The sequence below is a fragment of the Staurois parvus genome, unplaced genomic scaffold (genome assembly GCF_062004578.1).
Source record: "Staurois parvus isolate SC_StPar_1 unplaced genomic scaffold, SC_StPar_1.0 ptg001037l, whole genome shotgun sequence".
In the NCBI taxonomy this organism is placed as follows: domain Eukaryota; kingdom Metazoa; phylum Chordata; class Amphibia; order Anura; family Ranidae; genus Staurois; species Staurois parvus.
Window position 1 is genome coordinate 20866 of NW_028318833.1, and position 72089 is coordinate 92954.

General features: G+C 45.7%; 1 protein-coding gene and 1 pseudogene across 1 annotated transcript; both read right to left on the reverse strand.

Moving 5' to 3' along the window:
* Positions 1 to 14510: 14510 nt before the first annotated feature.
* On the reverse strand, positions 14511 to 14626 carry LOC149440996 (U2 spliceosomal RNA; annotated as a pseudogene).
* Positions 14627 to 24520: 9894 nt separating this feature from the next.
* Positions 24521 to 55309, reverse strand: LOC149440997 (uncharacterized). The gene is made up of 5 exons (XM_089657893.1): positions 55132 to 55309; positions 51400 to 51444; positions 51296 to 51315; positions 31272 to 31554; positions 24521 to 25786 (listed from the first exon to the last, which is right to left on the reverse strand). Exons 1-5 carry the CDS (start codon positions 55280 to 55282, stop codon positions 25572 to 25574), a joined length of 714 nt encoding a protein of 237 aa, XP_089514019.1. The 5' UTR covers positions 55283 to 55309; the 3' UTR covers positions 24521 to 25571.
* Between the last annotated feature and the right edge of the window lie 16780 nt (positions 55310 to 72089).

Sequence of the window (72089 nt, forward strand, 5' to 3'; positions counted from 1 at the left end):
AGATTGCCCCAGAATCTCCACCCTCTGAGACAAGGCGGTCAAGCTTTCTCCGTAACGGCTGATAGGCAATGTATTTCTCAAGTTGTTTCCTCTTACCTAGGGCCTTGAAAAACCTGCCAATCCGCACTTTGGTAAGCTCCCAGCATTCCGACTTAGTGCCGCAGAAATCCAGGATGGTCTCCTGAGCCTGAAGAAACTCCTCAAAGGATCGTCTCACCTCTTCGTCCTCCAGCAGAGCCGAATTCATCCTCCAGACACCCCTTCCCTTCAGCCGTGTATCTGAGGCATTCAAAATCACAGTTAACAAAAGGTGGTCGGAAAACTCCACCTCAAACTCCTGACACTCAGGTGCCGAGAAAGCGGAGTCCCCCTTTAAAAAAAACCTATCTATTCTACTCTCACATCTACCTCTTCTAAAAGTGAACCCCGTGCTGTCCGGGCTGCACTTAATCAAGGCATCCACCAGACCAGCTTCCCGGACTATCGCAAATGAAAAAAACGCTGTCATATCCCAGCCTGTCAGTGGAGCCTTTCCTGTCTTTGAGCCTAGTGATGGTGTTAAAATCACCTCCAAAGACAACCTGCCGGGACGTAAAAAGGAAAGGCTTAATCTTTGTGAAAAGGCATTTCCTATCCCACGTAGACTGGGGACCATATATATTAATAAGACGTAATTCCTGCCCCTTCACAAGGACGTCTAGGACCATACACCTTCCAATCTCCACCTCAAGGACCCGCCGACACGTTACCATGCCGGAAAAAAGTACCGCAACTCCGCTGTAAGGCTCAGCCGCAAAAGACCAAAAAGAGGGGCCACATCTCCACTCTCTTTTTGCCAGATGTAAATCAGCCAGGCAATTAAGCCGGGTCTCTTGCAAAAACAAAACATCAGCTTCAATCTTACTGAGCAAAAATAAGGCTGTACTACGAGCACTTACAGATTTAATGCTGGCAACATTAATGGTTGCCACCTTTATCGGAGCGGGAACTGCCATTAGGATACTTGAGATGGCCGTTTCTTAAACGTATTTCTCCCAACCTTTGCAGGGGACCTCGTCCTCTTGAGGGAACCCCCTGCATCCTCATCTTCCATAGGGGACAAGGACTCGCCTCCATCCCCCTCTTCTCCAGAAAGCAGATCAAATTTGTTCTCCAGAGCTATGTCCTCTACCTCCAATGAGGAACAGGAGGAGGCAGAAGAGAGGGCCACCCTACTCTTGCGCACACCCCCTACAACTGTCCACCCTCCTTCCTTACCTTCCACCCCTGGCTCCTCAGTCCCAGAGGCCAGCTGACCTTCCCCCCCCTTACCCCCAGAAGCCCCTAAACCCTTTGTAAGGCTCTTCCGCCTCCGTGGCAACAACACCAGAGGGGGACCCATAAGGATTTTACTGACTCCAGCCCCTTTTGCAGCCTCACTGATTTTGGACTTAACTGTAGGGGAGGATACACGAGGGAGGGAAGATGACACTGAGGAAGACACAGTGACAGAGGAATGCTTTACAACAGAAGAAGGAACAGACACATCAGGCGACACACTAGAGGCCTTTGAGGCTGGGACATCCACCACATTCTGGTCCCCAGAGACCTGCACCTCACCCGCCTCCCCAGCTTCCATCCTGGCCAGCTCTTCCACAATATCTGGGATGTTGTACAATGCCTCTGGACAACGACTGTATGAATGCCCAAGTTTCAGACACAGGTTGTACCTTATCATGTTACAATCTCTTGCAACATGCCCCATTTCCTGACACAGGGAACACTTGAGCACACTGCAAGAGGACGCATAATGGCTTTTGCTGCCGCATCTATAACAGACTTTAGGCTGCCCAGCGTAAAAAATGATGAGTCTGTCCCTGCCTATATAGGCTGATGATGGTATATGCTTGACTTGGTTCTCCTCCACCGGTAATTTTATTACTGCCGCCCACCCTCCTGTCCAGATCCCCCTCTCATCAAATTGCTTTCTAAGGGGGCTCATTACCTCCCCAGCCACACCATGATGTCCGCCGCTGGGATGGACTCATTCCTCACCAGAATTGTTATATTTTTTAAGAGAGGTTGCCTGGAAATCACCTTTGGACGAGACCCTCCCACCTGGGGGTCCCCTTCCACTCCCGCTCATATCTCTGCCAAAATACATCCAAGCTTTCAGGCTTTACAAAAGACACATCAAATTCACCAGTCCCAACTGGTGCTATGAAGGCAAAGAGCTCTAAGGCACTGAACCTCTTTCCTGCTTGGGGGGGGACCCCCACCTTCCCACCTCAACTGAACGACATTTCGTCTCTTCACACCCTGAACTGACCCCCCCACCTGCACCTCAGGCTGTCTCACCACCCCCTGACCCCCCCTCAAGGCTGCCGAATAACTCAAAACCAGTCTGGTGACAGGAGCTTGCCCAGGAACAGAGAGACACAGGGACATGACAGGGGGGAGGGGCCGTGGCGGGAGTGGGAGCCCGAACGGGAGCAGACACGGAGGCTGTGTCCGGAGCAGGGACGGAGGATGGCTCTAAAGCCGGGGTGGAGATCACACCACAGACCGGGACAGGAGGCTTACCCATGGTCGGGTCAGGAGCCGGGATGGATGCAGAAGCTGGCACAGCTGCTTGGGTAGGAGCCGATACAGAAGCCGCGACGGGAGCCGCAACGGGAGCTGGACTGGAGGTCAGGGGAACAGCATCGGGGGAGGGCCCCCCTCAATACCAGCCCTGCCAGACACAACCTGGGGAGCCGGCCCAGCAACAGGCCCCAACACTACATCCCCAGGGACAACAGAGAATGGCACACTAGCAGGCATACTAGCAGACACAGACACAATACCGTCCACATGGTCCTTACTCACTGTCCCCACAGCTTGCGGCTTCAACACAGCACAGCTCCCCTCCCCCAGAGCAGCTGCTTTCTCCTGCTCACTGGTCAGTCTCTGCAACTTTACATACACCCCCCTTTCCTTCTTCTTGGGCTTTATGGGCTTTGGGCACTTGTCTGCCTCCGGATCCGTCTCATCTGATGAAAAGGCAAACTGTCTCCCTTCCAAGGGAGATTCCAACTCAGTAATAAACTCCATTACCCCAGCTGCTTCACTCTGCTCCACTTGGGACCCCCAGTCCAGCTTCTGCTGCTGCGGGGGGGGGGCTGATTTTGGTTCCTCAACCATGGGAGATGACACTGATTCTCCTGCATGCTTCCCTGGAGATGCAGAGATCCCTCCGGCGGGATCAGATGATTCCTCTGATGAAAGCACCCTTTCCGTGTTTTCTCACTGCTGCAAATGACTTCTCTCTTGCTTGCCTAAATCGCTCTTCATTGAGGTATTTCTCCCTCATTACTCCACTTGTGGCTTTAAGTGTTGCCACCAGGTCCTCTTGCTGCCGAACCGCTTTCTCCACAGCATCCAATTCAGGCTTCATGGCCTGCCTTTTGGAGCTCCAAACTCTGTCATAAGAGGCCTTCAGGCGTTTTAAATCCTTCTTCATCTGTGTCAGTTTCTCTTCCTCCTGAGCAATCCTTTTAATGTGCATAGCCACACGATTTTTGTACTCAGAATAAGGTTCCCCAGGCTTAGGGCCTTTTCCCAGGTCCTCAATAGTTGTTCCAGGACCAGTACTAGGGGTCCTTCCGCCACCTGGATCACGGCCAGGCTCAGCCATAGTTTGCTTGGGCTCTGGCCCAAAATTTAGGCCCAGGCCCCAATGAGGCCTCCAAGCCTCAGAGAGCTTCACACGCTCACCACTCTGTGTCAGCAGCACCACGCCCACTTCCTCCTAACGAGGACCAGCTGTAGGATAGCTGGAGGAAACCTAGAATGGTGTGTGATTGCTAGGCTGCTCCTCAACTCTTAGTGTGCACCAGATTGTATATAAGATTTGTGTCTGCCTGTGTGTGTGGTCAGCCAGCTGGATTGGAGTGGAGTCTCCCTCTAGTGGTGGACAGAGGTAGTGCGGGCTGTGAAAGTATATCAGTGCCGGTCTTATATACTTGTATATAATCAGATTAAGTCCCCCTTATTCCCTCTTACCCCAAGTCACGGCCGCACGTGCGCGCCTCGGTTAACTAGTCAATGTGGGTGTGTGCGTGTGGGTTGGATCTGTGACATTGGTACAGATGTGGATTTGACACTGGTACTCTGCAACAGATGTTATTCACTGGTACAGATGTGGATTTTACACTAGTACTGTGTGACAGATGTGGATTTGATACTGCTAGGCCGTGACAGATGTTGATCACTGGTACAGAAGATGATGACCACTGGTACTCCGTGACAGATGTGGATCACTGGTACAGATGTAGATTTTACGCTGGTATTCCGCAAAAGATGTGGATCACTGGCACATATGTGGATTTTACGCTGGTACGCTGTGACAGATGTGGATCACTGGTACAGATGTGGATTTTACACTGCTACACCGTGACAAATGTGGATAACCACTGGTATTGTGTGACAAATGTGGACAACCACTGGTACAGTGCTGCAGATGTGGACAACCACTGGTACAGTGCTGCAGATGTGGACAACCACTGGTACAGTGCTGCAGATGTGGACAACCACTGGTACAGTGCTGCAGATGTGGACAACCACTGGTACTGTGCTGCAGATGTGGACAACCACTGGTACTGTGCGGCAGATGTGGACAACCACTGGTACTGTGCTGCAGATGTGGACAACCACTGGTACTGTGCGGCAGATGTTGATCACTGGTGCACTGACAGCTGTGTGGAAATTACAGGATGGCTATGATTGGACACAGCCATCATGTGATCAGAAGGGCCAATCAGAGAGCTCTCCTGCCGAGCGGCATTGAGCTATGTCCAGGGAACACAGGCACACCGAGAGCACACAGCTGCACAGCCATGAGGCCACGTGCCAGGCCACGTTCTGAGGGAAGTTCAGGAACATCCAAGCAGAACGATGAAGATCGCACCTGACTGTTAATGTGTGGTTGCCAGGCGGGAAGCGGTTGAAAAAAACAAAAACTGCTTTGCGGATGTTTCATCATTCACACAAAAGTATAAAATAGTAAAAAAATGTAGCGAGCGCTATAAAGATATATGTACATAAGCAGCTGAAAACACTAAAGGTACACCATAAGACTTCAATAAAATCTCAGAATAAAAAGTGCAGCGCTAGAAAAAAAAAAAAACAGTATAAGCATTTAAATCAGGCAATAAAATGATATGTAATAAATGCGTATGGTCTTAAAATGCCAAAGAAACGCTTGGGAATATGATCCCTTACATAAAAACGCGCATGCACCTCTGATGTGTTTTGAAACATAAATTGTCATTAAAATCTCTGTAAAATCTTTGAAAAAATTGGCATACCCCTTTTGACAATGTACTTGTGGTACGAAGCGCGTCAAGGAGGTGCCCTTGCTAGCCGTGACATCAAGCCACCGGATCACGGAGGTCCGGCGGCCACTTCATTTAACCAGCTGGCCAGTGTTTTATACATGCAATTGTCATTTTGTTGCTTCAACTATTTTACCACATAGTGTACGTGTTTGGTTTACATTTTTTTACATTTAATACCATTAACCATTAGCCGCCCGGCCAATGGCCGTTTGGCGGCTTCAGATGTGCCTCTTCATTCCGGGTGCACGCCATTTGGCGTGCTCCCGCACATGCGCCGTTTGCGGTAATGCAGAGTGGCGCAGCAGCGGGATCTGTCACGGGCCGTGCACCTCGGACACGGCCGATGACAGATCCGAGTACCGGCTCCCGTTGCTGGTACCATGTGACCTGCTGTGACCAATCACAGCAGGTCACATGACAGTTGTATACAATGGATGGCTTCATTCATGATGCCATCCATTGTATACTAGTGCCTAGCTGGGAATGGTCACAGCTAATCACATGCACATGTCATGTGATTAGCTGTGACCAAATCACAGGTAAGCACAATAAAAAAAAAAAAAAAAAAAAGCTGAATGAATCGATTTCATTCAGGTAAATGCTTGCTTATAGCAAAGTAATTCTTTGCTATAAGCAAATTGTGTAAAAAAAAAAAAAAAAAATTACTGATCACTTCCCCAAATTAGTACAGTGTTACTATGGTAACATTGTACTACTTTGGTCATAGTAAAATATGAAAAAAAAATCTTAAAAAAAAAAAAAATGTAATAAAAAATTAAATATAATAAAAAAATAAAATAAAATTAAAAAAAAAAATATATATTTTTTTTTCATACTGTCACCAGTCAGTGTCCCTGTTAACCGCCATGCCAGTTATATGATGACGCTGTACTGCACTGGTGACAGTATGTAAAAAAAAAAAATAGTGAAAATAATTTTTTTAATTTTTTTATTTTCCGAAAAATTATTACATAAAAATACAACTTCAAAAAACTTGCCATGCCTCTTATGAAGTACGTCGGACTGTCTACTCTGCAAAAAGGGGTCATTTGTGGGATATCTGTACTATTCTGACATTCTTGGACCTCAAGAAATTAGATTGGCCGTCAGTACTTCAGGATTGATCAATATTCAGATCTATACCATAGTTCGTGAACTCTATAACTTTCCTACAAACTAAAAAATACATCCTAATTTGGGTTATTTTCACCAAAGACATGTAGTAGAATACATCTCGGCCTAAATTTATGAATAACAATTATTTATTTGTAAACGTTTATAACAGAAACAAAGAAAAACGTGGTTTTTTTTCCAAAATTTTTGGCCTTTTTTTGTTAATTTAGCAAAAAATAAAAACCCCAGCGGTGATTAAATACCACCTAAAGAAATCTCTAGTTGTGTGAAGAAAATGATAAAATTTTAGTTTGGGTACAGTGTTGTATGACCGCGCAATTGTCATTCAAAGTGTGAGAGCGCTGAAACCTGAAAAATGGCCTGGGCCATTGTAAAATTGCCCGGTATTGAAATGGTTAAATACTACACTATGGAAGTACCCCTTTTCTTTGCTCTGCACCGAGAGTTTTAACTTCCCAGCAATCCCCGGTGAGCATCCCAGAGCCTGGATGAGATTGATTCATTTACCCTGCTGTATCCTGTAACTCAAGGAAGGCCATCTACTCCCAGGTTGCATTCCGGACCACCCTAAGAAGGGATCCCTGACTGCTATTGACAGTATATGATACAACGCGCTATACCTAAGCGCTTCCGGTGAGTGCACATTTCTTACATTTATTAGCACACCCACCTGAGGATTCATTCACTGGGATTGTACTTCATCACCTGGAGATTATCCTGAATATTACTGGGAAGATTTTACAGAGATTTTTATGACAATTTATGTTTCAAAACACATCAGAGGGATCATATTCCCAAGTTTTTCTTAGGCATTTTAAGACAATACACATTTATTACTTATTTTATTGCCTGATTTGAATGCTTATACTAATTTTTTTTCCTAGCGCTGCACTTTTTATTCTGAGATTCACACAAAAAGTAACAAATAATACCCAGAATGTTTATACCCGCTTGAAGACCAAAAATTTTCTGGGACGTTTTGATTACAAGTCTAAATTGGCATTTTTTGCTAGAAAATTACTTATAATCCCCAAACATTATATATTTTTTAGCTAACACCCTAGAAAACAAAATGGTGATCATTGCAATTTTATGTCACATGGTATTTGCGCAGCTCTTTTTAAAATGCTATTTTGAATATACACCCCAATTTTTTTGTAAAATATAAAAGAGGATGTTACAATTGTGGAAAGGCGACAAACTACGAAACTTAAAATTGCTTTAATCATTTTTATAGGTAACCAGTTTAGAGTTACAGAGGAGGTCTAGTGCTGGATTTATTGCTCTCGCTCTAACGATCGCAGCGATACCTCACATGTGCGCTGCAAGCTCCATTTACATATGCGCACACAAATGACGTATGGGTTCACTTCTCCACGTGAGCACGGTGGGATGGGGGCATTTAGATTTTTTGGTTTTTTTACACTGTCCCTTTAATTTTTTTCATCACTTTTATTCCTATTACAAGAAAAGAAAACATCCCTTGTAATAGAAATATACATGACAGGTCCTCATGAAGACGAGATCTGAGGTCAAAAAGACACCAAAGCTCTAAAAGCAAGTTTAACCCCTTGCCTACGGGGCACTTTCACCCACTTCCTGCCCAGGGCCAATTTTCAGCTTTCAGTGCTGTTGCATTTTGAATGACAGTTGTGCGGTCATGCAACCCTGTACCCATATTAAATTATAATTTTTTTGAGACATATAGAGTTTTCTTTTGGTGGTATTTAATCACTACTGGGTTTTTTTATTGTTTGATAAACAAACCAAAAACTACTAAAAAAAAACACACTTAGTTTTTTTTATAACATTTTGTAAACGAGTAATTTTTCTCCTTCACTGATGTGCGCTAATGAGACTGCACTGATAGGCACTAATAGGTGGCACTGATGAGGCACTGGTAGGTGGCACTGATGGGCATTGACATACATCACTGGTGGGCATTCACAGACATCACTGATAGGCACTGAAAGTCAGTACTCATGTATGGCACTGCTAGGCAGCACTGATGGTCACTGATAGGCGGCACTGACTGGCACCACTCATAGGCGGCACTGAAAGGCAGCTCAGATGGGCATTGATATTTGGCATTGATGTGCACTGGTAGGCACTGATATGTGGCATTGATGGGCACTGACAGGTAGCATTGATGGGAAAAGACAGGTGGCATTGATGGACACCAACAGGTGGCACTGATGGGGCTACACTGATCAGCAGGGCACTGATCATCAGTGCCCTGATGATCAGTGTAGATGTCCCCTCTGAGGAATGCCGATTACTGGCTCTCCTTTCCTCAAAAGCTGTCAGCTTTCCTTTTCCTTTTTTAAATGTGATCAACTGTGATTGGACACAGCTGATCACATGACAGAGCCGAAGTCATTGGCTCTTTTCGCTGATCGGCGATCTGCTGTGTCCCACGGGCACAGCGCACCACCGATCGCCATGCTGCATGCTGCACACCCCGCGCAGTTAGAGTGGGAGGACGTCATATGACGTCCTCCCAGAACGAGAGAACCACATTGCGCCCGTCATTACCTTATATGGTGGGCGGGAGTCGGTTACATTTTTTTTTCTTTTAACTTTTGCTTTAGAAAAGAAAAAAATTGCATCACCGCCATCTTGAGGAGGCTGCACCATCAGATCATTTCTCAGGCCGACTAGCGTTAACAGTAAGCCTGAGATACACCGGCGAGCCATGGGGGGGGGGTCTTCCTTGGGGGAACGTCCCTTTCCACCACTATGGAAAGAGAGCCAGCAGCTCAAGAGCCACTAGGACCACTTTCATATGAAAACAGGCCGTAGAAAAAAAAAACGGTATCAGGGTTATGGCTCATTTCTTTGGTCATAACTCGGGTAAACCACTTGACAACAGCAATGTTTGTATACGTATACGCAGGGCCGGAGCTTCCACTAGGCAAACTAGGTGGCCCCTCCTAGGGGCGCCTCTCTGTGTGCGATGACACCACGTCATGAATGATCCTTCATCTGAGGGGAGGGGCATTAGAGGGGAGGAAGAAAGGACAGAGGAAAATGCAGAGTGTCTGGGGCCAGTGTAGCAGCTGAGCTGCCATTCCAGTGTTCCTCTCAGACTCAGTACCTTACTGCAAGTTGGCTGGTGGCTGCTGATCATTGTGGAGTTTAAGCCCTTCAGCTTCTCTGCTGGGCCTGCTGATCTATGTGTTGGTGGTGGTGTGTTGTGTTGTATCTGTCACTGCATGAGATCGCTCAGTTCAGGTGTTCTCTGTGTGTGTGGGGGCTGTGCTGCCTGCTGTTGCAACGTTTTACCTCCCCCATTGCCTGGGGAATTCCAGCCTGGGATCTGTCAGTGTGGATCCATCATCCTCCACTCACTGCAACTGTCACCCTGCCACTGCCAGCCACAGATACAGTCCATCCGTAACATTGATTTTGTCTTTAACCACTTGCCTACCGGGCACTTATACCCCCTTATTTACCAGGCCAATTTTCAGCTTTCAGCGCTGCCGCACTCTGACAATTGCGCGGTCATGCAACATTGTACCCATATGAAATTTTGATCATTTTTTTTCTCACAAATAGAGCTTTCTTTTGGTGGTATTTAATCGCCACTGGGCGCTTTACTTTTTGCGCTATAAACAAAAAAAGTGCAAAAATTTTGAAAAAAAAAAGTTTCTTTGTTCCTATTATAAAATTTTTCAAACAGGTAATTTTTCTCCTTCACTGATGTGCGTTGATGAGGCAGCACTGATGGGCACTGATAGGCGGCACTGATGGGCACTGATAGGCAGCACTAAATGGCATTGATAGGCAGTACTAATGAGGTGTCACGGATAGGCGGCACTGATATGCAGCACTGATAGGCGGCACTGACTGGCATCACTGCTGGGCACTGACTGGCGGCACTGACTGGCACAACCGCTGGGCACTGACTGGTGGCACTGACTGGCAGCACTACTGGGCTGCACTGGTGGGTGGGCACAGGTGGGTGGCACTGCTGGGCACAGGTAGGTGGCACTTCTGGGCACAGGTTTGTGACACTGCAGAGTGGCACAGGTGGGTGCACTGCTGGGCACAGGTGGGTGATCTGCTGGGCACAGGTGGGCGGAGCTAGTGGGCGCACTGCTGGGCACAGGTGGGCGGAACTTGTGGGTGGCACTGCTGGGCACCGATCATCAGGGCACTGATCATCAGTGCCCTGATGATCAGTGCCGATCCCTGCTCTGACAACTGCCAGTTCTCAGCAGTACTTTCCTCATGATCTGACAGCGTGAGGAAAGTGCAGCCGAGAACCGGCAATTGAATTTCCCGGTGATCAGCGTGTCATTGGACACGGCTGATCATGTGGTAAAAGGCCGCTGTGATTGGCCTTTTATCACATCACGTGATCAGCTGTGTCCGTAGGACACAGCGATCACGGAGATTGCCGGGTGCACGCCCCCTGGGGCGTGCAGGAGAGCGCGTTCTGGGAGGACGTCATATGACGTCCACCCAGAACTGGCCGGCCGCAGTGCAGCCGTCATTCGGCTATCTGCGGTCGGCAACTAGTTAATTTTGGTGCTGGTGGCATCTTATGGCACTTATTTTTGCAAATTAAAAGAAATTTATCAATTTTATGTTTTGTTGATTTAATATTTTCTACTTTTTAAAAATTTTTTTTTTTTTGGGGGGGGGCACAAGTAGCTGGTCTTGCCTAGGGCGCAAAATAGTCTAGCATCAGCCCTGTTTATACACAGTCTTCAAGTGGGTAATATGTGTACAATGTCAGTTTCCATTTGTTTCCCTACCTCAGGCAATTTCAACATTCAACCAATAGAGTAAATGGCCTAACACTGTAAGCTAAGAAGATTTTACCAAAAGGGTGAATAATATGAGGGAGAACTCAGCATTGTGTACACAATCTATGGAGATTCCATTGGGAACATCTGAATGGGTGTTCAGCTGAGAAAACCTCCTGTGTGAAGGGAAACATTTAGCAGCATTTTTACTACCCCTGATAAATGTGATAACTTTCTGCTCAGGGCTCCTGGTTGTTAGAGAGCTAGAACCCGCTAGCATCCTACCAACCAGTCACTCATCCCTGCCCAGTGTAATGCCCTCTTGGTTGCCTTGATAGGCTTAGCCTTGGAGTGAAGCAGTGACTTCACCTCAGTACAGGGTGGAATGTTCTACAGGTCAGGGCTTCTGGAGCCCTCTCAACCTTCCAGAAACTAGAGAACTTTCTGGAACAGAGGAGGAGGAGGAGAGAAGGCCCAGATCTGCAAGTTTGAAGGACCTTGGCCAATCCTCTGGCAGGAGGCTGGGCATGGTGACCAGGGCAACCCTCAAATATCACAGAACCTGGGGAGAAGTGTGCAGTGTCAGGTGGAAGATGGACTGACAGGAAGTCTGGAGTGAGGAGCCTGAGAGGGAGCCCCAGGGAGAGGAGCCTACCTACAGGCAGGGTGCTGGATGGGAAGATTTTTTTTTTTTTTTTTAAAGAAAATTTATTGGGTTTTTAGCAATCATACATGGTAATCGACCAAAGCAAGAGAGAAAATATAGTGGAAGCACATATCACAGTACATAACCATAAGATAAACCATACATTATGCCGATAGTATCTCAGAAAGATTCAATGTATGTCAAATTAGCTTCAGCCTTGCCAAGCGGGGGGGGGGGGGGGGGTTGACTCATCTCCAGATTCTGGGAAGTCTTGGATATTTGTAAGGAAGATGCGTAGGAGAGAGGGAGAGCTCTGTGATGCAGTGTACTCCCTTGGTTCTGGGCGTGAGTGGGGGTTTAATTGTGTTGGCTGAGGTCTAATGTCAGCATATGACTTCAGTGATAGAATAGAAAAGAAAAACTATGAAAAGGCTGTATACATGTGTGGTAGTTGTTGGAGGGGAGAAAGAGGATGAAGTGGGAAAAGGGATTAGAAAAGAAAGAGGAGGAAGAAGACAGAAGGGGGTAGCAACTGTGGTGCTGCTAATAGGTTAACTTGGCAAAAAGAGTGATGGGGAGGAAGGGAGAAGGAAGGGGGAGAGACCAGTAGAACCCTGGGTACTCTATGTGTGCAGGGAGATGCAATGAGAAAAGGATATGAGCATAGGTAGAGTGATTAGGTCCAGATCTACATTATAACTTAAGAAATGATGTTAGTGATTGGGTAGATTGAAGATGTAACATATGTCCACACTTTGTTCTAGGGAGACAAAGGTGAGAGAGAGACCTCTTTTTTTCCCCCATTTACCATGTGGGATATGAATGGAAATTTGGGCGTGTCTATGTTATGGATAGTAGCTGGGCGAGTCATTCGGTCTAGCTTTGTACTGTAGCTCAAATCACTGAGAAACCTAGGGGGCAAACATAGAAGCAGAAGGCAGATACCGCAAGTATACATGAGCAAGTCTTCATAACCAATGTCTTACATACAGATAGCATAGAGAGATTATGAGTAGTCAAAGTTACAAATCAAGGCACAGATAATCTGTCATCCTCAGCTCTTGTAAAGAGAGTGTAGCATTAACATAAGAACTCCATTTTCTGATATATACTGTAGATCTACACCGTGGTTGGGACGTGAGGAGATTAAATGGAGTTTGTCCAGATGTAGAAGAAAGTTGAGGTCTTGTTTTAGATCCGATAATGTTGGAGACCCATTTTTTCAGGATGGCCCTTCTTGCTGCCAAGAGACAGGTAGAAAACCATGGTTTGTATCTTCTCAGCATCTGGAGTTCAGAGGGCAGAGAACCTGTAGCTAGATTTTCCATATTGCCGAACAGAAGGATTAAAGGATCCCTTGTCAGTTGGATGGTGGTGACAAAAGACATAAAAGATTACTTGTGTCCAAAAGACAGATATGGAGGGACAGAGCCAGAAACTGTGGTGTAAGGAGGGTTTAGGACTGTTGCAGGGTGGGCATTTGGGCACTTCAGGGCTGTTTCTCAGGTAAAGCCATGGCTCGATGCATAATCTTGAACTGTTGTTCGTGCCAGAATTCATTGATATTGAAGGCACAAGTGGTGTTGAAGCCTGAGAGTATTTGATCTGCTGTAAATGCCTTGTCAAACTCTAGTCCAGGATTGGATTGAGTTTGAGGTTTCCAGTACAGACGATTTAGCGGTTTGTAGATGTTGGATATCTTGTAATTTCAGTGTTGTGCCAAAACCTCTAATATGGTAGCGGAGAATCTAGTGGACTTGACCAGTTTTTTTTTTGTTTTTGTTTTTTTAAGTCCGCAACCGTGCAACTATAACGAAAAAACCCGTAAGTGTTCACAAAAAATGTGCAAGTGCAAAACACGAAAAAGTGCACTTAGGGGTGTGCTGTGTCCTACCCCTAAAGGGGCTTGGACCGCTTACCCTGATCCTTCGGGGCACGAAGCTCCTGACGGGGGCAAGGTTCCCAATTGGTCCTCCTGGCCAAAAGGCCTGGTGGACCACCGTTCCTTGTGTCCAGCCGAAGCCAGACACCCAGTACTTGGTCAGGGGGCTCTCCCGAAGAAGGGCCCCCTAGGGATCAGGGGAGGAAGGAACCAAAAGGCCACACATCCTCCCCCTAGACTTCAGGGTAGGCCCGAGGACCCACACCCTCCATCCGTGAAAAACACACACATAAGTAAAGTAAAAAGTGACAAAACGTGGGAGTGATATAAATTAAATAAATAGAAAATAAAAAAGTGGTACCGTGCCAAATTGTGCACAGACCAGGCCCTGAGGCCCGTAGCAAAAATTGCCCTGGACTTAGCCAAAAGACCTGGTCCTTAGGGCGCTGTGCAAAAAGAGGTGAAAAACAGTGGCCATGTGTCATCTTCACACCGTGGGGTCCCACACCCAAGTGTTACTAGTGACACCCCTGAGGCGACTACTCAGGGGGCACTGAGTTTGCGGACTTTTTGCGTCCCCAGCCCCTGGCCAGACCAAGGTAGATCCGTCCAAATCAGGAGGTACTGGGTCTTTCCAGTCTTCTCGGAGGAATTACTCCCGAGGCCCCAGAACGAATCATGGCGCTCCCCGGTTTCTGTCCCTCCGGTACTAGCCTTCCGGACCCCCATCATACCAGTGAGGGTACTATACAACAGCCATCCCCGCAAAGCTAGAATGGCCGGGAGCAACCCCACTGGACACTGATAAGAACAGATACTACACTTGATCTTAGCCAAAAGGCCGAGAAGCGATTGACCAGAAGTGGACTTGACCAGTGCTATAGGAGTTCACATAGTTCCTTACTTGAAATACATAGAAAAAGTGGTAAGGGGGTAATTGGTGCGTTTGTTGTATGTGATGCAAAGGTTGCGGTGAGCCATTTGAAGTATCATACAATTGCTGTATCAAAGTAAGTTTATGAGCTACCCATGTGCATTAAGCTGCATATTGTTGGGAAAGGGGAAAAGAGGTGTTGTTATGAATTGGAAGAAAACATGAGATCCACGGAGATGCTCCCAATTTACGTCTAATTTCTTTCCATGTGATGAGAGTGTCACGAATAAGAGGGTTGTGCAAGAGGGCCGTGAGATTAAAAGGGTGAACCATATCGGATTCGAGTTGGAAATTGGAATATTTAGATGTTTGAGTAAGCCAGTCTAGACATACTCGTACTAGGCAAGATAGATTGTATATGCGTATATTGGGGAGTCCGGTCCCACCCTCACTCCTTGGAAGGTACAGTTTGTGTAATGCTATGCGAGGGCGTTTGCCTCTCCATAGAAATTTGGAAATTGCCTGATTTAGTTGCGTGCAATCTTTATGCCTGAGAAGGAGGGGAATAGTCTGCATAGGGTATAGAAGTTTTGGGAAGCTCACCATCTTAAAAAGATGCAACCTTCCCAAAAGGGACAGAGGTAACTCTCTCCACATCTCCAATTCCCCTAGAATTTTGTTGATCATTGGCGTAAGGTTAAGTGTGTATAGTGAGGAGGCTAGCTTTCCTATTTTTATGCCTAGATATGTAATGTATCTGTGGGCTAAAGTGAATTGAGAGTTCTGGGTCCACTGTGGGGGGGCGGGCATGGAACAGCGGCAGAACCTCGCTTTTAGAAAAATGTATACGCAATCCTGAATAATGCCGGAATTCAGTAAAGGTATCTCGGATATATGGCAAATCCGAAGGAGGATTTGAGGCGAAAATTAAAATGTCGTCTGCAGATAGTGAAAGTCTTAATTCTTGTTGGCCTATCGAGATTCCATGGAGATCCGAATGGAATAGTAAGTATCGGGCTAGGGGTTCCAGGGCGAGATTAAAAAGAAGTGTGGAAAGGGGGCATCCCTGTCGGGTTACCTTATGGAGTTTTATGGGATTAGAAATGTGACCTGACGCAAATATCTTGGTGCTGAATACATTGTTTGAATCACGTGGAAGAAAGGGCCTGCAAAGCCAAATCTCTGTAGGGTAAGAAACAACCAAGTAAAATTAACATTGTCAAAAGCCTTTTCGGCATCTAGAGATATGATCGCTATGTCCTGGAGGGGATTGTGTTTAGCATGTTTGAGGAGTGTTAAGACCTTGTGTATATTTGATACGGCTGAACGACCTTGGACGAACCCTGCTTGGGAGGGGTGGAATAGTGAAGGTAGGCTTAAAGCCAATCTGTTTGCAATAATTTTAGAGAGCAATTTGACATCTAGGTTCAAAAAAGAAATATTGGGCGGTAAGAACCTGGATTTGTAGGGTCTTTGTCTTTTTTAGCTATAAGCTTGATGTATGCCTGAAAGCCAGATGGCAGGTATTCGCCTCCTTCTTGGATCGTTTGGAACACGGACTGCAAGGTAGGTGTGAGAGTGTTAGTGATAAGTTTGTAGAACTCTACGGTGTAGCCATCAGGTCCAGGGGCTTTTCCATTTGCTAGAGACTGGATAGCACGACTGATATCCAATTGGGTTATCGGAGCATTCAGGGTATGAAGTGAGGTAGGGTCAATTTGTGGAAGATTGAGTTTCTCTAAAAAGGCAGTGGCCCGTTCAGTGTCGATGGGATCTGTATCGTAGAGATTTGCAAAAAAACTTCTCCAGTGTGGAAATTATTTCCTCTGAGGAAGTTTTTTGAGTGCCCTGAGAATCTTTTAACGCGGTAAAGTGGGTAGGCACAAAAGGTTTCCTACATAGACATGCTAGGAGTTTTGGCTGATTGGTTTCCGAATTTGTGGTATTGAAGATCTAGATAGGATTTGTATATCAACTCCTGGGCTGCTGCCCAGGTGTCAAATTAGTGTTTGGCGTCTGTCCACGCCTTTCTGTTTTGATGTGAGTTGAGATCTGCCAAATTCCTTTGAGCTTGTCTTAAATGTTGGCTGACTGTAGTCTATTTATGGAGGAGATTTTTCTTGTATGCTGAAGTGAATGCAATAATTCTGCCACGTAGCACTGCCTTGCCCGTATCCCAGAATAGGTTTGGGTTAGATATGTGGGCCGCATTTGTGTCACAGAACAAAATCGCCATGATCGGGCCTGAGAGCTAGGTGTTAGGTGTTGAATGGTTAAAGAGATGGGAACATGATCTGAGACAGCCATGTCATGAATAGTTGTGTCTGAAATATGTTGCAACAAGGTGTAATTAATAGAAAAAGTAATCAATCCTAGATAAAGATTTGTGGACTGGGGAAAAAAAAGGTGAAGTCTGTACCATCAGGATGCGTCAAGCACCAGACATCAATGAGTTGGAGTGCTTTTGCAAAGTTGTTGAGCACTGTGCGCGCTTGAGTGGGGGTGAAGGGGAGTTGTCTGGTATGGTCTGTCGGTCTTGATTTGTCTTCTTGCAAGTTCATGCAAGAGTTGAAATCGCCCCCTATTAAAAGTGGGAGATGCATATATTTTGATATTTTATGTGAAATATCCTGGAAGAATTGTTTGGGAGGAGAGTTTGGTGCATAAATATTTGTAAGAATCAAAGAGGAGGTACCTAACTTGAGATGAGCTGAGACAAAGCGTCCATCCTCATCTGTTTCCATGGAGAGGATGTCAGGGTGGAGTGAAGGGGAGCCCAGTACCCGGCCCACCCATAGCTTTTGCATACGTATAAAGTCGTTTTGGGACAGATGGGTTTCCTGGAGTAGTGCTACAATATATCTGTTTTTAGCCTCTGAAGATGGCGTAAAACCACCATGCATTTGTGGTGTGTTCTCAGGCCTTTAACGTTCCAGGAGATTATACATGTCATGGCGTTGGGAGTAATTGGGTGATGTGAGCGGGGGTTACATCAGGTGAGACTGTTGAGCGTCTAGTAAAGTCGGATCTCTCTTCCATAGTGGCCTGTGGGAGTGATTGGACCATGCGAGATAGGGGTTCTCCAAAAAGAAAGGAGGAAAGAAGGGAAGGAAGTGGGAAAAAGATAGACAGGAGAATAAACCAAGGCAAAGCCCAACATGAGCCGTTTGAACAAACATAAAATTCTGTAAACCAAAATAGCAATCTGAACTTCACTTTTTTCCGTATGTCGCCACTAACTTTGATCAGCGTAACTGGATCTGAGCTGAGGTGAACCTGCAGCAGGGGAGAAAGCATCTTAACGCATGTAATGGTCAAGAAAAGTCCCCTAATTGAGAGTTAACCTTTTGGCATGGGGGAGAAAATATATTGTTTCCCTGAGATCGGCAACGTTACGATGGTCAAAGCCTCCCTGAAGGGTAGCCATGACAGAGACGCCCCCTGGGCACATGTTTATCGGTCCCGGCGATCCCTCAGGTAACCAATATTAACTCAACTACAGGTGTAGATAATCAAATGGTATAGTATGAGATTTACAGATTGGAAGGCGCGCCCTAGAATTGATGCCCAGGCGGGCAACAGCGTAACCCTAGGGTAACAAAGAGTACTAACATTCCCATATGGGAGCAAGCCTTGTCATGGCGGTTTTGTTTTGGACAAGGAAGTATTGATTCGCTGCCGCTTTGGTGGATCTTTGCATGGGCTGCGTTGGTCTCTTGGGCCTGGGTCTCAGAGTGTAGAGTGTGGAGGTGAGGGGTCTCGGATATTCATCATGTGTGTCTGCATATATTGGAGGGCCTCTATATATTGGAGGGCCTCTTCCGGGTGAGCGAAGGATTTGGATTTTCCCGTGGGAGAATTGAAGTGTAAAATGGCTGGATATGCTAGGGTGAACTTAATCCCTTTTTGATATAGATTTTCGCAGATCTGCTGAAAGGACTTGCACTTTCGAGAAACTTCTTGTGAATAGACCGTAAATAAAAGTAATTTGTGGCCTTCTAGCTGGAGTGAGTGGGAATTGCGGAACGAGTTGAGAATAGCCACGCGGTCTGCATGATTGAGATATTTAACTATTATGGAACGTGGAGTGCTTCGGTCATTTGAGGGTGCCCCTAGGCGATGTGCCCTCAACTTGGCATTGCGTGGATATACCTAATGCAGCGGGAATACGCGTGGAACAGATGTCCACTAGGGTGCCTGAATTAAATGATTCAGGGAGGCCTACAATGCATAGATTATTCCTGCATGACCGATTTTCTAGGGCATCAATTTTTTCCAAGATGGATAGCTGCGTACGTTTCCCACCAATGACCTACAATGGCTTGAAGGTCATCCTCCAGATCTGATAGGCGCTGTTTCACCTGTTATGCGTTTAGCGTTTTCGCCCATGTCTTGTCTGATCTGTTCTATTCCCATTGGCACTGCTGTCCACTACCTGAGTAATAGTGGGTAACAGTAGTGAAGCAACCGCTTGTGCTATTTTATCATATTGGTCCCTGGGACTACAGGTGTCAGCTTGTCTTGTGTGTGTCTGCCACACCTTGTCCTGTGTCCATGCTGCTGCTGCTGCTGGTGTGCTCGGCGTCTATCTTGGCTGCAGAAAGGGGAGAGCTGCATCCCTCTGCCTTCATCGCCAATCCAGGGCCGCCTGGGACTGGGAGCAGGTAGCGATCCATGCCTGGTAAGTGTGGGGTGGGGATCGGGGGGCACTTTTTTGCCAGTTTAAATTGTCCCCTGCTGTGGTGAGCTGGCGTTCTATGCAGAGTGAGCCGGAGCCTCGGCTCCCGCCGTCCTCACATGCGGCGCCGGAACCGGGAGGATCTTTACTGCCTCAACGTCTCCCAGGGAGGACAACTTGTTAGCAAGGAAGAAGTCAGCCCAGAGTAAGGTCTGAAGGCAGTCACCAACCCACCACACTAGCAGGCGAGGACAGTGTGAGCACTCCTACACCCCCTGGGGATAAGGGGAGAGGGTGGCCAGGTGTAATACCCAATTAGTCTTCATCCGGGACTGCTTAACTGCAAGCTCTTGGGACCTCCTTCCTCAGGAATACCCTCACTACAGCTGGCTGGAGAGGAGGATTCATCTGGGGTCTGAGAGGGTACACCAAAAATGACTATAGCATTCCTTAAGAGATTGTTGCTATTTTTTTTTGCTAGTTTGATATGTTGTACATAGTTGCTAAGAAACTTGTCCTCAATTGTCGCAGTTCCTTGGCATCCCATATACCACTAGACCCCATCCAAGCTGTTAACCCCTTAATAAAAACTAAAAACCAGCTCATGGACTGTTTACTGACTCCTGCCAAATGACATCTCCTGGTCATTGCAATGTAAACAATGGTGCTAAGTAATTTGTATGGAATTTGTTGATAACAAGAAAAGCAGTAAAATAGATCCCCCATAGCCAGCAACAATAGACCCCTAGCAACAACCGCCCCCCAGCAACAATATATCTTCCAGCAGTAATAGACCCCCCCAGCAACAATAGGTTACCCACAGAAACAACACCCCCCCCCCACAACAAAATACCCCATAGTAACAATAGACCCCAAGCAGTAACAATGGATCTCCACTCAAGCAGCATCAATAGACCTTCCAGCAGTCATCAACAGTACACCCTTCTGTAACAGTAGATCCTTTCCATCAACAATAGACCCTCCAGCTACATAAAATCTCTAAATCTATCAGATCTTTGATCATCTCATATTAACTGCTAAATGTGTTCTGTTAACATTAATAAACATTATTGTAATGTCTTCCAGCTGATTTGAGTGGAGAATCTCCTATTACATATGGAGAAGGGTGGTATTTTATCACTTTATATTCAATTGTTCTATACATGGTTATTGTAAATATTCTTACCATATATATGTTGCGGGCACCTAAGTGAAGTAAAAGAATAAAGTCACAATAAGGTCCAAAAAAAAAAAATGTAAAGAGCCGATCACAACTGAAAACACAGACTACTTACTGAATATGATTTTTCTGATCTTGTCTATTTTTTCTTCAAAAGAATCTAAAACAAATGGAAATAGAACAAACAACGCCATTACTAAAGACAGAGTTTTGGGGGGTTTTTCATGAGGAACATCTTCTAGTTTGAGAATCTGTTTAGTATGAGTGTGATCAGAGGAACAATAACATGGCAATGGAGGGCAATAGGGATCAACTATCACATGGTCCAAATGTTTGTACAGTATACGGAAAGGGAGAAGAGATTAAATCTTTTACAATTGTTGAGTCTTCATAAATAATCCAGGATGATCAGATGTTTGAAGACCTATCAATGTGATCTCTATCCAATGCTATGAGTTTTTTCCTGCAATCAATTCATCAAGTTTGCCCATTCTGCTCCTGAAGTGACATGTGTAGTCTTCCAATGTCTGGGAATTATTTGTCTGGCAGTAAAGAGAATACATTGTAAGCCATACACATTTAGATTTCTGTCGTTCAATCCAGTGATAAGAGAAATTTCTCAGCATCTGAGGCTCTCAGAATACTCTAGCAGGGACTGGAGATGACTGAATGATACATCTCATTCTTCTACCGACCCTTTTGATTTTCAGATTAAAGGATGTGGGGAGGGAGAGTGCTAAAATGGCGACCCTTGACTCCATGTTGGCCAGTTTTGGATGAAATTCGCTAGATATATGGCCAGCTTTGGAATCAACATTTTACTGTAAAACAGATTGTGGGGTCAGGATAATTTTTACCTTTCTGTGTCCCCTATCCCCCTAAGCATTCCACTACTTACCCTCTCCAAGATCCAGCTCTGCTGTCTATGTCCCCATCCAATGCTCCTCTTTCAGATTGAATGACACCCAGCATTCCTGAGAACCCATCACCTGGGCTCTGGGCTCATAGTGGAACACTCCATAGAAGAGCATTCAGATGTCACAACATGAGCACCATTCTATCCAGCAGTGAGGATGACCTACCAATAATGCCAGTGAAAAAGAGAAAGGGACCCATTTGTGTGACTGTCAGAAGACAGCTGGAATTAAGGTGTGTATTTTTCAAGTCTGAAGGGAGGTGTTACGTGAGGATGTTACAGTTGGAGTTGAATTTTATTGGGATAATATTGTCTCTTTTGTATGGAACTGTTCTTACCATTTATAGGTATTCAGGATAAATACCCATAAAGGTGATCCAAAGTACTACTTAATAGTTTACACTCACCGGCCTCTTTATTAGGTCCACCGTGCTATTACCAAGGTGGCCCCTCCTTTGCCTTCATTCTTCATGGCATAGATTCAACAAGGTGTTGGAAACATTCCTCAGAGATTTTGGAGTTACTGTTGCCTTTCTATCATCTGGAATCAGTATGCCCATTCTCCTCTGACCTGTGACACCAAGAAGGCATTTTCCTCCACACGACTGCTGCTCACTGGATATTTTCTCTTTTTTGGACCATTCTCTGTAAACCCTAGACATGGCCTGAAAATCCCAGTAGATCTGCAGTTTTTGCTCAGACCAGCCTATCTGGCACCAACAACCATGCCACATTCAAAGTCACTTAAATCCCCTTTCTTCCCCATTCTGATGCTCAGTTTGAACTTCAGCAAGTCGTCTTCACCACGTCTAGATGCCTAAATGCATTGAATTGCTGCCATGTGATTGGCTGATTAGCAATTTGTATTACCAAGCAATTGAACAGGTGGACCTAATAAAGTGGCTGGTGAGTGTATTTCTATGTTGTATGGAGAAAACCTATGATCAAAGAGAAGGAGGGCTCCCTTTATTGGAAGGAATTTCGGTCACCTAACAAGGAAAAATGGGGACCTCACATAAAAGGTAGATGAGTATTATGGGCTATATACATTGTATGATTCCTACCCCATTTATATACACATATAACTTTCCTCAAGAACATTCCCAAGCAGTATCTTTAATAACATATCTTCCTTGCTATTTCTTGTGGGATCAAACTTTTGAAAACTTCATAAATAAAATAGAAAGCTAGCCGTACTATGGAAACGGACATGACAGGTGCTGCTTATTATATCTGCACAGAGCCAGGAACATCTAATAAAACAGGTACCCCATAATCGTACATTAATATTATACATAGATTATAGAACTTACAGTTTATAGCACCGACAGTTTGCTCAGCGCTTTGCAATATAAAGGGAGACAATGCAGCAATGATACAGTCCAATCTAATGGTATCTTTGTTGTATCTCTTAGCCTGACAAATGCATCATCATTATAATGAGGATATTCCCTTTGTGTAGAAGCAGTGGTCTTTCTGCAGATGTCCGACATATCCCCTGCTAAAGCTGGCCATAAATGGATTGAAATTTAGCCGTTTAGCTGGGACCGGAGGAATTTTGATGTGTAGCCATTCCCAGGGGTGTATTTATCACAAGGCAAACAAGGCATTTGCCTAGGGCAGCATTTTTTAGGGGGGCAGCACTGCTCCCTGGAAGAAGGGACATATGCGGCATGGGGACCATGTGGAATCCGAGAGAGGCTGTGGGCTGCTTGATGGTGTATGCAGAGACCGGTTGTTGTCCAGAGCTGTAAAGGTAAGTGTCTCTCTTTTGCCAGGGTGGGGTGTTAGTGGAGGGCTCTCTCCACGGGGAGGGGGGGGGGGGCTGGTGTTGGTCATTGTCAGGCTTTCTCTGCCACGGAGGGGCATCTGACTTTTATGTTGCCTAGGGCAGAACAAAACCTAAATACACCACTGGCTATTCCTGTTTGGCAGTGTATTCCGATCAGTCTCCTGAATGTAGATATGTAATGTATTAAAGTCCTGGTTATGCCTGATAACAGCCCATTTGATGACTTATGCCGGGTCCAGGGCCCTGCTACTAGTTAAGGGAATTTAGTTTTTAGACTGCTTGATATATAGATTGATAAAAACGATATGACTTTATTATGATTTATTGAGTCATATAGATGTTCAGGGTTGAAGAGTAATTTAAATGTTTTTCTCCGTTCTCATTATGGTCTTGAGGTTCAATCCTTGTCTGATATATGAATATAGTAATGCATTAGTCTTTGCATGTGAACACATTTGAGGGTGTTTGGATCTAAAAATTAGCATTTTCACATGTCAAGGGTTCTAATCCCTTTCTGCCCTATACAAAATAAAAACGTTTTACTTTTAGTTTAAATTGAGGAACATAAATGTGCAAATAAGTGTCATGGTGCTCCTGCAGTATGGGAGGACTCCATGTAATAAACCATCACAGAGCACCATGTTTGAGTCTCTTGTGTCCTTCCCCGGGTGTTGGCATTTGAAGGGCACACTAGGTCTGAGATGTCCTGCTCACCACTTGTTCCCTGACCAGCTCACAGAACATTTCATACATCCCATGGTTATTGTAAAGTAAAAGCTCAGGAACACAGAGGACTCCCTATAGCATGCCAGATCCACAACTGCCGCTATCACTTTCCATGCTGTAAGAGTGGCAGTTGTTGTCAACAGCACATGTCCACAGGTGAGGTGATCCATCCTACTCTGCCTGTATAGTCCCAGCAGGGATCCACGTCATCTATCCCTGGTACTGGAAGCAGTGGCTGAGAGAAAGTGGATGGGATGAAGGAAGAATGTAAGTTGTAGGTGCAAAAATGGCCAAGAATTTATAGAACTTTTATTATTAACCCCCTGCCCTCCTAAGGATTTCCCCCCCTTCCTGACCAGGCCATTTTTTGTGATACGTTGTTATGTTACTTTAACTGACAATTGCGCTGTCATGCAACACTGCACGTAAATTAAATTTATGTCCTTTTTTCCCCACAAATAGAGCTTTCTTTCGGTGGTATTTGATTGCCTCTGCGTTTTTATTTTTTGCGCTATAAACAAAAAAGACCGACAATTTTGAGAAAAAAAACAATATTTTTGATTGTTTGCTATTAACCACTTCCTTACTGGGCACTTTTACCCCCTTCCCAGGGCCCAGGCCAATTTTCAGGTTTCAGCTCTCTCACACTTTGAATTACAATTGCGCGGTCATGCAGCGCTGCACCCAAACTAAAATTTTATCATTTTGTTCACACAACTAGAGTTTTGTTTTGGTGGTATTTAATTGTGGGACTGCAGCGGGCATTCTGACACTGGGGGGGGAACTGACTTGGTGTCACTGACATCCCCAATGACACTAATACAGTGATCAGTGCTAATAAAAAGTACTGACAATGGACAGGAAGATGTTAACATCTGGGACGATCAAAGGGATAATTGTGTGCTGTGTGCGGTTTTAATAATGTGTATGTGTGTGCTGGAGCTGACAGGGGAGAGATCTGTATTGTTTACATACAGACCTCTCCCCATCAGTGATATTCGGCGATTGCCGGATGCCAGCGGGGAATCACCTGCCAGGACCCGGGGATCAACAGCTGAAGCAGCCAATGGAGGCACGGGTATGGTTCGTGGAAATGCAAAATCACAGATATATACGTGATTATATCATTTTCTGCACTCACAGTTTTGATAGTCAGCATGTAGGGCCCTTTCACACAGACAATCCAATCAAGTCTGCCTACCAGGTTTTCAGGCGGATCAGTTAGGAACCTCTATGGAGCAGTGGGTGTAAATGGACATGTGTCTGTTTACACCCAAAAACATCTAATCTGATCCTCCAAAGACAGATGGGGATCTGTTCCCTTTCCTTCCATTGGATTTGATGGTAGTCGGAAGGAAATGGCCAGGCGGTCCATTTCCATCCAACTGCCCATACATAGAGGACAGCGAGCTGTGTTTGTGTCCGCTCTGCAGCAGTAAAGTGGAGACGGACCTGTCTTCCGCTTCCTCAGTGGGAATCAGTGGAGAGATCCCTCGCTGAGCAAGCAGATCCGCTAACAGATCCGCCCGTGTGAAAGGGACCTAAAGGATACTGGAATTTTTACTTTTAATGAGAAACCAAATAAATATCAATCCAAAGAATGAAAAATAAGTAAAATCAGAATGTGTAAGTTTAAAATGCTGAAATGTTACCTTCTGCATCACCTTGTTGTAGATGTTTATTGATCTCCATTAGAGATAAGAACAATGTCTGTTTTACCTGAGGACTAAATAAAGAGAGATTTTGGTGCATTTCTCCTGTGTTACCAAGACATTCCAATATCCGGATCTTCTCCTGATCACTGCTGTCCTCCACATCATCCATTACTATGATCACATTATCCTTCCCTGTAGACACACAAAGTATTCATAATAAGAATTACACTCTTCCTCCTGTATGTACAGATCATCATCATCATCATTTATTAGTCACATTTTTCTTGAAGATACAATTGTCATTTGTTTCCTCCCATTTCTGGTGATGTTAATGGGGCATCTATGGTAGCAGAGCACTTTCCCCACAGGAGCCGCTTAGTAGATTGCATGGAGTTCTCTCCCCAGTAGTTGCCTCGCCGCCAGGCACACGGTCACAGTCACTCTTTGGGTCAATGAACAGTCCAGGGGTGTTCTTTTTGGTGTTTTTACTTTGGGGTAACTTGGATAGAGTTAGGGAATTGAGTGGGATACTCCAAAACTATGAGCCTGTAGCAACTTGGGGAGATTGATCTTCCTCCGGTGAACAGTCCAAGCAAAGTCCTTTCACTAGGAATCAAATAGACTGAGCTCTTCAGAACACTGGACACCATGTTCCCTTTACACACACAGCTGACTCTAACACACGAGGGATGGCAGCAGCCCACGGTCTCTAGGTTCTCTCTTTCCAGTTCTTGGAAAATGGATTGCCTTTTTCCAGGATCCTCCAGACACATCCACCCTGTGATACCAGACTAGATCCTCAGGCGATAGTCCCTCAGTCAGTTCTCTGCAGCTTCCAACAAAACAGGCCTCCAGTTAGCCCACCAAAGGCCTTAGCACCCTGCAGGCACATGGCAAGATGGCCTAAGGGTGCAAGAATCCCCCCTTAGGCTTGATTTCCTTGTAGGGAAAAAGACTTCACTGCTCTCTGTCTCAGAGTATTTATACAGACTCTCAGCTACCATCTTGGTGACCGTCCCCAGGGATTGGCCAGGGCTGTATCAATATTTAGCTGCTGATTAGACTCTTCCTGCCCACTAGTTTCCAGAGCTTTCTGGACTACTCAGGGGGAAGCAATCAATCCTGCAACTACTGGAACACAGAACAGACTAATCAACATAGTCACACTGGTTACAGTGAGCCAAATTAAATTTGTTTGACAACAAATCGCAGCTCCACTGGATACAGTGAGCCAGAACTAAATTTACCTAATCCTAACACCTACCTAGGAGGGTGCTACAGTAACATTCCAAGTGTCTGTAGTCACAATAAAGTCATTGGGAGGCACAATGAGGTAGTTTTAGAATTAATTTGCATATTGTACCTCTTTCCTAATTATCTAGTGATATGGATGTAGTATTTTCCAAATTATCTCTATTGTACTGTCATGTGATCTGTAGGGAGCAGTGGACTGCAGTCATCCTTTATATTTTTCCTTACAGTGAAGTTAATGCGTACTTGATCCCCTGCTGATTTTGAATATTTGCCCACAGACAGAGAAATGATCGGTCTAAAAATTGAATGGTAGGTGTATTGTAACACTGAGAGACAGAATAGGATGGCCTTCTATGGATAGGTGAGCAAATTTTTGTACCCAAAAAGATGCAGACCCTTGTCCTTGATATTGTCATGACCACCCTTTGGCGGGCCACTTTGGAGTCTCCAAGACGGCAGAATTAGCACAATGTAATGTACATTCTGATGGCCAGATATGGGAAAAGACTGTAAAGCTTATGTAAATGCATGCACCTTCTGTACCCGAAATAACAGTACCTGAAATAAAGCCTGAGGATTGCTCTGACCTCTGCCTGTACCCAACAGACCATGGAAGATGATCTGTATCGATTATGTAGTGGAGCTCCCACCTTCAGAAGGTTGCACCGCCATCTTTGTGGTAGTAGACTAATTATCAAAGATGGCCCATTTTCTGCCCCTGAGAAATAGACCCTCTGCTTTTGAAACTGCTCGGGTCTTTATTAAATAAATTGTCAGGCTTCATGAAATTCCCGCAAACATTGTTTCAGACCGAGGGGTGCAGTTTACGACAAGATTCTGGAGAGCACTATGTGAAACCGTGAAAATTGAAATCTTTTTCCTCGGCCTATCACTCACAAACCAAAGGACAGACAGAACAAACTAATCAGACCCTGGAGCAGTACATCGGGTGTTACACTTCATTTGTCCAAGATGATTGTGTATCGCTCCTGCCGCTGGCGGAGTTCGCATTCATTAACTCCAGTCATTCAGCCACCAAGCAGTCCCTGTTCTTTGCTAACTATGGGTTTCACCCTACCTTTCTGCCTTACCTTGTGACTGAAACTTCTGTTCCTGCTGCTCAAGACATCTTGAGTTTCTTCTATACTAACAATAAGTTGTTACAGGAGTCTGTCACAAAAGCCCAGGAGGATAACAAGAGGGTTTCTGATAAAATGAGAAGGGGAGAACTGATCCTGCAGCCAGGAGACCAGGTCTGGCTCCCCACAACTAACCTGAAGATGCCATGTCCTTCAAGGAAGCCAGCACCTAAGTTTGTGGGGCCATTTCCGGTAAGACGCAAAATTAATGATGGCTCATATGAATTAGCATTACCAGAATCTCTTTAAGGTCCACCCAGTGTTCCACATATCATTACTTAAATCTGCAGTGCCAGATCTCTTTTCTGATCAAAGGTCAAGGCCCCCTGAACCTATAATTGACGGAGAGGAGGAATTTGAGGTCGAGGCTGTCTTGGACTGTAGAAAAAGGGGGGGGGGGTGGCAGACACAATACCTGATTAAATGTAAAGGGTATGGGCCAGAGGAGAATTCCTGAGAACCTGCACATACCGTGCATACTACAGACTTAATTTGTGAATCTTACTCCCTGCCCCAACCCATCAGATTATCACCTACTCTCCTCTCCTTTAGGCGCACCCTGAAAACCCATCTCTTCAGGGAAGCCTACCCCACCCCCTGCTAACCTGCCAACCTCCTCCACTCCTCCTACCACTCCATCCCCCACAGCTATCTCCTCCTGTGCCACCATCCTCTCCCTCCTAGATTGTAAGCTCCAAAGAGCAGGGCCCTCGATCCCCTCATGTTTTGCATTGTATTGGTATTGTTCTGTCACATGTTCTGTCCCCCTTTGTAATGTACAGCGCTGAGCGAACTATTGGCGCTTTATAAATACTGTATTATAATGTATAATAATAATCACCCACAGAAAAGGAGCCAGTTGGGCATCCGGAGGCTGACCATAGGGAGGGGGCAATGTCAGGAAAGGCCTGCCCATAGTGCAGGCAAAGATCCGCAGTGCACAAATGTGCGCATGCACAGAGTTCTTATGAGCCGAGCAGATGTGTGGGTGCTTGGACATATGCAAGCACACGTACACATGCGCATTCATGCATTAATGCTGCCACCAAAGGGCTATTTAAACTGACTGCAGTAGATGTTCCATTGCCGTATGGTCTTATGTCTGCTTGTGTTCCGATTCCTGTGATTGTCCTCTGATACCGAACCAGCTTGTTCCTGACCTCCGCTTGACCGCTACCTGCTCTGACCTCTGGCTTGCCTTGGATTTACCCTTCTGTCTCCGCTCCTGTCTGATTGATCTTCGGCTGCTGACCCAGGAAGTAACCCGACTACGCTTCCTCCTGCCGCTTAAGCCTGATCTGCCTGAAAAATACAGAACCCGGCTCCTCTGACCCTGCATCCTCAGAACGCTGCTCTCGGTGATCCATCCATCCAGCACGGCTGAATTAGAATCCTGCTATCTGCCTCCGGCCTGCTCTGCAGCTCATCTACTTACCAGCTATTACTGGACAGATCACAGGCACTCATACCTCACCGTGCCCCTGCGGCCGCTGTCTCACGACCAGCGGTCCTTGAGCCGGGGTTGTGCGAGAGGCCTGCCTCTTCGTGCCAGGCTCACTATCCAGGGACATGACAGGTAGTAGTTGGGGTAGTATGAGATGTAGTAGGAATAGTAGTAGTTGGGGTAGTAGGAGGTGTAGTAAGAACAGTAGTAGGAGGGGTAGTAGGAATAGTAGTAGTTGGGGTAGTAGGAGGTGTAGTAGGAATAGTAGTAGTTGGGGTAGTAGGAGGTGTAGTAGGAGGTGAAGTAGTTGGGGTAGTAGGAGGTGTAGTAGGAATAGTAGTAGTTGCGGTAGTAGGAGGTGTAGTAGGAATAGTAGTAGTTGGGGTAGTAGGAGGTGTAGTAGGAGGTGTAGTAGTTGGGGTAGTAGGAGGTGTAGTAGTTGGGGTAGTAGGATGTTTGGGGTCCATTTTTTTTTTATGTGGAAGGTGTCAGATTTGGCTTGTTGTTTCTCCACTTTTTGGTGTCATACAATACAAACACAAGAAATGACACCAGATTGCCGGAACATTTGTCATTGCAGCAATTTTCTGGGTGAAGTGGGGCGTTATCTGACAAATGCCGGGGGGGGGCAAGATGTTTGGCCATGATTGTGTGTGGGGGATGGGCAGTGATGAACCCTACTACCCGAATCATACATGATGGAACATCAGCCCATGTAGCCGTCTGTGTTATGAATCAGCCACATTCCGTATTTTTCGCTCCATAAGATGCGCCTAGGTTTTAGAGGTGAAAAACAAGAAAAAAAAATATTCTGAACCAATGGACCGCAGACATAGCACAGGAAATGAGCAGAGACTGCGGACATAGTACAGGAGATGACCAGAGACTGCGGACATAGTACAGGAGATGACCAGAGACTGCAGACACAGTACAGGAGATGACCAGAGACTGCGGACACAGTACAGGGGATGACCAGAGACTGCGGACATAGTACAGGAGATGACCAGAGACTGCGGACATACTACAGGAGATGACCAGAGACTGCGGACATAGTACAGGAGATGATCAGAGACTGCGGACACAGTACAGGAGATGATCAGAGACTGCGGACATAGTACAGGAGATGACCAGAGACTGCAGACACAGTACAGGAGATGACTAGAGACTGCGGACACAGTACAGGAGATGACCAGAGACTGCGGACACAGTACAGGGGATGATCAGAGACTGTGGACATAGTACAGGAGATGATCAGAGACTGCGGACACAGTACAGGAGATGATCAGAGACTGTGGACATAGTACAGGAGATGATCAGAGACTGCGGACACAGTACAGGAGATCACCAGAGACTGCGGACATTTGGGGAGGGAGGGGGAGCGGGTACCTGAATTTGACAGGTACCCGCTCCCACTTTCGCGGAGTTGTCCTTCCCTCTTCTTCCCGGGGCGGCTTCTGTGACAGCCGGGTGCCCACTGCGCATGCGCAAGAAGCGTGGCGCTTTGTGAATGGCCCGGAGCCTTCTGGGACCTGTCATGTGTCACAGAAGACACCGGACCATTCACAAAGCGCAGTGCTTCTTGCACATGCGCAGTGGGCACCCGGCTGTCACAGAAGCCGCCCCGGGAAGACTGTACAGCGCTGGAGCGAGGAACAGGTAAGGCCCTGCAGGAGAGAACAGCTGAGCGGCCGGCCCAGTATTCTGACACGGTGGCGGCAGAAATACCAGACCGGCCGCTTTATATTCGCTTCATAAGACGCACTGACATTTTCCCCCCTTTTTTTGGGGGCAAAAAGTGCGTCTTATGGAGCGAAAAATACGGTATATGATGACCTCTTACCTAGGCGATCACACAGATATCTCAGCTCCTCATCATATAAAGAGTCGATGTCGTCCACAATGTTGTCTGGTTCTTTTTTCTTGGTGTGATACAAAATACCGAACGTGCACCGAGAGACGGCCTCCCTGAACTGCTGCCCGCCATTGTTGGAGATGTAGTGAGGAAGGACGGTGGAAACTGTGTTATGGAAGGACTCCGATTTTAGTCGCTTGATAAGCCATTCATAGTCACTCTCTGATGACCTTAAAAAGATCCCAACTGTGTGATATCCTGGAAGATATCTCTATATAATGAAAGATACAAAACAATAATCATTAGATAACAGCAACAAGAGAAATTCTAGTACAGTAGACAAAATCCATGACTACAAATATAACAATGCGGCGGGTTCCAGCAATCCTAGGATCACTATTAGGGATCGGTCTATATTACCCCCCTCAGTACCGGGTACTGTCACCCCCTTCCTGCCCAGACCAATTTTCAGCTTTCAGCGCTCTCACACTTTGAATGATAATTACTCAGTCATTAAACGCTGCACCCAAATTAAATTTTTGTTCCTTTTTTCACACAAATTTTGGTGGAGTTTAATTAGCACTGGGGTTTTTTTTTGTGCTACACATTAACAAAAACTAAAAATTTGAAAAAAATGAATTTTTGTTCATTTCTGTTATACAATTTTGTAAATAAGTAATTTTTCTTCATAAATTTGGGCCACAATGTATACAGCTACATTGCTTTGATAAAAATAATCCCAATCGGTGTGTATTATTTGGTCTGTGTGGAAGTTATAGAGTCTACAAGCTATGGAGCCAACAGGGGCATATTTGCCGCAAGGCAAACAAAGGCGTTTGCCTAGGGAGGCACTTTTCGGGGGGGGGGGGCCGCCACCCCCTTTCTTACAGAAGGGACACTTCCCTGGGAAAGGGACAGGGGCTTCTGTGTCTTACTTGTGTCCGCGGCTCTGTGTTCCACTTTGATCCGGTCCACGAGGCGCTGCTGGAGGAGGGGTGGAGAGGGTGTCTTGTCCAGTGTCTCCATCTCCCTGGATCTTGATTGGGATGTGGGCGGGATGACATGCCACCCCTCTCATCTGGCCACACCCCTGAGAGAACTGGGCAGCCTATGGCAGCCTGTCCCTTCCTCTGCAAGCTCAGCCTCCTCACCGGTGATTGGTCACCAGATCTATAGCTCAGGAAAGGTACAAAGGCGGCCAATCACCAGTGAGGAGGCGGAGCTTGGAGAGGAGGAGCCAAGCAGCAGCAGGACGATCATGTGAGGGGCCAGTCGGAGCCGGTGAAGAGCAGCCGGAGAAGGAAGACAGCTGATCAGTAAGGTAACTGTGTGTGGCCGGGATCTGGGCAAAGCAGATGGTGCTGCTGCATCCGGGTATGCTGGCTGTGGATGGGAGAGGGAGGAAGCCCGAGCTGGAGCAGGTGTCAGCACAGCAATTTAAGGATCACTGGTGTGAGTGGGAGGAATAGTGCCCCACCGTTGGTGTCGGTGGGAGGAATAGTGCCCCACCGTTGGTGTCAATGGGAGGAATAGTGCCCCATCATTGGTATCAGTGGGAGGAATAGTACTCCATCATTGGTGTCAGTGGGAGGAATAGTGCCCCATCATTGGTATCAGTGGGAGGAATAGTGCCCCATCATTGGTGTCAGTGGGAGGAATAGTGCCCCATCATTGGTGTCAGTGGGAGGAATAGTGTCCCCTCATTGGTGTCAGTGAGAGGAATAGTGCCCCATCATTGGTATCAGTGGGAGGATAAGTGCCCCATCATTGGTGTCAGTGGGAGGAATAGTGCCCCATCATTGGTGTCAGTGGGAGGAATAGTGCCCCATCATTGGTGTCAGTGGGAGGAATAGTGCCCCATCATTGGTGTCAGTGGGAGGAATAGTGCCCCATCATTGGTGTCAGTGGGAGGAATAGCGCCCCATCATTGGTGTCAGTGAGAGGAATAGCACCCCATCATTGGTGTCAGTGGGAGGAATAGCGCCCCATCATTGGTGTCAGTGGGAGGAATAGTGCCCCATCATTGGTATCAGTGGGAGCTATAGTGCCCCATCATTGGTATCAGTGGGAGGAATAGTGCACCATCATTGGTGTCAGTGGGAGGAATAGTGCCCCGTCATTGGTATCAGCGGGAGGAATAGTGCCCCATCATTGGTATCAGCGGGAGGAATAGTGCCCCATCATTGGTATCAGTGGGAGCTATAGTGCCCCATCATTGGTATCAGTGGGAGGAATAGTGTCCCATCATTGGTGTCAGTGGGGGGGATAGTGCCCCATCATTGGTGTCAGTGGGAGGAATAGTGCCCCGTCAATGGTGTCAGCGGGAGGAATAGTGCACAATCATTGGTGTCAGTGGGAGGAATAGTGCCCCATCATTGGTATCAGTGGGAGGAATAGTGCCCCATCATTGGTATCAGTGGGAGGAATAGTGCTCCATCATTGGTATCAGTGGGAGGAATAGTGTCCCATCATTGGTGTCAGTGGGGGGAATAGTGCCCCATCATTGGTGTCAGTGGGAGGAATAGTGCCCCATCATTGGTATCAGTGGGAGGAATAGTGTCCCATCATTGGTGTCAGTGGGGGGAATAGTGTCCCATCATTGGTGTCAGTGGGGGGAATAGTGCCCCATCATTGGTATCAGTGGGAGGAATAGTGTCCCATCGTTGGTATTAGTGGGAGGAATAGTATCCCCTCATATGTGACAGTGAGAGGAATAGTGCCCCATGGATGTTGGCAGTGGGTGGAGCTTTAATGGGAAGGAAGAGGTGGAGCCTAAAGAGGAAGGGATGGATCTTCAACAGGAAGGGGTGGGATGAATTGGTTTTTTTTTCACACAATTTTTACATTAACAGGTTATTTCTCTCACACAGCATATGCATACTTGCAGCTTCACCCTGAAACACATTCTGCTGCTCCTCCTGAGTATGGAGATACCACATGTGTAAGACTTTTCCACAGCCTGGTCACACCCAGAGGCCCATCCAACTACCAAGTGGGAGGCACAGTGGCTTAGTGGTTAGCATGTCTGCCTTGCAGCAAATGGGTCATGGGTTCGATTCCCGACCTTGGTGCCTTCTGCATGGAGTTTGCATGTTCTCCCTGTGTTTGAGTGGGTTTTCTCTGGGTATTCCGGTTTCCTCCCACACTCCAAAGACATGCTGGTAGGTTAATCGGCTCCTGTCTAAATTGTCCCTAGTATGTATATGAATGCGAGTTAGGGACCTTAGATTGTACACCCCTTGAGGGTTAGGGACTGATGTGAATGTACAATATATATACATGTAAAGTGCTGCGTAAATTGATGGCGCTATATAAGTACCTGAAATAAATAAATAAATAAGTAGCACCTACAGGCATTCAGGAGGCATAAATTACACATCTCATTTCCTGACTACCTATCATATTTTTGAAGGCCCTGGAGCACCAGGACAATGGAATTGCCTACAAAATGACCTCATTTGGAAGGCAGACACCCCGATGTATATTCTATGAGACATAATGAGTCTTTTGAACATGTCATTTTCTTCCACAAGTTTTCAGGAAATGTGGAAAGATAATGAAAGTGTATTTTATTTATACAAAGTTGTCCATATATAAGATAAAGAGGCCCAACATCCAAGTAGCACCTTCAAACGTCTAACTCATAGCATGTACATACCAAAAATTACTCCCCAAAAATACATTCTGCTGAGCAAAGGGTAAAAAAAAAAAAAAACGACCTGTGGCTTTAGTAGTGCAATTGTCCACAGAAGAGAGCATTCGTCCAGGCAGCAAGCAGGGATGTGGTCAGCGACATAGAAAGAAATTGCTCAGGCAGCAGGATGGAATACTGTCCATAGTCACTACAGGCAGCGATATTGCCAACACAGCCAAAGCATTGGTCCAGGAAGCAGGAAGACGTGGTCAGCAACAGCCAAATGCGTTGTCCAGGCAGAGACAACGTCAACACAGCCAAAATATCAGTCCTGGAAGTAGGTAGGAACACGGTCCATAGTACAGGTAGCAGGTAGAGGTGTGGTCCGTTCATGCGGTAGGCAGAGGCATGATGGCAGTAAGTTGGCAGAAGGCAGAATTATCAGGCTTTGGGTCTTGGTCAGGTAAGACCTGAGCACAGGGTTAGAGGCTTTGTCCCACCCAACCTCTTCGAAACCTCTTGACTAACAGACCTTTTTCGGGAATTACAAAACCCGGAGAAAAACAAAAACTTTGTTTTCTCCACTCGGAAAATCTATTCTGGAGCCCCTCACATACATGATACCCCTGTGTTGTCTCAAATCTAACTAATACAGTGGCAGGGCATAAGATCAGTTCAGGAGGCAGGCAAAAAGCACGGTCGATTAACAGGCCAAGGTCAATTCACAGGCAGAAATGTGGTTGATAGTTCAAGCGGCAGGCAGAGGCATCATCAATAAACAGTCCAAGATCAGTTCAGGTGGCAAGCAGAGGCATTGTTGATAAACAGTCCAGGTCATACAGGGAAATAGGTGATAGTGGACAATGGAAAATATCTTGACTAATAGTGTAGTGTTGTGTGATAGATGCAGAAGCTCTCTCCAATACAGAGTCCTGGCTGGGAAGGACATTGGGGACAGCAGTATCGGGTGTCATGGCGAATTGGGTAACTGGAACATACACAACATTTTTTGGGGGGTTTGCGGCCTGTTTGGGTAAGAGGGAGGATATCGGGGAAATGCCTCTCATGGAGTCTGGTCAATGAATCAAAGTGAATTTGTTCAGGGGTATGGCCAGGTGGATAGAGAAGATCTGTAACAATATCCTCTTGATATTTCAGGTAGGTTAGGGATCTTTGTGTGCACTTACAAAAGATGATATAAGAATTGTATGGGGCTAACTGAAACAAGTAGATGGCAACCTTTTTATACCAATAGATTGATCTCCTGGTGGCTAAGTACAGCTGTAACATCTTGTCATTCATATCCACCCCCTCACCCCATGAACTGGTTATAGTCATGTGTGCATCTTGGTTTCTGGATGGGACCTTGTCTTGTTTGAAGTTCAACCGAGGTGTCATCATGAATTGAGGAAAGGATATGGACATCTCTTTTATCTTTCTACTTTAGGGCTTTCTACTTTAGGGCTAGGATCACTTAATTCCGCAAACTGGCCATTTCCCCGATTTAATTTTGTAGTGACCAGTCGTTGTGGGAAGCCCTTGTGGTTGGCCCGTGCTGTCCCACAGGCCACAATTTTCTTCAGATATGGCGGAATAATGGGAGACTTATATAGAAATTATCTACATACAAATGGTAACCCTTCTCGAACAGCGGTTCTATAAGCTGCCAAACAATTTTGCCACTTGTCCCCATATAGGTAGGGCATCCAGGGGGTCTGGCTGGCTGTCCTTTCCCTCATAAATCTTGAAGTTGTAGGTATATTCCGTGGCCCTGTCACATGCCTTGTAGAATTTTACTCCATATTTGGCCCATTTACTGGAGATGTACTGTTTGGACTAGGGATTCATCCACACAAGTATTTTTGTTGGGGGTAAACATTTCCTTGAAGGTACAACAAATAAAGCTGATTAGTGGCTGAATTTTTAATAGCTTATCATAATCAGGATGATTTGGAGGAGGGCACTGGGTATTATTATTGAAAACCTGATTGTCATCTCATAGCGTATTCTGGACATACAAGATGAATAGACTGGAATATGATGTATAGGTTGGGTAGACCAGTAGGCATGGACTTCAATTTTTTGTCAGTCTCATGTTCAAAGTAAGCCCAAGAAAAATTTTTCATTTCTCCATGATGAGGGGTTTCCACACAAATGGGCATATGATGAATTGGGATTGCTGGCTATATATTGGCTGGCATACAGGTGACACTGATCCACAATGTAATTTAGCAAATCATTAGTACAAAATAAATGAAAAAAACAAATTGGGGTATCATTTTCTGCTTGTATCTGAGGGCCTGGCTGTGCTGCAAAAGGGGGAATTGCAGGTTCTGCCGAATTAGCAGGCAGCCACGTGGAATATAAAAGTACATCTAGGAGGCTAGTATGGGACGTACCTCTTTGTGAATGGGAAACCCTTCTACTAGTTCCTTGCCTATCATCGGGAATGTGGCCCTGCTTGTACTTGCCACGGCACCAGGATTTGTAGTGCTACTGGTGGATGCCTGCCTATCTTCTGGGAGTGCTGCACTGCTTGTACTCGCCACTGCGCCACTGATGGATGTCCGCTCCTCCTCATATCTCCGGAACCTCTTTGTGTGGACTCTTTCCTCCTCAGATCTCCGGAACCTCTTTGTTTGGATTCTCTCCACCTCAGATCTCCGGGACCTCTTTGTTTGGATTGTCTCCTCCTCAGATCTCCGGAACCTCTTTGTGTGGACTCTCTCCTCCTCAGATCTCCGGGACCTCTTTGTTTGGATTGTCTCCTCCTCAGATCTCCAGAACCTCTTTGTTGGGACTCTCTCCTCCTCAGAATCTGTTGCTGAACCACTGCTTTCAACTGGCTCATACTCAGAATCTGAGTCTGACAGAGAATTCCCCGCTACTCTTGTCCATCATACTCAGTATCTGGAAAGCCTCCTCCCTGGTGTATCATTTTATTTAGACATTTTGATGTTCACTGATACAGATGTGGAATTTTACACTGGTAGGTAGTGGGACATGTTGATCACAGGTACAGAAGTGGATGACCACTGGTATACTGTGACAGATGTGGATCACTGGTACTGTGTGACAGATGTTGATCACTGGTACTGTGTGACAGATGTTGATCACTGGTACTGTGTCACAAATGTGGATCACTCTTCACAGGACCTCCTTCTATCTTGCTCCCTGGTCTCCTCCTCCTACGCACGACTGCAAGACTTCTCCAGGTCCTCCCCCATCCTCTGGAACTCACTACCCCAATCCACCAGACTGTCACCTTCCCTCCTCACCTTCAGGCGCTCCCTGAAAACCCACCTCTTCAGGGAAGCCTACCCCACCCTCACCTAACAGCCGCTGCCCTTCCCTCCTCCTACCACTCCATCCCCCACAGCCATTTCCTCCTGTACCACTACCCCCTCCCTCCTAGATTGTAAGCTCGAAAGAGTAGGGCCCTCTTACCCCTCGTGTGCTGTTTGATGTTACTGTACTGTTTCATGTATTGTCCCCCCCTCTATTGTACAGCGCTGAGCAAACCCTTTGGCGCTATATAAACTAGATAAATAAATAAATAATAAATCACTGGTACTGTGTGACAGATGTGGATCACTGGCGCTGTGTGACAGGTGTGGATCACTGGCACTGTGTGACAGGTGTGGATCACTGGCACTGTGTGACAGGTGTGGATCACTGGCACTGTGTGACAGGTGTGGATCACTGGCACTGTGTGACAGGTGTGGATCACTGGCACTGTGTGACAGGTGTGGATCACTGGCACTGTGTGACAGGTGTGGATCACTGGCACTGTGTGACAGGTGTGGATCACTGGCACTGTGTGACAGGTGTGGATCACTGGCACTGTGTGACAGGTGTGGATCACTGGCACTGTGTGACAGGTGTGGATCACTGGCACTGTGTGACAGGTGTGGATCACTGGCACTGTGTGACAGATGCGGATCACTGGCACTGTGTGACAGATGCGGATCACTGGCACTGTGTGACAGATGCGGATCACTGGTACTGTGTGACAGATGCGGATCACTGGTACTGTGTGACAGATGCGGATCACTGGTACTGTGTGACAGATGCGGATCACTGGTACTGTGTGACAGATGCGGATCACTGGTACTGTGACAGATGTGGATCACTGGTGCACTGACAGCTGTGTGGGGGACACTATGGGGTGATCAGTTTGTGTGTAACTCACAGTTTTCCCGGATCGGCTCTGCTTCTCCTTACTAGCCAATCAACTGAATGGCTTCTGTGTTGAAATTACATGATGGCTATGATTGGACACGGCCATCATGTGAGCAAAAGGGCCAATCAGACAGCTCTCCTGCCGAGGGGACACAGGCACACCGAGAGCACGCAGCTGCACAGCCATGAGGCCACGTTCTGAGGGAAGTTCAGGAACATCCACGCAGAATGACGAAGATCCCACCTGGCCGTTTATGTGCGGTGACCAGGTGGGAAGCAGTTATAAAAAATAAACTGCTTTGCAGATGTTTCATCATTCCTACAAAAGTAAAAAAAACACCCGGAATGTTTATACCCGCTCAGGGGCGGAATGACAACTCATGGGGTCCCTGGGCAATAGGGGATCATGAATTATATAGTGAAGCACTTAAATCCTATACCAAAATTATACTAAAATGCATTAAATTACAAGTGCAAAAAAATTATGTGCAATAACATTTCCTCCCAATAGGGGGAGTAAAAATCAAATTTTAAGATTAACACAAACCTCTATTGCAGCGGTTCTCAACCTGGGGGTCGCGACCCCTTCGGGGGTCGAACGACCATTTCCCAGGGGTCTCCTAAGACCATCGGAAAACACATATTTCCGATGGTCTTAGGAACCGAGACACCGCTGCTGTCTCCGGCGATGTGTGGGCGGGATGATACGCTGCTGTCACCTGGCCACACCTCCGGGATCGCTCAGCAGCTCCGCCTCCTCGCCGCTGATTGGCCACCGGAACTGTAGCTCAGGAGAGGCACACAGGCGGCCAATCACCGGCGAGGAGGTGGAGCTTGGAGAGGAGGAGCCGAGCGGCAGCGCGCGTACATCAAAGAAGACCGAGGGAGCTGCCGGAGCGAGTGAAGAGGAGAGCGGCCAGAGAAGGAAGACAGCTGACAGGTAAGTGAGAGAGCGAGCCCAAGCGAGCAGGGGTCAGCAAAGTAAGTATCATTGGTGTCAGTGGGAGGAATAGTGCCCCATCATTTGTGTCACTAATACCAACGATGGGGCACTGTTTCTCCCACCACTGACACCAACGATGGGGCACTATTCCTCCCCCCACTGACACCAACGATGGGGCACTATTCCTCCCCCCACTGACACCAACGATGGGGCACTATTCCTCCCCCCACTGACACCAACGATGGGGCACTATTCCTCCCCCCACTGACACCAACGATGTGGCACTATTCCTCCCCCCACTGACACCAACGATGTGGCACTATTCCTCCCCCCACTGACACCAACGATGGGGCACTATTCCTCCCCCCACTGACACCAACGATGGGGCACTATTCCTCCCCCCACTGACACCAACGATGGGGCACTATTCCTCCCCCCACTGACACCAACGATGGGGCACTATTCCTCCCCCCACTGACACCAACGATGGGGCACTATTCCTCCCCCCACTGACACCAACGATGGGGCAGTATTCCTCCCCCCACTGACACCAACGATGGGGCAGTATTCCTCCCCCCACTGACACCAACGATGGGGCAGTATTCCTCCCCCCACTGACACCAACGATGGGGCACTATTCCTCCCCCCACTGACACCAACGATGGGGCACTATTCCTCCCCCCACTGACACCAACGATGGGGCACTATTCCTCCCCCCACTGACACCAACGATGGGGCACTATTTCCCCCCCTCCCTGACCCCAATGATGGGGCACTATTCTCCCCTCCACCACACTGACATCAATGATGGGGCACTATTCCTCCCACTGACACCAATGATGGGGCACTATTCCTCCCCCCACTGACACCAACGATGGGACACTATTTTCCCCCCCCCCTGACCCCAATGATGGGGCACTATTCTCCCCTCCACCACACTGACATCAATGATGGGGCACTATTCCTCCCACTGACACCAATGATGGGGCACTATTCCTCCCACTGACACCAGTGATGGGGCACTACTCCCCCCACTGACACCAGTGATGGGGCACTACTCCCCCCACTGACACCAGTGATGGGGCACTACTCCCCCCACTGACACCAGTGATGGGGCACTACTCCCCCCACTGACACCAGTGATGGGGCACTATTCCTCCCACTGACACCAATGATGGGGCACTACTCCCCCCACTGACACCAATGATGGGGCACTACTCCCCCCACTGACACCAATGATGGGGCACTACTCCCCCCACTGACACCAATGATGGGGCACTACTCCTCCCACTGACACCAATGATGGGGCACTACTCCTCCCACTGACACCAATGATGGGGCACTACTCCTCCCACTGACACCAATGATGGGGCACTACTCCTCCCACTGACACCAATGATGGGGCACTACTCCTCCCACTGACACCAATGCTGGGGCACTATTCCTCCCACTGACACCAATGCTGGGGCACTATTCCTCCCACTGACACCAATGCTGGGGCACTATTCCTCCCACTGACACCAATGATGTGGCACTATTCCTGCCACTGACACCAGTGATGGAGCACTACTCCTCCCACTGACACCAGTGATGGGGCACTACTCCCCCCACTGACACCAATGATGGGGCACTACTCCCCCCACTGACACCAATGATGGGGCACTACTCCCCCCACTGACACCAATGATGGGGCACTACTCCTCCCACTGACACCAACGATGGGGCACTACTCCTCCCACTGACACCAACGATGGGGAACTATTCCTCCCACTGACTCCAACGATGGGGCACTATTCCTCCCACTGACACCAACGATGGGGCACTATTCCTCCCACTGATACCAACGATGGGGCACTATTCCTCCCACTGACACCAACGATGGGGCACTATTCCTCCCACTGACACCAACGATGGGGCACTATTCCTCCCACTGACACCAACGATGGGGCACTATTCCTCCCACTGACACCAACGATGGGGCACTATTCCTCCCACTGACACCAACAATGGGGCACTATTCCTCCCACTGACACCAACGATGGGGCACTATTCCTCCCACTGACACCAACGATGGGGCACTATTCCTCCCACTGACACCAGTGATGGGGCACTATTCCTCCCACTGACACCAGTGATGGGGCACTATTCCTCCCACTGACACCAGTGATGGGGCACTATTCATCCCACTGACATCAGTGATGGGGCACTATTCCTCCCACTGATACCAACGATGGGGCACTATGCATCCCACTGACATCAGTGATGGGGCACTACTCCTCCCACTGATACCAACGATGGGGCACTATTCCTCCCACTGACATCAGTGATGGGGCACTATTCCTCCCACTGACACCAATGATGGGGCACTATTCCTCCCACTGACACCAACGATGGGGCACTATTCCTCCCACTGATACCAACGATGGGGCACTATTCCTCCCACTGATACCAATGATGGGGCACTATTCCTCCCACTGATACCAATGATGGGGCACTATTCATCCCACTGACACCAATGATGGGGCACTATTCCTCCCACTGATACCAACGATGGGGCACTATTCCTCCCACTGATACCAATGATGGGGCACTATTCCTCCCACTGATACCAACAATGGGGCACTATTCATCCCACTGACATCAGTGATGGGGCACTACTCCTCCCACTGCAAAATTACAGTTATGAAGTAGCAATGAAAATAATTTTATGGTTGGGGGTCACCACAACATGAGGAACTGTATTAAGGGGTCGCGGCATTAGAAAGGTTGAGAACCACTGTTCTATTGTGAAATGACATACACAGTGATATGCCTACAAAATATATATGTGTACAACACAAACTAAGAGTGCATATATTACAAATGTAAACTGATAAACAAACCACAAATAAGTGATTATCACACTCAATATTATCAACATTATTGTGAAAAAAATACTAAAAACAAGCGAACACCATAAAAAAAATATAAGTATAAATACTTTCCTTCAGAGTACAACAGAATAATACTAAGTGCAAAACCAATCCGTGCATCACACTTATAACGATTGCTCTATTTATTAATAAAGCAGACAATCACTAGTGCAAAACAGTCCATGCAAGTGCAACTATGTGTGCTGCTCGTAAAACGTGATCCACTTCTAGTGTGTATAGTATCCTCCAAATGGCAGCAATGCCTGCTCACCTCCCCTCCTAGACCCACACAGGGCCAAACAGCAATTTCCACCTCAGTGGTATCTCCTCACTTGGTAATCTCCTCCTTCCCGGATATCTTCTCACTTATCTCCACTCCCCGATATATAGTGAATACAAAAAACTTTCCATAGTGTAGTATTTTATTGTAACATGAACAAAATAAATAAAATATTGCACTCACATTGTGGAATCTTCTTACAGGCCTTTTTACCACATCCTCTGGGTAATCGTGTATATTACAGGGGGAATCCAAGATGGCTGCGGCATCCGGACAAGCGTCACCGGAAGTGACGTACCAACCGACGCGTTGCGACACGCACCTCGTGACTTCCTCAGGGTTAACGCCCCTCGGTGACTATACTGCCTTTATATGGAAATCTTGCCATTACATCCCTCATTAGGGGCGGACTTACGGCGGCCATTTTGTTGAAGTCCGGCACTGCCACACATGTAGAAGGAAACAGATTCACCTCCACAGGTGTAGATATTGCGGCCACAACGGCATTCTCCCCGCTCCAGTAATCCCTTATAAATTAAGGGAATAAACGCTCGCCTAAGCATTGCATAAGTGTCTGGGGGATAATCAAACCAGGATTACTCTCCACACTTACACATAAATGAATACCCATTACAACCAATTAGAACAAAAAAGGATCATTTATTAGGAGTGCTAAAAAAATACTAAAAAAAAATTAATAAATAAAAAATGTAATTAAATAAAAAGGAGATTAATCAATTAAATTAAAAGTTAATATTTATTATTATTTTATTAAAAATAAAAAAATAAAATATGATTATATGTACTCATGATTACTACAGAATTATTAATCTTAAAAACCTATAACCCTTTCTGTGCAGAGGAGGAATTTTAATTCCGAAAAAAAGAAATATTTCAGATATTAAAATCAAAAATAATATATATGGGACAAAATTTAAAATACCCAAAAAAAAAAAAAAATTTATATAAAATTTGATACTATATATAACATTCAATTCCCATGTAATTAATCCTTCTATCTTTTTATCATAATATGCACAATTACCCATAGCTTGGGTTTACAAATAATCGCCAAGATCTAAAAATGTCAATAAATACATAAAAAACAATAAACCCATAAATAATTTAAAAATTATAAAAAAAATCCTATGTAAACCAAATGTTGCTACAATCTTTTAAAAGTCGCTAATAAAACAGTTCAAATCAAACTCAATATTAAGACCATATGGGGCTTGAGTATGCATAATATAGATCCAACGGGATTCCGCCTGGCTTAAAGACTTAATTTTATCACTTCCTCTCCAATGCCTAACATACTTTTGTATGCCCCAAAACCTTAGGCCTGAGGGGTCTTTGTTATGCTGCTTGCGGAAGTGCCTGGAGACGCTGTGTTTAGAGATGCCTTTTTTTATTTTTTGTACATGCTCTCTCATGCGTTTCCACAATGGCCTTTTAGTCCTTCCTATGTACTGGAATCCACATTGGCATTCCAGACTGTAAACCACTCCCTCAGTCTTGCAAGTGATAAAGTCCTTAATAGTAAATTCTGTGCCATCATAATTAGCAGTAAACGTTTTCCGTTTACCGTTTTTACCTTTTGTTTCTCTACATGCATAACACTTGCGACAAGGAAAAAAACCAACCTGATCAAGAAATGTAACACTTCTATTCTTAACGGGCGGATCTAACACATTTTTAACCAGTCTCGTCCTAAGGGACGGTGCTCTTCTATATACAAACTTCGGATAATCTCCCAATATCTTATTCAAGTCAGGGTCAGATTTTAATATTTGTCTCCTAGTATTTTAGCTTGTTTTTCATAGTCTTCTTTCTCGGTGCAGTTTCTCCTCAACCTAATTAACTGGCCCTTGGGTATATTGTATAGCCATGGGGGGTAATGGCAACTGTCTAGTGGTATAAATCCGTTCCTATCTATCTCCTTAAAGTAAGTGTTTGTAACTATCTTACCTTGCTGATTTAAAATATTCAAATCCAAAAAAATTATTTTTTCTTTATCATATACCCAAGAAAAATGAATATTCCTTGAGTTGATATTTAATCCATTCAGAAATTTTAACAACAATTCACCACTCCCATCCCATAAGATGATCACGTCATCAATATATCTATGATACAATATGAGTTCCTTGGGAGTCTGTTTATAAATGGTATCCTCCTCCCAATGCGCCATGTATAGATTAGCGACACTAGGGGCAAACCTCGCCCCCATGGCAACCCCCTTAATCTGTTGAAAGAAAACTTGATTATGCCAAAAATAATTATGCAGGAGATAAAATTCCAGGCATTCTAATAAAAATTTCCTCTGTGTTCTCCCAATATCACTATATTTCTGCAGACCCCATGTTACTGCTTCCATTGCACCTTCATGGTCAATAACAGTATAAAGAGAGGTCACATCTGCACTAGCTAAAATCATTTCTGAATGACCTTCAATTCCACCTAAAAACTTGAATAAGATGTTTCGTATCACGCAGATAAGCCTTAGTTTTCTTTACCACAGGCTGTAAATAGTAATCTACATATTGACCCAGCCTCGATAAGACAGATTGAATTCCATGCACTATTGGTCTCCCCGGCGGTTCTTTCAAATTTTTGTGAATTTTTGGTATCGTATATATTATTGGAATACGACATACCTCCGGCACCAAATATTTAGCTTCTTTTTTATTAAGGATTTTTTCTTTTTCTCCTTTTTGTACCAATGTAACCAATTGTTTCTTATACGAAAGAGTGGGGTCCTTTCGAATAACTTTATAAGTAGTATCATCGGCCAATTGCTGCTCTAATTCTTTCAAATAGTTGTCCTTAGTCAGGACCACTATACCTCCTCCTTTATCAGCAGGCCTGATGACTATATTGTCTCTCTTGGTGAGTCTTTTGATCCCTGTTTGGATACCTATGTTATTAGTGCATCTAGGGATTCTCAAATCTTCCAAATCCTTATTAATCATATGTTTGTATACTTCTATATGGTCATTATTATGCATCTGCAGATTAAAAAGCGACTTATTAGAAAAATGACTATGTACAATATTAGTACCATTAGTTATTTTACTTCTTGCCCCTGGTGTATTTAAAAAATATTTTTTTATATTTAACTTACGGATACATTTTTGTGCATCTATATAGATATCAAACTTATTTGCCCCCTTAGGTGGTGCAAATTTTAGGCCTTTGTCAAGTGCCATCATTTCTTCCTTAGTTAACTCACATCCACTTATATTAAAAATCCCTTCCCCTACTATTCTCTTTTTCTTTTGTTGTTTCCAGCCTGCCCGGCACCCCCTCCTCTTTGTGGACTTCTCAGTCTTACACCCTCCGGGCTCCTGTCCCTCTCTAAAAAACCCCCCTGTGGTGGATCTTCTCTAAGAGGTTCGTACCTGTTATACAGTCCTATGGGACTTCTCCCCTCCCCATAGGGAGGAAACCACCTTTCCTGTGGGTATTGTCTAGGGCTTCTTTCTTGGTAATAATACTGCATAGGTCTTTGGTAATAATCTGGTCTATATGGACCGTAATTGTTACCTCTATTTTGGTTATATGGTCTACCCCCATTTTGTTGGGGTCTCCAGTTATTACCTCCCCCACCTCCTTTCTGCTTTCTATTTTGGGGGCCTCTATTATTGTTAGGTCTCCACCCATTCCTGGGAGTATGGTACATTGGGCCATTCAGATAAAAATTACCCTTCCTTTCATTATTATTATTACTTTTTTTACCTTGAGCTGGTATAAAGGAGGGTTTTATTATTTATACTTTTTGTTCTTTAATTGGTGTGGTATTATTAGATGCTATTCCTACTTCTCCGGGTGAGCTTTGCCATTTGAATACCTGCTCTTTTTTAAAATCATTCAGGTCTCTTTGATACTTTTTCGTCTTCCTATATTTAATTTATTGATCTAACTTTTCCAGATCTTTGTTTAGCCTTTTATTATGTGGTTCTATTTCAGGGGAGTCCTTGATTGGTTCAATTTTATTCTTTATTTCTCCAATTTGTAATTCCAATTGTCTCATTTTCTTTTGTTTTCTTTTCATTAAAAATCTCAAAAGTTCCAATCCTTTGTCATGGAAAAAATTGAACCATTCTTCCGTGGCCTCTGCATCAACTAATCCATCACAGATGGGTATGTCCCATCTAAACCTCCTAGGGACTAGACGGTCTTTTAAATATTTTTCAAAAGTAATCATATCCCACCAAGTGGATAGTTTCTTCTCCATTAAGTGCCCTAATTTTCTGTATAGGGTATCCAAATCACTATTAATAGTATTCTCTGTCTTATTGAAAATATCCTCAATATTAATTGGTCTATTCTCTATAAATTGAAAAACCTCCATATTAGCTGCTAAAGGTAAATGGTATACAGTATGTTCAAAATTAAAGGGAAATCCTTCTGCGCTTAATGGACATAAACCTTATTATTTTAGCTGCTGTACGTTAGCTGATGTACGTAATTTCCAAATGATCAGTCCGCCCCTGTGCACGTAATTGATGTATGGGTTCACTTCTGCACGTGAGCATGGTGGGATGGGTGGGGTCATTTTTATTCCTATTACAAGCAATGTAAACATCCTTTGTAATGGAAATATACATGACAGGTCCTCATGAAGAAGAGATCTGAGGTCAAAAAGACACCGAACCCCTAAAAGCAGGCTTAAGCAAAAAATTTTTTTTGAACATTTCTTTGCTTCAGCTGCCGACTGGATGTAACGTCATGACGTCGTTCTGGTCCACCATCATGATAGAGGTGATCAAAGACCATAGAATCTTTCATCGCCGCCATCCTGAGGAAGCTGCACCATCAGATCATTTCTTGGGCCGGCCAACATTAACAGTAAGCCTGAGAAACACCAACGAGCCGTTGGAAAGCCACTAAGGAAAGCCATTCAGCAGTTCAAGAGCCACTAGGACCACTTTAATATGAAAGCCGGCCGCTGGAAAAAAAACAGTACCAGGCTTATGACTCATTTCTTCAGCCATAACTCTGGTAAACCACTTCACAACTGCAATGTTTATATATGTGTACACAGGGCCAGGGCTTCCACTAGGCAAACTAGGTAGCCACCTAGGACACACTGCCACCTAGGGGCGTCTGGGCACAGCACAGGCCGGCACTCTCATTGTGTGCAACACCACCACATCATGAATGATCCTCCAGCTGAGGGGAGGGGCAGCAGAGGGGAGGAAAAAAGGACAGAGGAAGATGCCAGGTGTCTGGGGCCAGTGTAGCAGATGAGCTGCTGCCCCTTCCAGTGTTCCTCTCAGACTCAGTCCCTTACTGCAAGTTGGCTGGCAGCTGCTGATCACTGTGGAGTTCCAGCCCTTCTCTTCCCATTCATCAGTGGAGGCGAAGCTGCAAGGCAATGTGTGAATCTGATGTTTCGTGTCTATGTGAGTGTGACCCGGCCGGCCAACACATGTGCAATGCGTCAGTGAGTGATGTCATCATCATGATCCCACAGCCTGCTCTTCTAATGCCTGCTGATCTGTGTCAGTGTTGGTGGTGTGTTGTGTCAGATCTGTGACTGTGTGGGATCGCTCAGTTCATGTGTTCTCTGTATGGAAGCTGGGCTGCCTGCTGCCACAACATTTTACCTCCCCCCATTGCCTGGGGAATTCCAGCCTGGGATCTGTCAGAGTTTGGATCCATCATTCTCCACTCACTGCCATTGTCACCCTGCCACTGCCAGCCAAAGATACAGTCCATCCGTGACACTGATCTTGTCTTTAATATTGGTGCTGGTGGCATCTTATGGCACTTATTTTTGAATATTAAAATAAATTTAGCAGTTTTAGGTTTTGTTGATTTTATATTTTCTACAGTTTTTAAAAATGTGTATTTTTTTGCGGGGGCTCAAGTAGCTGGTCTTTCCTAGGGCACGTAATAGTCTAGCACCGGCCCTGCGTATACATATATATACACATGGTCTTCAAGTGGGTAATATGTGTACAATGTCAGTTTCTATTTGTTTCCCTGCCCCAGGCAATTTCAACATTCATAAAAGTTAAAGAACTTTCAACCAATAGAGAAAATGGCCTAACACTGTAAGCTAAGAAGATTCTACCAAAAGGGTGAATAATATGAGGGGAATGACCACTGATAAATGTGATAACTTTCTGCTCAGGGCTCCTGGTTGTTAGGGAGCTAGCACCCACCAGCATCCTAACAACTTTGTTGTTGTTTTTTTCCTTAGAGGCTGCGTAGCAACCTGGGATGAGTCAGACTGGGAGTGAAGCAGTGAGTTCACCTCAGGACAGGCTGGGAGTTTCTACAGGTCAGGGCTTCTGGAGCCCTCTCAACCTTCCAGAAACTAGAGAACTTTCTGGAACAGGGGAGGAGGAGGGGAGAAGGCCCAGATCTGCATGTTTGAAGGACATTGGCCAATCCCCTGGCAGGATGCACGGCATGGTGACCAGGGCAACCCTCAGATATCACAGAGTGTGGGGAGAAGTGTGCAGTGTCAGGTGGAAGATGGACTGAGAGGAAGGTTGGAGTGAGGAGCCTGGGAAGGGGCCCCAGGAAGAGGTGCTGGACAGGAGGATCTCTACTACCTCAACGTCTCCCAGGGAGGACAACTTGTTAGCCGGGAAGAAGTCAGCCCAGAGTAAGGTCTGAAGGCAGTCACCAACCCACCACGCTAGCAGGCGAGGACAGTGTGAGCACTCCTACACCCCCTGGGGATAAGAGGAGAGGGTGGCCAGGTGCAATCCCCAACTAGTCTTCATCCAGGACTGCTTAACTGCAAGCTCTTGGGACCTCCTTCCTCAGGGATACCCTCACTACAGCTGGCTGGAGAGGAGGATTAATCTGGGGTCTGAGAGGGTACACCAAAAATGACTATAGCATTCCTTAACAGAGATTGTTGCAAATTTGTTTTCTTTTTTGCTAGTCCAAATGTACATAGTTGCTAAGAAATGTGTCCTCAATTGTCGCAGTTCCTTGGGCATGCTAGATACCACCACACCCCATCCCAGCTGTTAACCCCTTAATAAAAACAACTAAAAACCAGCTCATGGACTGTTTTCTGACTCTGAGGGTACAAGTGTGGAACTGCACTGCAAATGACATGTCCTGGTGACTGCAATGTAAACAATGGTGCTAAGTAATTTGTATGGAATTTGATAATGATAACAAGGAAAGCAGTAAAATAGATTTCCCATAGACAGCAACAATAGACCCCCAGCAACAATAGAAATTCAAGCAGAAATAGACCCCCCAGCGACAATAGATTACCCACAGCAACAACAACCCCCCCACAACAAAATACTCCATAGAAACAATATACCACAAACAGCAACAATGGATCAGCCAGCATCAATAGTCCAGCAGTCATCAACAGTACACCCTTCTGCAACAGCCGATCCCTTCCATCAACAATAGACCCTCCAGCAACATAAGACCCATCCCAGCAACAATAGATCCCCCACCAGCAAAAACAGACCTTCTGAGCACAATACAGTGAAGGAAATGCGTATTTGCTGCCCTGCTGATTTTGAATGTTTGGAAAACTCACAAAGAAATGATCGGTCTAAAAATCAAATGTTCGGTGTAGTCTAACACAGAGACAGAATAGCAACAAAAAAATTCAGCAGAAATGCGTCTAACAAATGATGACTGATCTGCATGTTCATTGGGGAAATAAGTATTTGATCCCCTTCACAAAACATGACTTAGTACTTGGTGGCAAATCCCTTGTTGGCAATCACAGAGGTCAGATGTTTCCTGGAGTTGGCCCCCAGGTTTGCACACATCTCAGGAGGGAGTACCACACACGTGTGCTGGGAGCGCGCAGGGCACACGCTCTCAGCACATATGTATTTAGTTCCATGGACGCAAATGTGCGGCCGCTCGGCGTCTAGGCCCAGACGCCGGGAGGCCGTACATTTGTGTGCTGCCAGTGCAAAGGGGTTAACATTAATAACCATTATTGTAATGTCTTCCAGCTGATTTGAGTGGAGAATCTCCTATTACATATGGAGAAGGGTTGTATTTTATCAGTTTATATTCAGTTGTTCTATACATGGTTATTGTAAATATTCTTACCATATATATGTTGCGGGGACCTAAGTGAAGTAAAAGAATAAAGTCACAATAAGGTCCAAAAAAATGTAAAGAGCCGATCACAACTGAAAACACAGACTACTTACTGAGTATGATTTTTCTGATCTTGTCTATTTTTTCTTCAAAAGAATCTAAAACAAATGGAAATAGAACAAACAACGCCATTACTAAAGACAGAGTTTTTGGTTTTTTTTTATAGGGAACATCTTCTAGTTTTAGAATCTGTTTAATATGAGTGTGATCAGACGAACAATAACATGGCAATAGAGGGCAATAGGGATCAACCTCCACATGGTCCAAATGTTTGTACAGTATACGGAAAGGGAGAAGAGATGAAATCTTTTACAGTTGTAGAGTCTTCATAAATAATCCAGGATGATCAGATGTTTGAAGACCTATCAATGTGATCTCTATCCAATGCTATGAGTTTTTTCCCTGCAATCAGTTCATCAAGTTTGCCCTTTCTGCTACTGAAGTGACATGTGTAGTCTTCCAATGTCTGGGAATTATTTGTCTGGCAGTAAAGAGAATACATTGTAAGCCATACACATTTAGATTTCTGTCTTTCAATCCAGTGATAAGAGAAATTACTCAGCATCTGAGGCTCTCAGAATACTCTAGCAGGGACAAGATGTGACTGAATGATACATCTCATTGGATCATACATCTGATTGAATGCAGAGGTTGTTTAACAATTTCCCTAATGGCCCTTATGATTTTCAGATTAAAGGGTGTGGGGAGGGAGAGTGCCAAAATGGCTACCCTTGACTCAACATTGGCTAGTTCTAGATGAAATTCACTAGATATATGGCCAGCTTTAGTATCAACATTTTAGTGTAAAACAGATTGTGGGGTCAGGATAATTTTTACATTTCTGTGTCCCCTATCCCCCTAAGCATTCCACTACTTACCCTCTCCAAGATCCAGCACTGCCCTCTATGTCCCCATCCAATGCTCCTCTTTCAGATTGAATGACACCCAACATTCCTGAGGACCCATCACCTGGGCTCATAGTGGAACACTCCATAGAAGAGCATTCAGATATCACAACATGAACACCATTCTATCCAGTAATGAGGATGACCTACCAATGCCAGTGAAAAAGAGAAAGGGACCCATTTGTGTGACTGTCAGAAGACAGCTGGAATTAAGGTGTGTATTTTCAAGTCGGAAGGGAGGTGTTACATGAGGATGTTACAGTTGGAGTTCAATTTTATTTGGACAATATTGTCTCTTTATGGAACTGTTCTTACCATTTATAGGTATTCAGGATAAATACCCATATAGGTGATCCAAAGTACTACTTAATAGTTTACACTCACCGGCCCTTTATTAGGTCCACCATGATAGTACCGAGTTGGCCCCTCCTTTGCCTTCAGAACTGCCTTCATTCTTCATGGCATAGATTCAACAAGGTGTTGGAAACATTCCTCAGAGATTTTGGAGTTACTGTTCCCTTTCTATCGTCTCAGACCAGTCTGCCCATTCTGCTCTGACCTCTACAAGGCATTTTCCTCCACACAACTGCTGCTCACTGGATATTTTCTCTTTTTGCGGACCATTCTCTGTAAACCCTAGAGATGGTTGTGTGTGAAAATCCCAGGAGATCAGCAGTTTTTGAAATCCTCAGACCAGCCTATCTGGCACCAACAACCATGCCACATTCAAAGTCACTTAAATCACCTTTCTTCCCCATTCTGATGCTCGTTTTGAACTTCAGCAAGTCGTCTTCATCACATCTAGATGCCTAAATGCATTGAATTGCTGCCATGTGATTGGCTTATTAGCAATTTGTATTACCAAGCAATTGAACAGGTGGACCTAATAAAGTGGCTGGGGAGTGTATTTCTATGTTGTATAGAGAGAACCTATGATCAAAGAGAAGGAGGGCTCCCTTTATTGGAAGGAATTTCAGTCACCTAACAAGGAAAAATGGGGACCTCACATAAAAGGTAGATGAGTATTATGGGCTATATACATTGTATGATTCCTACCCCATTTATATACACATATAACTTTCCTCAAGAACATTCCCAAGCAGTATCTATAATAACATATCTTCCTTGCTATTTCTTGTGGGATCAAACTTTTGAAAGCTTCATAAATAAAATAGAAAGCTAGCCGTACTATGGAAATGGACATGACAGGTGCTGCTTATTATATCTGCACAGAGCCAGGAACATCTAATAAAACAGGTACCCCATAATCGTACATTAATATTATTAATATTATAATTATACAAAACGTACAGTATATAGCACAAATAGTTTGCTTTTTTTAAAATATATTCCTCAGATTTTTTTAACATATAAACAAGTCATTTTAACATATATTTTTACATATATTTGTAAATGCATTCCAAAAATGTAGATTTGTATTTTTAAAGAAATACAGTATATTTGAAATGTATTTTTATAAATATTTTTCATATATTTTGTAATAAAAACACATTTCAACATGCAGTGTATATATATTTATTGAAATATATTTGCAAAATTGAAGCATTTCAAATATATGTCAATTTATTTGGGAAGAATATTTTAAAAATATATTTCAAATGTATTTTTCTTCCATGTGGGTTAATACTGAGCTTGTAATTGTAGTGCTACCCCTGCAGGTAATGTTGTTAATAACTGGTTCTTTCCTAAAAAGGTACCGAGGCCGCCAGCCACCCAAGAAACAGTCCAATCACTCCGGCTCCAATAAACACTCAAGGGGCTGTCTGTTTGTGATTTATCGCTTGTATAACTTGTAATATGGAGAAGGGTTGGGGACAGGGGATACTTCATAACGTTCAGCACATAGCAATTGGAGGACAGATTACTATGGGGTAAGCCTGCTCGGGTTCCCCCATAGTAATCCGCTTGCTATGGGGGCACGCGATAGAAAAGAGGAGCCATGAGTGCCGACAGGGGATCCAAGAAGAGGAGAATCGGGGCTGATCTGTACAAAACCACTGCACACAGCAGGTAAGTATAACATGTTTGTTATTTTAAAAATAAAAATTGTACCTTTACAATCACTTTAAGACCTCACAGCTGGGGACCATGAGGCAAGTCTCTTTGGCATACAACCTTCTTCTTTGTAATTGTGAATATTGAACAGTCTAAGGCCTCACAGCTGGGGACCATAAGGCAAGTTTATGGCCATCTGGTTACCTTGCACCCGTGCACAGTTACTGGTACCCAGTGCATCATCCAGTACACAGTCTCAAGGATGAATTTAGGGTCAGTACTCGCAAGTCCCCAGGACAGATGCCACCTCCCAACTTCCTCCAGGCACAACCCAGGGAATGATATAGCACCTCTCATGACTAGATCCCTTAATGGTGTGGTTCTGGAGGTAGTTCTAAGCAAAGTCAATTTAATCCTTTAATCCTGGCACCTCCAAGGCCTCCTATAGCAGCTGTATAGTCCACAGATTGCCTGGCAGCAGAAGCTCCTGCACCTCTGGAACCCTCCTGGGGAGGAGGAACCCTGATCTCCAGTGTCTCAGACTAATTATCTCAATTCCAACCCCTACTAGACACTCCTCCCCAGGGATTGGCTGGAACACAATAGATATTCAGACTAGATGATTTGAATCTCCCAACCTAAGCTTTGGAAATGCCTTTCAGAGGCAGGAGGAAGCAATCATACTCCCAGCCTGGGAGACCCTGAATGGGACAGAACAAACAATTATTGTTTCCTTGATTGCAGAAGGAGCCAACAACTATATTTACCCAGCATCCTGCGCTAGGAGGGTGCTACATAATATTCATAAAAACCCAATGTATTTATAGGAGGATAATAGAGGAATAAATGACATGTCTCCATTACCTGAAGCCTCCTTTAGGATGTGGTGGATGTGTCGCAGTTTATTGGCCATTCTTCTCTCCACTGATAGAGGGTTTATTTTATGTTTAGTCAGATATTCCATTTCTTCTTTGCTCAGGGTCAGGAGTTCACAGTCCGGGTATTCCCCCTTCATCCATCCAGCTATAATCTTTCTCTCCGAATTTATATCGTTCACATCACTTATCACAACTTTTATGTTTCCTGGACCTACAGAGTAGACAAGACTATAAACTAGACAATACATGTAAGAACCTTCCAAGCATACTGTAGCTCTAAAGAGTTGGTCAACAAAACACAATTCCTACATTCAACTGTTATAGTAAAAACATAGTAGATTGTACAATCAGACTGAAGTGTGTGTGTCTGGCTGTACTCTCCATTCACAAATGTGTTATCCCTTCCTTCCGCAATCATTTTTTTGTATTATTCCTCAGCACAAAGCCGTGAATACATTATTTAATATTCTCCCCTTTGACATCCTGAAGGTGACACTTTGCACGGCTGGTGGCTCTCAATCCCAGCAGTCAGGGTCTCCACTGATGATCAGGAGCCAATCAGAGTGGCTCCTGATCATGTGACCACTATATCAGCTGTGACTTAGTCATTACATGCCGGTTGGAGACCCCAATGATAAATAGAAAGCTTTCAGCCAGCAGATGCCACCTTTAGGCTAAACTATTTATATGCAGTGGCATATATTCAATAGTATAACTGTCAGGTACAATTGCATTATTAAAATTAATAATAAACATTTAAAGATAGGGAAAGATTTAAGCCTTTTTTTAACAACCAAGCAAGTTTATTTATTATGTGTACCAAATACCAAGTCATATACAAAATATCTTACAGTATATACAGTAAACAGCTCTCAATAGTAGGCAGTTGCACCCAGGGATATCCCCCAATGAGGAGTTAAACTGTAAAATAAAGAGAGGGGAGCCCCTCTAAGAGTAGCAACTAAAACCAGCTATAGGATCAAGGATGAAATCTTCTCACGTGTTCAGGTGGCTGTTACCACACAGTAAGTTGTTGCCAAGTCGGGTTGTAAGACCGACTGCAGTATGGCTGTTCTCCATGTACAGTCTGCCTGTGGAAGAGTTTTATGTGCAGCAGCCGCAGCGCTTGATTAGCCGAGTTCCCCTCTAATGTTCTCGCTAGTTATAAGTAAAAGGGGACGACTTAGGACCAAGGGGTACAGTTCTAGAAAAAACTGGAAGCTTACTTTATTTCAAGGGAGGGCGATTCATTTTTCCAAGGGGCCACATGAGAGACTGGGACTGTTATGGAGGGCAGAACCAGAGTTTAGTGTATAGTAAAAAATAATATTTTGAATAAACTGGCAGCTTTAAGTGAACAGCATTGGACTGGGAAGGTCCATAAGTATGTAACCATTATAGAAAACAAAGACCTGGTATGAGGAATAATAGGCACAACTGCTCATGGAAAGGTGAGCACACTCACCATTATTAGAGGAGAAATGTCCTCTGCTGATCTGCTGGTCACAATGTTGGTGTAAGGCAGGCTGGTAGAAGCAGGGAGCTGACAGGCACAGGGGTTCATTAATTGATCTTCCCTTCTGTGTGACTGGCAAGCTCAGGGAGATATCTGGCAGAGATGCAAGGATTGGAAGGAGAGAGGATGAGATCAGTACAGGGGGGGGGATGTCTGGAGAAAAATGACACAGGAAATAGACGGAGGGCATGGCAGGGGTTAAAGGGGCTTGGGCTAGGTGGTTGACTGAAGAATTTAAAAGTAAAGTAGGCGGCAAAAATATCTGATTGAGTCAAGGTCAAGGATGGGCGGAGCTGCAGGGAGTTGTCTGGCACTTGGTCTGGCGTGGTCTTTAGTCAGAGGTCTTCTTCCCGCCATTCTGCCCTACATTGGGTCTTTGGGTGCTGGGTTATGCTGGTGGTTGTGGTTTGCTTTGGCATGTGGTATGCAGGGTACAAGGTTCTTTTGGGTTGGGATGGGTAAAAAAGGTAAATTGTAGGGACCCGTCCGAGGTACGGCTCCCAGTTGTTGGGATGTGTATCTGTGTGTTGTCTCTGAGTCAGTGGTCTTACGGCTTCCTCACCCTGAAGAAGTCACGTGACCAGTGACATAGCACGTGGGTGGAGCCTAGTGACGTCACTTCAGGTATTGCACAAACCAGGAAGTGCGGTGAGAGGAACCATTTTTGTCATTGGAATTACATGCCTTCACTGTTTTGCACTTTGTGAGTGGATTTTAATAGCTTCATAAAGGAAATCTTTTTTATGGGGTTGCACAACAATTTGTCCTCTTTTTCCCTGAGCATTTACCATCCCAGTGGGAAGCTGAAATCTGGTCTCTTAAAGGGCCAGTAGCAAGGAAATAGCTAGGTAAGGGATAGCGGTGGACAGGCAACAGATTTACCAACATTTATAGTGCTTATGATCTATATGATATATGGGTCAAGGAAGAAGGTGAGTGCATGGCACACCCATTGGTGATGGGAAGCACGTATATATATGTTGGATGAAGTGAACACTTTACAACACTGTTGTGGGGTGCGGAGTGTTTTGTTCTAATGTGAGCACATATGTTGTATGCACACAATCATTAGCTTTAATTTAAATGGTGTTGCACTATGATATATATTTTTGTTTTATACATACACGTTTTTGGAGTCGTGATTGAGTGAAGAAATTCTAGATTAGTTGCCACCTGAAAGGATTCACTTCTGTATAAATTCATTTTACCTATTATAATTTGTAGATCAAACTTAAAGGTGAGCAGGGAGAGTATCTTGGCACAAGCACGTCTTCTGGAAAGTGATTGTTAAATGCACTAATTTGGACATTCTGCTATTTGGTAGTTGGACTTTTATTGTAGTGTGGATTTATCTTGCATGGGATTACTGGAGGATTATTTTATTACATTTATATGTCTGGATGAGAAGTTATTGCACTACACATTCTTGGCTTATATATAGAAAACATAATTATAAAACAACAAAAAATACATCTAATCAATATAATCAAAGCCATTAACAAATACACTATTCTCCCCTACAACCTTACTAACATCATAATTAACATGCTACTACTATACATTATTTTCAATTCATTCCTCTATCAATTATCACCATTTTTTAGATGTACAGCATTGTTCTATAAGTATTTTTTTCTGCATTACTTACATACTACAAAGAAACACTGTACATACTGCCAGTATAAGATATATATATATATATATATATATATATATATACACACACACACACACACATACATATACATAAACACATACAATGATGCAGCAGGCGAGTCCATTTTGCTGAAATGTCATTGCAGCAACTCAGAATGGTCCTCAGTAGTCTGTGTGGCCCCCACGTGCTTGTATGCATGCCTGACAATGTCGGGGGAAGCTCCTAATGAGACCACGGATGGTGTCCTGGGGGATTTCCTCCCAGATCTGGACCAGGACATCACTGAGCTCCTGGACAGCCTGAGGTGCAACCTGGCGGCGTTGCATGAATCGAAACATGACATCAGGTGACATGAGGTGTTCTATTGGATTTAGGTCAGGCGAGTGTGGGGGTCATTCAATGGTATCAATTCCTTCATCCTCCAGGAACTGCCTGCATACTCTCCCCACATGAGGCCAGGCATTGTCTGCACCAGGAGGAACCCAGGACCCACAGCACCACACACACACACACACACACACACGCATTTACAATTTCATATAACACGTATAAATATACTGTACATGTATACTAGAGATGAGCGAAGTATTCAAAAATTCGATTCGGCTGATTCGGCGAATTCCAGGAAGAAATTTGATTCGATGCGAATTTATTCGCTACGAAGATGACTTATAAAAAGGGTTTCTAGGCTTCAGAGAGCCTTTAAATTAGTGCAGAACACTGTACCTTTAATTTAAATGCCCTTGGAGATGAGGAAGGAGAAGGAGAAGGATGAGAAGAAGGAGAAGGAGAAGGATGAGAAGAAGGAGAAGGAGAAGGATGAGAAGAAGGAGAAGGATGAGAAGAAGGAGAAGGAGAAGGAGAAGGATGAGAAGAAGGAGAAGGAGAAGGATGAGAAGAAGGAGAAGGAGAAGGATGAGAAGAAGGAGAAGGAGAAGGATGAGAAGAAGGAGAAGGATGAGAAGAAGGAGAAGGAGAAGGATGAGAAGAAGGAGAAGGAGAAGGAGAAGGAGGAGAAGGAGAAGGATGAGAAGATGGAGAAGGGGAAGGATGAGAAGAAGGAGAAGGAGAAGGATGAGAAGAAGGAGAAGGAGAAGGATGAGAAGAAGGAGAAGGAGAAGGATGAGAAGAAGGAGAAGGAGAAGGATGAGAAGAAGGAGAAGGATGAGAAGAAGGAGAAGGAGAAGGATGAGAAGAAGGAGAAGGATGAGAAGAAGGAGAAGGATGAGAAGAAGGATGAGAAGAAGGAGAAGGATGAGAAGAAGGATGAGAAGAAGGAGAAGGATGAGAAGAAGGAGAAGGATGAGAAGAAGGAGAAGGATGAGAAGAAGGAGAAGGATGAGAAGAAGGAGAAGGATGAGAAGAAGGAGAAGGAGAAGCAGAAGGAGAAGGATGAGAAGAAGGAGAAGGATGAGAAGAAGGAGAACGATGAGAAGAAGGAGAAGGAGAAGGATGAGAAGAAGGAGAAGGATGAGAAGAAGGATGAGAAGAAGGATGAGAAGAAGGAGAAGGATGAGAAGAAGGATGAGAAGAAGGAGAAGGATGAGAAGAAGGAGAAGGAGAAGGATGAGAAGCAGGAGAAGGATGAGAAGAAGGAGAAGGATGAGAAGAAGGAGAAGGATGAGAAGAAGGAGAAGGAGAAGGAGAAGCAGAAGGAGAAGGATGAGAAGAAGGAGAAGGATGAGAAGAAGGAGAAGGATGAGAAGAAGGAGAAGGAGAAGGATGAGAAGAAGGAGAAGGATGAGAAGAAGGAGAAGGAGAAGGATGAGAAGAAGGAGAAGGATGAGAAGAAGGAGAAGGATGAGAAGAAGGATGAGAAGAAGGAGAAGGATGAGAAGAAGGAGAAGGAGAAGGATGAGAAGAAGGAGAAGGATGAGAAGAAGGAGAAGGATGAGAAGAAGGATGAGAAGAAGGATGAGAAGGAGGAGAAGGATGAGAAGAAGGACAGTTCTGTGACAGTTTCTGTCTATTTCTGACAGTTCTGGGACATTCACTCCATACAGCGGTTTCAACCGCTGTATGGAGGGAATGTCATAGAACTGTCAGAAATAGACTATTTCTGACAGTTCTGGGACATTCACTCCATACAGCGGTTGAAACATTGTATCTATTTGTTTCCATAAATGACATTCTGCAAATACACTTAGAGGAGCTCTGCAGATACACTTTTTGCCGGCTTGGAATTAATCTTATTTTCATCCTACTTCTTCTTCTTCTTCTTCTTCTTCTTCATCCTCATCCTCATCCTCAGAAGAAGAAGAGGATGAGGATGAGGATGAAGAAGAAGAAGAAGAAGAAGAAGAAGTAGGATGAAAATAAGAATAATTCCAAGCCGGCAAAAAGTGTATGTGCAGAGCTCCTCTATTTCTGACAGTTCTCTGACAGCTCCTTCACATGTACAGCGGTTGAAACATCTGTATCCTAAATGGAAACTAATAGATACAATGTTTCAACCGCTGTACATGTGAAGGAACTGTCTTAGAAATGTCAGAAATAGCGGAGCTCTCTGCAGGGACACTTTTGCCGGCTGATCGGGAAAATTTCGATTCGCGCACCCGAAGTAGGCAAAATTTCGGATTCGCCGCGAATCGAAAATTTTCTGAAATTCGTATCGAATTCCGGTTCGCCTGGTTCGATTCGCTCATCTCTAATGTATACATACTTATACTATACTGTACATACTGACACACACATGCGCACATGCACACCTACACACGTGTGTTTCCAAAGTTAAACCCCACAACAATATGGGTTAACATAATCTTCATTTTACAGAGGATATAGGGTGGCAAAGATCCAATGTAACAATTTGGAATATTGTATCCAAAACCTCTGTTTACAACTCAACAGTGGAGCAAATCTAAACAATGTAACCTGTTTAGGATCCTTTCAAAGAATGTCATCTGTTCAGTCACAGTTTACATCAGTTTTTACATCCATCTTCAATTCAGTTCAGTTTACATCTGTTTTTACATCCATTTTTTCTTAGGCCCCTTTCACACAAAGGGACTCCACCAGTGGTTCTGCTTGCTCAATGGGGAATCTGTCCACTGACCCCCGCTGAGCAGGTGAATGACAGGTCTGTGCCCACTCCGCTTATGCAGAGCAGACACAGACATGGCCCACTCTCCTCTATGGCTGGTCACATGTAAACGGACCGCCTGTCTGTTTATATCCAATTGTCATCTAATCCAATTCACTAGATGGATGAGGGAGGGATTCCCATCCGTCTGTTTTTAGTGGATCTGATGAGATACAGGCAGGTGTAAGAGGACACAAGCCTGTTTACATCCGCAGCTCCATAGAGAGCAATGGATGGTCCGGTCAGGTCTGCCTGAAAAACAGACAGACGGACCCACCAGTCTGCCCATGTGAAAGGGGCCTTACTTGTTGCAGAGGCCAACCAGAGGCAACAAAAGTATAAACAAGAAATATTGGATCTCCCCTACTCCACGCTCAGGATATGGAGACTGTGTAATCCACAAGGTAACATGTGCAACCGCAAAATAAAAGGCCAATTCCATCGCTGCACAATGTCTGTGCTCACAGGGCTTTGTAGAACAACTGGTGGTCTCTCTCTGTGATACCAGCAGCATACCACCCAGTCAGCTTTAAGGAGAGCCAAGGCCACACATGCAGTCCACTCCATGAAGGACGAAGAGCGCATGCGCTCCCAGAGTATAAATACCATCTCCCAGAATGCAATGCAGCTCTCCTCCCCCTGTTATTGGCTACAGCTGTATCATCTGTCTAGCTCCCACCTACAGGGGTAGGATGAAAAAATGGAAACAATACATGATATGCAGGTGTGAGTGACAACATGTTTTGCAGTGAAAGTGGAAGTGATGTAACTGTCTTTTGCTTCTGCTGTGTGATGAGACACCTAGCTAACAGGTGGGAAGCCTCACTTTCCTCATTTAATGCGTGCGCTGTTAGTAATACTGAGTCATATCAGAGCTTACTGAGCTTCAAAGAGGGAAAATAGTTGGTGCCGCTTAGCTGGTCCCTCTGTGACTGAAGTCACCAATTTATTTGCCGTGTGGCGAGGTCCAGTGTCAAAGGTTATGGTGGCGTATATAGGTTACAGTATATCGTCTGATAAGCCCCTTCATCATGGTCAACCAACCGAACTGACTGTGCTCCCATTGGATGACTTCTCATGTATTTCTATACTGTGCACCCATTGGATGACTTCTCATGTATTTCTATACTGTGCTCCCATTGGATGACTTCTCATGTATTTCTATACTGTGCTCCCATTGGATGACTTCTCATGTATTTCTGTACTGTGCACCCATTGGATGACTTCTCGTGTATTTCTGTACTGTGCACCCATTGGATGACTTCTCATGTATTTCTATACTGTGCTCCCATTGGATGACTTCTCATGTATTTCTATACTGTGCACCCATTGGATGACTTCTCATGTATTTCTATACTGTGCTCCCATTGGATGACTTCTCATGTATTTCTGTACTGTGCTCCCATTGGATGACTTCTCATGTATTTCTATACTGTGCTCCCATTGGATGACTTCTCATGTATTTCTGTACTGTGCACCCATTGGATGACTTCTCGTGTATTTCTGTACTGTGCACCCATTGGATGACTTCTCATGTATTTCTATACTGTGCACCCATTGGATGACTTCATGTATTTCTGTACTGTGCTCCCATTGGATGACTTCTCATGTATTTCTGTACTGTGCACCCATTGGATGATTTCATGTATTTCTGTACTGTGCACCCATTGGATGATTTCATGTATTTCTGTACTGTGCTCCCATTGGATGATTTCTCGTGTATTTCTGTACTGTGCACCCATTGGATGACTTCTCGTGTATTTCTATGCTGTCCACCCATTGGATGACTTCTCGTGTATTTCTGTACTGTGCACCCATTGGATGACTTCTCATGTATTTCTATGCTGTGCACCCATTGGATGACTTCTCGTGTATTTCTATGCTGTCCACCCATTGGATGACTTCTCATGTATTTCTGTACTGTGCACCCATTGGATGACTTCTCGTGTATTTCTGTACTGTGCTCCCATTGGATGACTGCTCATGTATTTCTATGCTGTGCACCCATTGGATGACTTCTCATGTATTTCTGTACTGTGCACCCATTGGATGACTTCTCATGTATTTCTATGCTGTGCACCCATTGGATGACTTCTCATGTATTTCTGTACTGTGCACCCATTAAATGACTTCTCGTGTATTTCTGTACTGTGCTCCCATTGGATGACTGCTCATGTATTTCTGTACTGTGCTCCCATTGGATGACTTCTCGTGTATTTCTGTACTGTGCACCCATTGGATGACTTCTCATGTATTTCTATGCTGTGCACCCATTGGATGACTTCTCGTGTATTTCTGTACTGTACACCCATTGAATGACTTCTCCTGTATTTCTATACTGTGCTCCCATTGGATGACTTCTCATTTTATTTCAATACTGTGCACCCATTGGATGGCTGCTCATTTATTTCTATACTGTGCACCCATTGGATAATTAACCACTCATGCCTGTTCCAGTGAAAACTATAAAATGTTGGATCGCCGTCCCGTTTCTGTCCTATCTTTCTGAATTGAAAGTGATCTTAGCCTGAAAACAGAAAACTAATGCAGCCATCACATCTAAGGATTGGTAATCTTCACTAGATGATATTTTAGTTCTTGGGTGTAAATACACTTTAAGATCACTTGGGGGAACAAAAGAAAAATCACATGAGAGCTACATACACATTGGAAGATTTCATTATCATACAATCAGACTTTCCTTCTCATTTTCAAACTGTGCAGCTAGATTATGTATGGGGGGGTCATGACTGCTCTGCACAGAGGACAATTATCTGTAAAACACTTTAAAGATTGTTTAAACAATCTTTCTTTATGTTTGTATAGTGTATGTATAGTCAGAAGGTTTTTTTTTAGTTTCTAGTAGAGTAGAGAAGTGTTAAACACCCCATTGGGTTAATGTTTGCTATCTGTGCCCTGCTATGGGGATTTCCCTTCACTTCTTGTCTTAAAGCAGAACTCTGGTGAAGATGTGTATTTTCCCATGTAGAGGGGCTGTGCCAGCACTGCATGGGTTAAGTGCTTGTTTTTTCTAGGGCTCAAGGATAAACTAAACTATACTTACCGTATCCTCCAATCCTCTGGAAAACCATGCTCCCTCCACGTCTAGCAGTGGACTGTTCCTGCCATCCTCACGTCCTAACTTGCTCTGTGGGCATGATGAAGTCAGGAACAGCCCATTCACAAGACTGCTAAAGTGGGGGGGCTGGAGCAGCAGGGATCAGTCTTGCGCTTGGAGGATCGGTGGAATAGGAAAGTATATCCTTACTTTCAGAGCCCCTACACAAAAACAAGCATTTAACCCATGCAGTGCCGGCACAGCCCCACCACATGGGAAAATAAACATTTTCCCAGATTTCTTCTTTAAAGACATAATGTAATGAGAACAAATCTCCCCAAATGAGGGGATTTTCCATTAGACACTTGTCATTAGAACATTGGCCCCCATTGGAGGCATCTCCCCCATCCCCACCTCTTGCTCTTCAACATTTTGGGTTTACAATAGCTTTCTATCTCATTTTGTTTCATTTTTTTTCTCTCCTTTTGTGATAATTACATTGTTATAATAGACTTAAATCCATAATATTCTACTCATATATAACATTTATAAAGAGTGAACCAGGGAATCATCATGTATTTTGATAGATCGGGAGGGAAGGGGGGGGGGGGTCCTTTTTGGGGCCATCTTGTGGTGTAATGCCGGCACTACATGAGTTGTCCAAAGTGTTTGTTTTAATTATAAAGAAACTCAATTAGTGCCCTCATGTTGTGGTCTCTGTTATGGAGATCTATTTAGTGACACTTGAGTTTTTCAATATTATTATTATTTGGTTTTTCCATCCCCCTGTTTTCATCCTTCCCTTCCTTCTTTTTCAAGATGGCGACGACGTTGTGGAGTCGTGATGTTGCGTGCGATGTACGTGCTTACGTCATGACGTCACAGTGCATCGCACATGCGCAGTCCATCTGTGAGGGCCTTCTTGAAGCCTATAAGAGGGCTTTTTATTTTGTGTAATACAAGCTTCTGAAGCAGCCAGGAGGGTCCGGCAAAACTGGCAGGTAAGTCACCAGCCATGCCTGGATCTACATTCAACTAAGAATGGACTGATCAGTATACAAATTCAATATACACCTTAAAGGGACATTATCCATTTATATATATTGTTTGGTTTGAAGAATGCTTTAAGGTTTTTGCACTGCCATTTTGCCCAGGATCAATCGCTTGTGTTGGAGCCATTATATGCCCAGGATATCAATACCAGGCAACAAAACCGGAGGATATACAGGCTACAAAGTAGTGGTTCTGGTGAGAGGAAGATTGACGCACACAGGGGGTGCTTTTGGGTAACTCATACCTATAAAATGACCCTACACTAATATTCTTTTCCTCCTCTGGACCACTCATGGTTAATACTCCTCTGGTTTGGATATTTTGTGGCCACATCTTATACAATACCACTACTGTCTGTAAACAGGATTGAAAATGGAACCATACTTGATATACCGTATTTTTCGCTCCATAAGACGCACTTTTTTCCCCCCAAAAAAAGGGGGGAAAATGTCAGTGCGTCTTATGGAGCGAATGTAAAGCGGCCAGTCCGGTATTTCTGCCGCCACCATGTCAGAATATCGGGCCGGCCACTCAGCTCTTCTCTCCTGCAAGACCTTACCTGTTCCTCGCTCCAGCGCTGTACAGTCTTCCCGCGGCGGCTTCTGTGACAGCCGGGTGCCCACTGCGCATGCACAAGAAGCGCTGTGCTTTGTGAATGGTCTTCTGGGAAACATGACAGGTCAGAAGGCTACGGGCCATTTACAAAGCGCAGCGCTTCTCGCGCATGTGGAGTGAGCACCCGGATGTCACAGAAGCCGCCGCGGGAAGAACAAGGAAGGACAACTCCGCGGAAGTGGGAGCGGGTACCTGTCAAATTCAGGTACCCGTTCCCCCTCCCTCCCCAAAGGTCCGCAGCCTGTGGTAATCTCCTTTACTGTCTGCAGTCTCTGGTCATCTCCTGTACTATGCCCACAGTCTCTGGTCATCTTCTGTACTGTGTCCGCAGTCTCTGGTCATCCCCTGTACTATGCCCACAGTCTCTGGTCATCTCCTGTACTGTGTCTGCAGTCTCTGGTCATCCCCTGTACTATGCCCACAGTCTCTGGTCATCTCCTGTACTATGTCCGCAGTCTCTGGTCATCTCCTGTACTGTGTCCGCAGTCTCTGGTCATCTCCTGTACTGTGTCCGCAGTCTCTGGTCATCTCCTGTACTATGTCCGCAGTCTCTGGTCATCTCCTGTACTATGTCCGCAGTCTCTGGTCATCTCCTGTACTATTTCCTCTCCTCCGTTCCCAAAATCCATTCACTATATCCCTCTGCCCCTCCCAAACAATTGTATATTGTGTCCTCACTGCTTCCTTCGCCCCTCTACAGCACCCACCACCTCCTCCTATTACTCCACTCTCCCACTGACTCGAACACCTCCACTAGTAGTTTCTCACGCTCCTGCACATCCCGCTCCCATGCCACATTTCTCACCTTTCTCCTCCTCCTAACCGCGGGGGGACATCTCCCCGAATCCTGGCCCTCCACCACCTCCCTCACCCACACAACACCCTCCTGCCTCCACGTCCCGCAACAACCCCCGCAACTTAGTATCTGTCTCCCTGCTCCCTAAAATCTCCCCCCATTTTCATGTGCCCTCCTGAACGCCCGATCGGTGTGCAACAAGTTTACCGCCATCCACGACCTCTTTGTTTCCCGCTCCCTCAACCTCCTAGCGATTACGGAAACCTGGATCCAGGCCACTGACTCTACCTCCCCTGCTGCACTCTCCTTTGGAGGTCTCACCTGGACCCACTCACCCAGGCCTAATGGTCGTAAAGGTGGTGGGGTTGGTCTGCTCCTGTCACCGCAGAGCACCTTCCGAGTCCTCCCAAACCCCCCCTCCCTATCCTTCTCCTCCTTCGAGGCCCACTGCGTCCGACTATTCTCCCCAACCCCCCTGAAGATTGCTGTGATATACCGGCCTTCTGGATCCATACCCCGCTTCCTGGATGACTTCTCCTCCTGGTTACCCTTCTTCCTCTCCTCTGAGCTACCCACCATCATCCTTGGGGATTTCAACATTCCTGTCAACCTTGACAACCCGGACACATCCCATCTCCTCCACTTAACCTCCTCCTTTGCACTTGCACAGTGCATACAATCCACTACCCACTCCGACGGTAATATCCTTGATCTCGTCTTCTCCAACCGCTGCGCTCCCCACAACCTCACTAACACCCCCTTCCCTCTCTCTGACCACAACCTGATTACCTTCTGTATCTCCTCATCCTCCAACGCCTACCCCTCCAAATGTCACACTACTACCAGCCGTAACCTCCGCAACCTTAACCCTGCCCCCCTCCACTCTGCAGCTGATCAACTCCAGGACAGCATCCTCCCCCTGTCCTGCCCCGACTTGGCTATGACTGCCTACAACAACGCGCTGTCAACAGCCCTTGACTCACTAGTGCCTTTAACCACACGCAACATCAGACCCCGACCGCTCCAGCCCTGGCAGACTGATCACACCAAAACCCTCAAACGACACAGTCATGCCCTGGAGCGACTATGGCGCAAAACCAAATCCCAACAAGCCTTCACCCGCTACAAATCTGCCTTCCACACCTACACCTCCTCCCTCCACGCAGCCAAACAAGCCTACTTCCTGACCCTCATCAAGGCCCTCTCCTCCAATCCTCGCCGACTCTTCTCCACCTTCAACTCTCTACTCTCTCCACCCCCACCTCCAACCAGCACCTCACTCACCGCCCTTGAGATTGCCAATCACTTCAAAAACAAGATTGACACAATTCGCAAGGACATCGCCGCAACTCACACGCCCTCTCAACCCGTCCCCTCTCACACAGCTACCCCCTCATCCCCCCTCCCCCTCGACATAACCCGCAGGGACTTCGTCGCTGCTCAAACTCCCTCCAACCCCGTTCCCCCTCACTCAGCTACCCCCTCATCACCCCTCTCCCACGGCCCCACCACTGCCCTGACCTCCACTTCCACCCCACCCTACATTCCTCATACTGAAGCTCCCCCAACACTCTGCACCTTTGACCTTACTACCATCGAGGAAGTCTCCAAGATCTTCTCTGATGCCCGCCTCACCACCTGCCCCCTCGACCCTATCCCCTCACAACTCCTACGACCTCCCTCCCCCTCCATCCTACGCTCCCTCACCCACATCTTTAATCTCTCCCTCTCCTCCAGCACTTTCCCCTCCCCTCTGAAACATGCACACATCACCCCCATACTTAAAAAGCCCTCCCTGGACCCCAATGACCCGAACAACCTCAGACCCATCTCCCTGCTCCCATTTACATCTAAACTCCTCGAGCGCCTAGTCTACGCCCGCCTATGCTCTCACCTCAACGACAACAACCTCCTCGATCCCCTACAGTCCGGCTTCCGTCCCCTACACTCCACTGAAACTGCCTTACTCAAACTCTCCAACGACCTGCTAACCGCCAAAGCTAATGGCCACCATTCAGTGCTCCTACTCCTTGACCTCTCTGCAGCCTTTGTCAACCAACCCCTCCTCCTCAAAAAACTGCACTCCCTCGGCCTCAGAGATTCTGCTCTCTCCTGGCTCTCATCCTACCTGTCACAACGCTCCTTCAGCATTACCTATAATGCTACCACCTCCCCCTCACTCCCCTCTCTGTTGGGGTCCCTCAAGGCTCTGTCCTCGGACCCCTTCTCTTCTCCATCTACACCTCTTCCCTTGGCCAACTCATACACTCTCACGGCTTCAACTACCACCTCTATGCCAACGACACACAAATCTATCTCTCAGCCCCCCACCTCACCCCCTCGGTCTCCGCCCGAATCACACACCTACTGAGCGACATATCAGATTGAATGTCGCTCCACTTCCTTAAACTGAACCTCTCCAAAACCTAGTTTCTTGTCTTCCCCCCAGCCCGGACCCCATCCCCCATTGACTTTTCCATCCCATCACATCTAACAACGCCACCATCAAACCCGCCCCGCAGGCCAGAGTACTTGGGGTCATTCTGGACTCCAACCTATCCTTCCAGCCCCAAGTCCAATCTTTAACAAACTCGTGCAGACTCCACCTCCGCAACATCGCCAAAATCCGCACGTTCCTAACCCCAGAAACCACTAAACAGCTCATCCACTCCCTCATCATATCACGACTCGACTACTGCAACTCCCTCCTCACTGGCCTGCCTCACCACAGGCTATCCCCGCTTCAGTCGATCCTGAATACGGCTGCCAGACTCATTCACCTTTCCAACCGCACCATCTCCGCCACCCCCCTCTGCCAATCCCTCCACTGGCCTCCACTCAGTGTCCGCCACCCCCCTCTGCCAATCCCTCCACTGGCTTCCAACTGTGCAACGGATCAAAATCCTAACGCTGACGTACAAAGCTGTCCACCATACTGCCCCGAACTACATCACTGACCTAATATCCAAGTACCACCCAACACGCACACTCCGCTCCTCACAAGACCTCCTTCTCTCTAGTTCCCTGGTCTCCTCCTCCCATGCCCACCTCCAGGACTTCTCCAGGGTGTCACCCATCCTCTGGAACTCCCTGCCCCAACCCATCAGATTATCACCTACTCTCCTCTCCTTTAGGCGCACCCTGAAAACCCATCTCTTCAGGGAAGCCTACCCCACCCCCTGCTAACCTGCTGACCTCCTCCACTCTTCCTACCACTCCATCCCCCACAGCTATCTCCTCCTGTGCCACCATCCCCTCCCTCCTAGATTGTAAGCTCCAAAGAGCAGGGCCCTCAATCCCCTCATGTTTTGCATTGTATTATTATTATTCTGTCACATGTTCTGTCCCCCTTTGTAATGTACAGCGCTGAGCGAACTATCGGCACTTTATAAATACTGTATAATAATAATAATAATGTCCGCAGTCTCTGGTCATCTCCTGTACTGTGTCCGCAGTCTCTGGTCATCTCCTGTACTGTCCGCAATCTCTGGTCATCTCCTGTACTGTGTCCGCAGTCTCTGGTCATCTCCTGTACTGTGTCCGCAGTCTCTGGTCATCTCCTGTACTGTGTCCGCAGTCTCTGGTCATCTCCTGTACTGTGTCTGCAGTCTCTAGTCATCTCCTGTACTGTGTCTGCAGTCTCTGGTCATCTCCTGTACTGTGTCCGCAGTCTCTGGTCATCTCCTTTACCGTGTCTGCAGTCTCTGGTCATCCCCTGTACCGTGTCCGCAGTCTCTGGTCACTCCCTGTACTATGTCTGCAGTCTCTGGTCATTCCCTGTACTATGTCTGCAGTCTCTGGTCATTCCCTGTACTATGTCTGCAGTCTCTGGTCATTCCCTGTACTGTGTCTGCAGTCTCTGGTCATCCCCTGTACTGTGTCTGCAGTCTCTGGTCATCCCTTGTACTATGTCCGCAGTCTCTGGTCATCTCCTGTACTGTGTCTGCAGTCTCTGGTCATCCCCTGTACTGTGTCTGCAGTCTCTGGTCATCCCCTGTACTGTGTCTGCAGTCTCTGGTCATCCCCTGTACTGTGTCTGCAGTCTCTGGTCATCTCCTGTACTATGTCTGTAGTCTCTGGTCATCTCCTGTACTGTGTCTGCAGTCTCTGGTCATTCCCTGTACAGTCCGCAGTCTCTGGTCATCTCCTGTACTGTGTCTGCAATCTCTGGTCATCCCCTGTACTGTGTCTGCAGTCTCTGGTCATCCCCTGTACTGTGTCTGCAGTCTCTGGTCATCTCCTGTACTATGTCTGTAGTCTCTGGTCATCTCCTGTACTGTGTCTGCAGTCTCTGGTCATTCCCTGTACAGTCCGCAGTCTCTGGTCATCTCCTGTACTGTGTCTGCAATCTCTGGTCATTCCCTGTACAGTGTGCAGTCTCTGGTCATCCCCTGTACTGTGTCCGCAGTCTCTGGTCATCCCTTGTACTATGTCCGCAGTCTCTGGTCATCCCCTGTACTGTGTCTGCAGTCTCTGGTCATCCCTTGTACTATGTCCGCAGTCTCTGGTCATCTCCTGTACTGTGTTCGCAGTCTCTGGTCATCTCCTGTACTATGTCTGTAGTCTCTGGTCATCTCCTGTACTGTGTCCGCAGTCTTTGGTCATTCCCTGTACAGTCCGCAGTCTCTGGTCATCTCCTGTACTGTGTCTGCAGTCTCTGGTCATTCCCTGTACTATGTCCGCAGTCTCTGGTCATCTCCTGTACTGTGTCCGCAGTCTCTGGTCATCTCCTGTACTGTGTCTGCAGTCTCTGGTCATCTCCTGTACTGTGTCCGCAGTCTCTGGTCATCTCCTGTACTGTGTCTGCAGTCTTTGGTCATCTCCTGTACTGTGTCCGCAGTCTCTGGTCATCTCCTGTACTGTGTCTGCAGTCTCTGGTCATCTCCTGTACTGTGTCTGCAGTCTCTGGTCATCTCCTGTACTGTCTGCAGTCTCTGGTGTAAAAACTTTCTATCCCCATCTGTCCTCTATGACTGTCCCTTTGTTCTGAGAGCTCTCAGCTTTGATTGTTATCCAATTTATATAATATAAAGATACATTATCTACCATATAAATGTATCACTTTGATCCAAGATATCTTATTGATCTCTAGACGTGACCCTTGATACTTTTTAATGAATGTGTCTATGTGGTCAATGTGTATTTGTTTTTAACTAATCAATCAATA

What these genes read in the sequence shown, in the direction of transcription:
- LOC149440997 (XM_089657893.1), bottom strand. Translation starts at nt 55,282, where the DNA reads ATGAAGGGGGAATACCCGGACTGTGAACTCCTGACCCTGAGCAAAGAA. An exon ending in CATCCTAAAGGAGGCTTCAG is followed by an intron (nt 51,445 to 55,131) that starts GTAATGGAGACA and finishes CATTTGTTTTAG; the next exon opens with ATTCTTTTGAAGAAAAAATA. An exon ending in ATATCTGTGTGATCGCCTAG is followed by an intron (nt 25,787 to 31,271) that starts GTAAGAGGTCAT and finishes GTGTGTCTACAG; the next exon opens with GGAAGGATAATGTGATCATA.